Raw genomic sequence first — 61,573 nt, forward strand, 5'->3', positions numbered from 1 at the left:
CCAAAGTCATAGGATGTAGTGGGCTTGGGTGTGACATGGGTTTGGGTTCAAACCCCAGCTCTGAGTAACTTTGCATAAGTCACTTCTCTGAGCCTTGTTTTCCTCTTCTATCAAGTGGGCTTGATACCATCTTTTTCACAGGGCTGGTATACTTACTAAATGACATGTTTTTCTTAGTTCGTCAGGGCTGCCCTAAGAGAGTGCCACAAACCGGGGGCTTGAGGAACAGAAACCCATTGTCTCAGTTACACCAGAGGAGGCCTGAGCCAGATAGAGGCCTGAGGCTTGATCTCAGGAGCCCAGGAGTTCAAGATCAAGGTGTCAGCAGGTTGGATTCCTCCCGAAGGCCATAAGGAAGAATGTGTGACATACCAGTCCTGTGGCTTTTGGTGGTTTGGGGTCAATCTTCGATGCTGTTGGCTTGTAGAAGAATAACCCTACTCCCTGCCTTCCTTTTCACATGGGGTCTCCCTATGTGTGTCCCCAAATTTCTCCTTTTATATAAGTGCAGTGTAATGGATGAACGGCCAATGACCTCATCTTAACTAATTCTATCTGCCATGACTAGTTCCAGATAAGGGCACGTTCTTTGGTACTAAGGGTTAGGACTTCAGCATACGAATTTTTGGAGGACACGATTCGACCCGTAACAAGTGATGTATGTAAAATTACTGTCATGTTGTATTTCCTCTTGTTATCCTCTGAGTGTCAAGAAGCCATGAAGGTGGGAAAGAGACCCCCCGTGTCCGAGGTGGCATCTCCACGTGGGGTGATACCCACTCTACTCTGCTCCTGTCCTAGGTGTGGGCCCCTCAATGAGACCATCCTGGTGTACTGCCTCCTTGGCAGCCAGCGCCATCTACCCTGAGTCCCAGGGGGGCTCAGATGTCTGCTGTCATCTGCTGGTTGACCAATGCCTTGCTGACACAGGTTCAGTTTAGGAGCAAGTCTGCCTCTGTCCCTCATCATGTCCCCATCCTGTGCTTGCTGAAGGCCAAGATCTGCCCTCACTATGCACCCCCAATGGAGCCAGGGTCTGGCAGGTTCGAGTGAGGGTTTGAAGGGTACAGGAATAGACCAGCAGCTTCAATAACAAGGTGAAACCTGTTCCAATGTCTGCTCCCCTGGCGTCGCCCCCCAGAAGCTCCCCCAGTCACGTGCAAAGGGATCTTGTCACTCGTCACTGCTCAGAAAGGACACAAAGACAAGAGTGCACAGAATGGGGTCCACAGTAACCCCAACTTCCCTGGGCAATAACAAGAGGTCACCAGCAAGTCTTCGTAGAGCAGACTGTAGGAGAGAACGCTACACTCAGAAGGCCATGGGTTAAGCCCTGCCTCCCGCTCCACTTACCCATTTGATTGCCAACATATCACCAAACCTCAGAGCCTCCAGGTCTGAACTGTAAACGTTAGGTTAAGGATACTGCCCCTTGCTCTAAAGACTGAGGGGAAAAAATGTGTAAAGAGTTGTGAAGAGCAGGGCTTGAATGCAAGTCTTTACTTCGCAGGGGCATTTCTGCATCATGCAGGCATACACACCAGGAGAAGTTTCCAGGTTGTCCTCAGACATACCTCTGAGGACACCAAGCACTGAGCCATTTTCTCATCCTGCCTTTTAGTCAGTGAGGCTGTAGACTCAAGGTCTCATAACTTGAAGTCCCAGCCACCAATATGATGGTATTTGGAGACGGGGACTTTAGGAGATAATTAGGATTAAATGAGGTCATGAGGGTGGAGCTTCATGGCGGGATTAGTGTCCTTACAGGAAGGGGCGTCAGAGCTAATTCTCTCTTGCTCTCTCTCCCCCCCCTCCCCACCACACAAGGACAGAGAGTAGGTCGCCGTCTGCAAGCCGGGAAGAGGGTCCTCACCGGAACCCAACCATTCTGGCCCCTTATCTCAGACTTCCACCCACCAGAACCGTGAGAAAACAGTGTCTTGTCATTAGGCCACCCAGTGTGTGGTGTTTTGTTATGGCTGCCCGAGCAGACTGAGACGGGTAAGAAACCATTTTCGTTTCACTTTTATTAGGAATGCATTGCCTGTTTCTTACAAAAAGTGCAAATGTACTCAAGAGCATTAAGAGAAAAAATGTAATTCTCTTTAAAGAATGGCTGAGAGAAAATGGAACAGTATTTGTATACTGAATAACCAAGCTGTCCGACGCAATGGCCACGGGCCACGTATGGTTACTGAGCACTTGCCAAGCAGCTGGTCCAAAACTGAGATGTGTAGTAAGTGGGGGCTACACAATGGGTTTCCAAGACTTACTCCAAACACAGAACACAAAATTAATAATTTTCTATTGATTACCATGTCCGAGTGCCAATACTTTGGATCCACGAAGCTTTAACAAATGTTACTGGAATTAGTCACCTGGTTTTCCTTTAGTTAATGTGGCTATGAGAAAATGCACCCTTACATATTGGCTCATATTTATGGCTCCTCTTCTATTTCTATTGGATGGCGCTGGTGTTGAGGCCGAGGCCAGAGACAAAGCATGGGCCGTTGAGTCAACAGCTCTGTGCTCCAATCCAAACTGGCATTACCAGCTCTGTCAACAGGGCAAACGATTTCACCTCCATGACCCTTGGTTTTCCCATGTGTGGAAAGGAGATAAGAACGCATTTCACCATGTTGTGGTGATGATTAGGAGTCAGGCACATTGAATGCCTAGCAGGAGTGCTTACCTCGGAGAGACCCCATAAATGTTTGTTTCCAACCCCCTCGTGAACGGGAGGGGAAAAGCAGGCTGTCCACACTCTCTTCATGGCACCACAGGAGGGCTGGGGGCCTCGCAAAGATGGAGCCCTGGCGGGGACAGTGACAGAGAACGTCCTTAGGGTTATTCTGTGTGAAAAGGTTTGAGTTTTCAGGGGAAGTTTTTATTTGACTTAACCTGCTTGTATTTCTTTAAAACGTGGAATTTGTCCTTGCTAAGCAGAGAACGGTGACAGATCAGTGCCGCTGCTCTGTGTTACGAAGGAGTCACGGCCGTACAGAGCGTGGTCTCCCATCCTCCCCACCCCTCACACGAAGCTCAGAAGCCTTGGGAGGGGCTCTCACCTCCTGGGCACAGGGACCTCACAGTGGCTTTGGGAACCACACGTGATGGCACTCCTCAGGGCCTGGAGAGACAGTGTCATACAGTCAGTCTGCAAAATATAATTGACATGAAATACAGTTGGGATACACTGAATATCTTGTCAGGTTTTGTCTTGGCTTCGTTGCCAGGGGTTCACGGTCGGGGCTGGGACTCTAAGCTGCGACTAAGACCAGGCTGGGCTGCGGCTGCCCACACTGCTCGATGCGGCAGATGGAGTCTGGAGGCGTGGAGTGTCCAGAACGCGGGTGCCAACGGCTCCTGCGCGTGCGGCCTCATCAGAATCACTGTTCAGTTGTCCACACCACATTCTCAGAGGGGAAATTGAAAAATGGAGCTTGTCCCAAGGAAGATAAACAAACAGGTAGGAACCCAGCCTCGTGGAAACAGTTGGAGGAATGGTGTGTTTCACTGAAAAGAGTTCATAAATGTGGGAGTCACAGCATGTGAAGAAAGTTCTAGCCTTACTCGACTGGCTCCTTTGGGTGGGAGAGTGGCCAGGAGGTGGGCTCTCTGGGAGAGAGAGGATTCACTCCAGTGAGGAAGAATGAATTTATTTACTTATGCCCTCCCTTATTCCTGAAAAGATTTCAAGTACGTGAAAGGAGCAGGGTGTTTGCCCAATGCGGCAAGCTGTTTTGGAGGCTGTGGGCCCCGTGTCACTGGAGACATCTGAGTGCTTGCTGTCGCGTGTGTTCCAGGCCTTTGTTCAGTGAGGACCTCCAAGCTTCTGCCTGGAAATGCAGATGCAACTTCTGACAGCCATCGGGGTGTCGCCATGGAGCCCAGAGAGCCCACCCACTGCCTGCTCCTCAGTATCCCAAGTGTTGGGGCCCACTGTCAGCGACGCATGCATATTTGTGAAGTTAGAAAGTTGGTTTGGAACCTTCCTCTCCCCTGAAAAATGCATGACCCTTTAGTAAAGTTCACTTTTCCTGTGCCTTCCCCAGGCGCTGGTGACCTCAGACTCCTGCCCCCCACCCCCAGGCTCATCAGGTTCATAGAGACTCCCAGACCAGCCCTCCTCCTGGTGCCCAAACACAAAGGAAAATTAAAGCCAAGAGTGGAAAATGCAGCACCTGGTGGATGGCGGAGGGGTAAGGCCGATTGGAAGGAGAATCTCCGAAAGGCTGGGGCCGAGCCCCTGAGCTGGGGCCACAGCGAGTGTCTGCCCTGGCCCGGATGTTGTTCTTGCCAGCCCTGCCTGGACCCCGGACCAAGCAAGCCCCAGGGATGGGCTTCTGTTTGGGCAAGGTGGGAGGTGCTTTCGGTGTTTTCAAACTGCACTGGCCTCTGGGGAATGAGAAAAAATGAGTCAGTCGTAGCTCTTTGAACCTGGGACCCCTGGCTTGAACTTTGAGGAGACAGGAAGGCACTCCGGTTAGTCACTCTGATTGCCACGCTGCAAGGCAAGGCCTGCTCACGGCTGTTAGCACTACAGGCCTTTCCACGGGCACGTACCAGCATGGTCAGGAGCAATGGCCTCTGGTGGAATTGTCCAACACTAGCCAAGCACCCCCAGCCCAGAATGCTCTTCGAGGCTTCCGAAGATCACAGTTACAGACAACAGAGGAGAATGGAGAGGATGGGGAGAGGTGGAAGGGCTTACGGAGTACTTCATGGTCAGACTCAGGCCACTTGGCTGGTCTAGGACAAAGGGACGAGAGTTTTGTGAACAGAGGACTCTCCCTGACCCTCTGGGCACACGGTAGGTGGAATCCTAAGGTCAACGTTTCCCATGGGAAATGAAGAACCTAAAAGGGTTCATACCCTTTGATGTAACAGCTCCGCTCTGGGAACTGGCCCTAAAGAATTGATTCCAGGTTTAAAAATTAAAATACCCAGAGACGGTCACTGCACTATTATTCATAACAGCCAAAGCTTGAAATGGATTAGTTAACCAACAGTCGGGATTGGCTGAACTGCTACCTGTCCTCAGCCATTACCTGGGGTATTTAGGGAACATTCGTAAAAAAAATATAACATCACGATATGAAAGGGCACAATTGCATAATCATAGCTGTGTAAAAGGACGAAAACACAAACAGGAAGCGTCAAGGGTGGAATGATATCAAAAGGGTAGTCAACACTGTGTGATAGGAATGATAATTATGTATGTTTTTCTTTTTGGTATTTTCCAAACTGCCTCCAATGAGTGAATATGTCTGATAGTAATTTTGATGTTTTGCAAAGGAACTTCAGGCTTAGAGCAAATCAGCAGCCCTTCCAGCGGCTCAGGACATGCCCGCTGGGGGAGGGGTAACAGAGAAGCTTTTCAGTGCAGGAGGTGTGCATGTCGGTGGGGTTTGATGGCACCCGAGGACTCATAATCCATAGACAGTGTCCTGAGGACAAACGTGCTAGTTCCACAATGTGACCATTGGTCAGAGCTTCACCTTGCCCTCCTGACAGCAGTCCCCACAAGGCCCCAGAGAAACCTGACCATCTCCACGGGTGATGCTCAGCCCCCATGTGGCTACCCTCCTGGAAGCCTCTGGATACATCCCCTGATGGACAGACCCAGACAGCGGACTGATGTGTGTTCTTAGCCCACCAGATCTCACCTCTGTCTCCCCATGCTGATGATCACAGAACGGAAAATTTCCTCACTCTTCCCATGGGTCTGGCCCTAGGACAGAGAGACACAGCTGTCACATGTGTCCCATTTACCATCCCCAGAGACCCTGACCATTGTGCCAGAGGAGTGACAAGATGACTCATGCCTGGCAGGACTTGGCATGCTTCTTCGGTTTCTTCATCACCACTGTTATTTTCCTGTTATCCCCACCAAAGGACGATGTTTTCATCCTTCAGTTGGGTGTGCTTCCGGACCCTGCAGACTTGTGCAAAAATTATATTGTAGTCCCCAAAAGAGCACGTGTCTCTTAAGGGGTTAGGAACCATCAGCAAAGTGATTAGCTACAAAATCTCCTACTGATGAACACGAAGACTCGTTTCCAACTAGAACAACTGGAGATTTGACAGAGGCTGGGGCCCCTTGGCCCAGAGATCATTAGAGCTGCCCACTTGAGGCACCTTTATGTTGTGTAGTCGCTTCTCTTATGCGTGGGGAAACTGAGGCTTGGGAGAGGGGAGCGGCTGGCTCGAATGTCTTGCAGAACTAGGGCAGGGTCTAAGATGTATCCTACCATTGGCATCCTGGGGAACGAAGGGCACAGTTCCCATGAATGTAGTCCAGCAGGAAAATGACCCAGGGACAGAAATCTGGAGCTTCATGTATCACTTCTGGATGGTGAAGTCTTTCTCGAATCACTGGGCTCTTCAGAGCTCAAAGAGCTCCAACTTTCACCCTGGAAGCTCTGTCATCAGTTGCCAACCAGTGGGCCACCTACTCCTTCCTCCCTCCACATAGGGACACATAAAGGAAAGACATTCCTTATTCCTCCAGCCTGCACCACTATGCTCAGAGCCATGCGTGCCTGCGTGGAAACAAGCCCACCTTCTGCTGCAATGTCTGAAGGCTCCAGAGCTCAGATGGCGGGTCTGGAATCTGTGTCTGCCCCTAAGTAAGGAGGTAGAACGGCTGGGACAGACATCGCTAGATGCAACCGCAGCAGATTCTGCCCCGCCCTGGATCACAGTGCCAGCACTGGGACGTGTCACAGACCTCTCCGGGACGGTGCTGAGAAGCTGGGTTATGTGTCCCTTATGGAAGGGAAATAGCATCGAGTGAGCACCTACCACCTGCCTGCTGGTTTGGGAAGGGGCAGTGTTACCATCTCGTTTCTACAGCTGGGAGAACTGAGGCTCAAAAAGGGTAGGGGACTTGGTCAAAGTACCTAGTCAGCATGTGGTAGGGCCAGACCCAACCCTGGGAACGCTGACCTTCAATCCCATCCTGCCTCCCCGCAGCCGCCTGCCTCCAGGAGCTCATTCGACTGCGGTGCTGTCACCCCCACGTTAGGGAGAAAATGGTGGGCTGTCAACTTCAGTCAAACATGGCGGACACAAACCTGTGTCCACTTCCTCCCCCAAATTCCAACAAAATGACCAAAAAGAATGAAAGCCATCAACCTATAAAGGAAAAAAGAAAAAGAGGAATGACAGCAGATGAGGGGTATCAAGAGAATTTGGGGAAGTTAGAAAAGTGGAGAAACAAGAAATCTGCTGATTTATCCCAATAAAACACGGGGAAGGCTCTGGAGCTGGAGGTCCTGGTAGGGTGAAGGTGGGGATGAGGAGTGGGGCTTGAAGACAGAGGGACTGTGAAAACCCGGCGTAGGGAAGGTTATGTTGTCCCATCCTCACCCCACCCAGCGCAGCCGGGGTGCTCCCTCAGAACGCATGCAGTGGCGTCTCTGCGGAAACGGAGGGGAAGCAGCTCTGAATTCAGGGACAGCAGCAGTCACTGCCCCGGACTTGGGTGAGGCACCTGGCTGACAGGGGGGAGACTTCTTGAGGTGAAGCTTTTCATCCTCAGCCCTTCCCCTCTCCACATGCTCAGCCTTGGCGGCCCCATGTGCCCATCCCCGGAGAGGGGATGAGAGGACTCCTCGTCTGCCCATGAGAAAGCGGACTGACGTTCTGGGTCCCCCGGTGGAACAGCCAGATGTCCACAAGATCACACCACGTGGAAGGGCCTCCACTGACCAGCTCCAATCCTCACCCCCACACACACCTTGTACCCAGAGTTTCTGATCAGTTTTGGTGCCTCAGTCTGGGTGTTCATTTCACGTTTGGTTCTGATTTTAGAAAGACAGATTTGATTATACCAAACTCGCTGGTTCAGAGCCCACCACGGGTCCATGCAAACCCCTCTCTGTGTCAGTCTGTTTTCTCTGGATCCGCAATCTGCATCCTTCTCCCCCATCCCATCCCCCCATAAGCAGCCATTCTGATACGTTTAATATAATTTCTATGTTTCATCCAGTCTCTGCAGGTGTCTCCTCCCCAGAAGGCCCCAGACCACCTGGCCGCCGTCTTGCTCCTCCAGATGGCCCTGCCTCCAGCCTTTCCGAGAGCCTACCCTGCTGGAAAAGATCTTGTAGGCTGTCTGCTTACCTCCACTAGAGTACAAGTCCATGGGGCGGGACCCTCTGCTTGTCCCTAGTTCCCAGGGCCCAGCACTAGCCCTGGCGGGTTGAAGAAACCTGGTCGAATGGCCAGACACCGTGCTGCTCTAAGACACTTGCAGCCCTAAAGCTCCCCATCAGCGTCAGTCTCCCAGGAGCCTGCCCTCCGCCTGCACGAGAAGATGCAGCAAGTTCCCAGCTCGGGGCCTGCCCACCCCCACCTTCTCCACCCCCCGGGCCTGGCTCGGTCTAGCCCTTTCATGAACAAGTGGAAACGAATATCTCAGGAGAGGAAAGCCATAGCTGGGGAGGGCGGGAAGGGCCTGGTGCCCTTGTTCTGTGACTGGGCCACACTGGGCTGGGCCTGCAGGCGTGTCCTCTGCTCTCCGGGCAGGCCCAGCCAGGAGTTCAGACAGATGGCTGCGGCCACCCGTGTGCCTTGTCAGACACAGATCCGCCTCGCCCCACCATAAAAGCCTAACTAGGCACATCCAAGCCGCTTGCCTGCCGACCCACCACTGGACGCCTCTGCTGGCTACAGAGGCGCTGGCCAGCCCCCAAGACAGGTGGTGAGGGTCCGGGATGCAGTGGTATCCGGCTACGCGGGATCCCCAGACACCTGGCACCTTGGCACAGAAGGCTGTCAAGGTAAGGCTGCGGTGGCAGGTTTCAGGAACACCACCCGGCTGCCCTCTCTCCGTGAGGCAGAAGAGATCTGGCGTCACCACAGGTGATTTCAGGAACGGTGTTGCAACCTCGGCATGTACCAGCAAGGCTCAGAGTCCACCAGACACAGACACTGTGCTTGGGAAATTCAAGGTTGTCCGAAGTCACACAGACGGCAAACAGAGGTTTGTCCTTCACCCTTTGCTGTCTGGCAGGGATGGCCATTCTCCCTGCCTGCTCCCCTCCATGGACCAGGCTTCAGAGAACCTTCTCAGGGTCTGTGAGAGGCTAGACACCCTTCCCAGTGAGAGCAAAAAGCTCTAGAATCCCAGCCCCTGGTAAGGCCATGGGCTTTGGGAGGGGGATGGATGGCAAGATGGGACCCGAGTCCTGTTTCGTGCATCCCTCGGTTCACTGCCCTGCAGGAAGACCCCAGCTCTACGCCTCCACCCACAAATAGTTCTTGTGTTCCTCTGAGATGTACCGCAAACCAGCTCTCTGCTTCAGCAAATGCCACACGCCTCTTCCTCCTCTCCCAGTGGTCTAACTTGGTGGTCCTGGTCCTGTGATTGTTTGAAAGGTCTGCAAGAGTCAGGGATACTCACGCCTCTCCTCTTACCCAGTTACTTGCCTTTCCTGGGAAGACCATGCCTATTTCCTCTCTCTGCCTCCCTATATTCTGAGCCCTTGACATGGAATGCGTTCTCTTCCTCTTTCCCTATTCTGCTTCCTTCCTAGCCTAGCCACCACCTCCTCCAGGAAGCTCTCCTGGACTTCACCCAGGCTCAGTTAGAGTCTCCTGGTGAGACATCTATGCTTGCTCCTTACCCAACACTCACCTTTCTATCCTCGTCTGTGCTTCCTCCCACCGTGCTCTCAGTTCCTAGAAGCTGCTACACCACCTAGAGCCTTGAGCTCCCTGCTCTTTGTTTCTGCATCCCCAGAACTGCCTGCCCTGGTGCTCAGCAGATTGTAGGCCTTTGGGGAACATTGTCAAATGGATGTTAAAAAGGAAAAATCTCTAAATCCCACTGAGTGCAGCGAGAGTCTAGAAGCAGGACTCCAAAGGGCCAGCTGGGTGAGGGTGGGGCCAGCACCAGCCCAAGCTGCTCATGGGGGGCATTCCAGCACCAGCGCCCATCTCCTGTCCCCTGCTTGTGGGACCAGAGTTGGTACTTGCCCCCAGACCCCACACTGGCAGAGTGGCTGCCCAGGATTAGGGGGTGAGGGGACAGCCTGGCTCCTCAGGGAATTTTGGGCTCCCCAGAATGCGGCAGGGTGGAGGGAGGCAGAGAAGACAGGCGGACCACACAGTGGGGAGGCCTCCTCTGCCACATGGGTGTGCGGGCTGCCCCTTCCACGCGCAGCTCTGCGGGAGCGCTCCGCGGAGCACACGGCAGCATCTCACCCTTCCTTCCAACCCTGGTAGGAAGGCCTCTGCATCACCAGGGAGGATGTGCAGAGGCTGAACGATGGGCTCAGAGGAGGGCATGTGGCTCGGGATGTGTGTGTCTGCCTGACCTCCATGCCCCAGGTAAGACGTAAGCCAGCAATCACAGCCCACCGCCTCACCTCGCATGAGAAATCCCACCCAGACGGAACAGCAAGTGAAACAGTGTATAATAATACAAATGCAATAAAATCAACCACCCAAGAAGAAAGTATAATTCAAGATTTAATCCCCATGCGGTGGAGGGATGTGACAGGCTTAGACGCATCGATGGTACCAGAAGAACCAGACCTGATATAAAAAATGTAAAACATGGTACATTAAAAAAAAAAATTCTAGTAATGTCACTTTTTTGGGGAAAACAGTTTAAAATCTGGATAAGATATGTAAATATTTTACTCCTTGATCAAATAATTCCACTTCCATAAATCTGTTATTTGGTATTATTTAGCAAATTATTTGCTGAAACCACAATGATTCTAAATGTGGGGGAAATTTATTGCACAAAGATGTTCCTTTTGGTATTGTTTATAATAGGAAAAACTGCAATCATCAATAAGGGGAGATTTGTTAACGGAACAATGGTAAAGCTAACCAGTGAAATACGCAGTCAATTAAAATCTGCTTTTGAAAAGTTTATTGGGATATAAAGAAATGCTTATGTTCCAGTATTTAGTGACAAAAGGAAAATCCAAAGATGTGAACACGGAATGATCTCAGCCGTGTGCGAAGGAAGACTTTCACAGAGTAAGGGTGGAAGAGAAGTAAACAACCCTTCCACAATGACTTTGGGTGCTTCAAAAACAGGACATTCCTCGTATCTCTGCTTTTTACATTGTCCATATGTTCTTCAATGAGTTTTAAGTGTATCTATAATAAATAAGCCAATACCTTTTCTCAGCAAAGCTAAAAGGATTCTGCCCAGGTCAGCATTTCTGCTTGACAGTCTGATGCTGTGCTGAGTTGGGACCAGTACAGTCTTGGGCTCAGGGTCCCCGGTCACAAAGCACCCCCGTGAGCAGGGACGGACACCCAGATCTGCATCGTGCACAAAAGTGGGCACAAGTGAGCATAAACCACACAAAGGACACATACTGAGAAGCCCCACGTCTGATGAATTAATTGTGCCTGAATCGTACCCCGCTTACCTACATCAGACAGCTGTAATCAATCCCGGAGTTCTAGGTGGGGCAGAGACAAATGCTCACAGAGCAGAGATCGGGCAAAAGCTCCTGAGAGATTCCCGCCAGTCTCGTGTGGGGCGATCCTCTCCCGTACAAACTGTGACCTTGACTCAACTGAATTTGAGGCGAGGGCACCAGAATGGCCTGTGAGTCTAGTTTGCTTCGAGGGCTTTCGCTCTGTCACACTCGGAACTGGCAACAAAGAAAGTGGCCAAAGCGAGGGCCTTGTAACCTGGTGTAATGTGCTGCATCCACAACTCGCCCCCCAGGCACTGTGAACAGGAGAGGACAGAAGGCCAACAGTCTGAGTGCTTTCCAGGGAGCAGGCGGCGGGGGGGCGTCCCTCATTACCTCCCTCCTGGGGCCCCTGAAGCCCAGGTTCTCCCCAGTCAGACCTCCAAGCCCCTCCCGGTCAGCCCATCCCTGCTCACAAGCCTCCCATGGCTCCCATGTCCTCAGAAGCTGCGGCCTGGCATCCAGTTGCCTTGTCAGTCTGGCCCTTTCCATCCTGTTTGACCCAACGCTCCGTGTGTCAAGCCCACCAAACCATTTCCTTTTCCCTGAAAACAGCTGGATGCCACAGAAGAGCCCATATGGGTGTGGTCATGAACAGAGGGAATCCTGAGGGGCAGCACCCGGCATCCAGGGGGCAGGGGGTACAGACGGAGCTTGGCTAGGCAGATGGGTTGCACGATGCCCTGGCAATGCAGCCGGGGAGGACAGCGGGGTGGCTGGGGGGCAGCAGTTTCCATCAGCATATATACCGTCTCCAGCAGGCAGGCCTGAGTGAGCGTGAACACAGGGGGAGCCTGGCCTGAGGCTTAGTGGCAGCAGGCATGGCCTCAGCCCTTCCAGCAGCGCCTGGATCCTCCTGGGACAGGCCAGGCTAGAGGGAAAGCTAAGGCTGAGTCTAGCACACAGAGGATACCAGACTGTGCAGTTGTCTCTGGGGTCTTAACGCAGCAGCCAGGGGGCTACGGGACGGCCTGGGGAAGTCTCAAAGATGGAAATGGAGGTGGGTGCGGACATCGGTCTCCGTGAAAGGGCTGCAGTGGGAGAGGAGGAAACCAGAATTGATGGCTTTGCAGCATATCCTGCAGTGTTCATTTGTCTGGGACTAAGAGTTTCCCGGGGGGCAGGACTTTTAGTACCAAAACCGGGAAGGTCCTCCGTCAATCAACATGGCACCCTTGTCCTGTGATGAGCCCAGAACAGTACATACTATCTCAATTGTTATCTCTTCACAACCACCCTGTGAGGAAAGTTCATTATTATCTGCATGTAACAGAAAAGGAAACAGAACTTGCCAAGGTCCCACACCTGCTCCAGGATGAAGCCAGGGGCCAGACCCTTGTCCAGAGATCCCAATGTGGTCTCTTTCCAATGGGCCATGGTGCTTTCCAGGGGTCCAGAATTTAAGTAATACGCACTGAGGTCTAAGCTGAGGCCAGATACGAATGGAAGCCAGAGAAGGGAGCAAAGTCAGCCAGAACAACGGGCAGGCCTAGGAGGAATCTGCACTCAGGTGGGCTGACCCCAGAGGTAAGCTGGGCATGGGGACCTCAGGCAGCCAGGGAAGGAGACAGAGGCAGGGTCTCCTTCTGAGACTCTAAAGGGCCAAGGGGTTCAACCAACAGCCTCAATCCACAGCACTGCTTGCCTGGGCCGGGACAGATGCCCACATCCGCATTGGGCTGCCCTAGGTCCCCAGGTGGGGGTAGGGAGTTCTACCATCAGGGTCAGAAACAGGAAGGTCACAGAGCACATCTTTGGCCACTGCAGGGTCTGACCGGACAGGAGCTTCCTCATGCCGCCTAGGATCTGACCTATTAAAGGCAGGGAGTGGGACTTGGAGAAGGGCTGTGGGGAAAGGAAGAAATGCCAATAAGAAACCAAGTAGGCCCCAGGAGACCGATATTATGAGTCCATCTGGATGAAAGAATACCAACTGGGAGAAACATACTATAGCCTGAAGTGTATTTACAAAGGTGGAAAGTGGTCAGGGGACCAACTAAACTCTGAGGAGGAAAACATAGATGATGGAACGTGCTAAGTGAAAAAAATCTGGGTTTTTAAAATCATATCATAGTAATAATCAAGACTGGTTTCACAAAAGCTGACTTATGTTCAAGGGACATAGAATGTACTGGACATTGATTATTTTATATATATATCTCAAACAGCATTTTACATACTTTCATCTAAGACTCGGTGCATCGCTCTACCACCAGGAAGCAGTCAGATAACCCCTCCTACAGGTCTCTCTTGAGATTGCTCCAGAGTTGAGCGACTGGCGAGCCAAGCCAAAGTCCTCCACCAAGATTTTCAAACTGGGCTGGTAGAGAGTCACGCTTTTCCTCATTGGCCATAAACTATGCCGCTGGACCCATGACCCCTCCACTCCTAGCTCTCCCCTATTGTTCTGGCATAGGAGAGGATAAGCTGATATCTAAGGCAGAAAGAAAATGTCCACACCAGGAGTGGGCAAACTACAGCTTAGAGGCCAAATTCGGCCCATCACTTATTTCTGTAAATAAAGTTTTATTGGCACACAGCCATGCCCATTCATTTATATATTGTCTATGACGGCTTTCGTGGGCAGAGTAGGTCATGCAACCCACAAAGCCTAAAATATTTACTATCTGGACCGTTATAGAAAAATAATTGCCTACCCTTTGTTCAGACGGTAAACAGAAGGTGAATACAGTCATCTTACACACTGTTCTCATTTTTTTAAATAATAGCCAAATAGTAATTGTATAACCAGTTAACATGAAAGCTGTTTTCATTTTAGAGCAGAAGGAAGGAAGGAAGGAAGCCGGGGGAGGGTGCTAGCAACGTGGAGGTCTGGGGTTTGAGTTTTCCCCAAGGCTGGCTGCACCGCTCGCTCTGGACGGCCTGCTTATCTGAGCCAGTCAGTCCCTCCTTCTCAGCTGTGCTAGCTTAACTTTGGTTTCTATCAATCCTCAGTAAATCATGGAGGACCTCACCCCTTCTAGAACCAGAGGAAACTACCAACGTGCTCAGAGATGAGAAGCTCTTTTCCCTGACCCTTCCTCCTTCCTGCTTTGTGTTCAAGGGCTCCGAGGGGAGGCAAGAGGGAAGCAGGGGCAAGGAGCTGTGAGTGACTGGAGAAGCATCACCCCCAGGCCTCTGGGTCTCCCTCTTCTTCCCTCCCACAGCCCTGGAGCAAACCCATCTTTGCCCTCGAGCACCTCCATAGGCCGGAATTTCAGCAGCCACTGTCTTCCCAGGAGCCCCCACTGTACAGGGACAGGCCATCTGCAGGAATCCTTCTTTACAGGGCCATCTGAAACAAGTCCTATTCTGAGGGCGAGGAAAGGGCTTTAGAGGCTTGGGAGGCTCTGGGAGGGCTTCTAGGGCAAGATGGAACTTGACCCTGAACCTTGAAGGTGGGAGAAGATTACACAGGTGGGTCTGGGATAGGGGGACGTTCTAGGCTGAGGGAAGTCTAGCTTGGGAGAATGAAGGGCATAGGCAGGAGTGAGAAGCAAAACCAGGGTTCCAAGAGGAGAGGGTGTGGAGGAAAGGGGGGGCAGGACAATCCTGAGAGGGCCGGTTGTGCCAGGGGTGAGGGGGACAAGTAATACTTTATAAATAGGCAAGTGACAGGGTCAACTCTGACTTGAGAAGGATTACTATGCTGTCCAGGAGGAGAGGAGTGAAAGGGGTAAGGGCAGGATGGGGACAAGAAGCAAGGGGTGACAAAGACCTGGAGAAGAAGATGGCCATGTGCATGGTTAAGGTGCGTGGTTAAAGAGGGGAGGAGCCAGCAGTGACCCTGGAGCTTCAAGTCTCCATACCTGGTACCATCCATCACAGGAGAAGAAACAGGTGTGGAGGGAAATGCCTCAGATCCAAGAAAGAGGTTAGCTATCCAGGAGCTGATGGGATTCACTGGCCTGTGATCCGGACCTAGGTCTTGGTGGACATGCAGGACTGGGAATGGAAGCATCCAGAAAGAGAAGTAGAGGAACGCCAAGCATGAGCTTGGAATCTAGCAAGAACCAGAGGAACTCAGCTCAACAGCTCACAAGGAACTGAGTCCTGCCAAGGGCCTTGTGAGGGAGTTTTGAAGCAGATCCTGCCCTACTTGAACCTCAGGATGACTGTGGTCCCAGCCAACACCTTGACCACAGCCTCAAGAAAGACTCTGAACTAAGCCGCATTCAGATGACCCACCCACAGATTTCTGAGGTAAGTGTGTACTGTTAGAAGCCACTGTGAATTGGGGGGAATTTGTCACGCAGCAATAGCTAGATAACTACCCTCCCCTTCCCTCCTGTCTTCATCTCTGCCCTCTCCACCTCCTCCTCCCTCAGCTGGCACAGGGCTCTTCTGTGAGAGACGGGCGTCTCTGTGTTACAGGGAACATGGCGGCCACAGCCAGGTCTGGCCTTAATGTCATTCCACCTGCGCAACCTGACAAATGGGGCTTATCCCATCAAATCCGCTCGGAAACATCCTATCAACAGTGACTAACTCACTTGGGATGCTTCCTGGGATTCACGGTGACCAGGTCGGGTGTTGGACTGGCTCATCACGAACTGGACCCGCTGACTCGGCCAGAGGGCAGCCTCTCAGACAGGCAGCCCCACTGAGACACGTGTGTGTTTTGGGGAGCAGCCCTCCTCCATAGGAAGCAGAGTGTTGGGTCGACAAGAAAGGGAGAAGCCATGTGGGCAGACCACCACAGCTGGCCACTGCAGGGACCTCAGTTTTCTCAGGGGTGTAGAAGCTGGGTTCTCCATTTGGGAAAGGGAGGCTGAGCAGCTGTGGAGCTGGAGGACATGCAGAAGGGGTGAGACCTGCTGGGACGAGCAGAGAGGAGATGCTGGAGTGAGGCTGGTGAGCTTAGGAGCCAGTGGCCTGGGCCTGGTGTGAGGCTCTGAGAAACCCAGGGTGGGGACTGGGAGGTGGCCTGGGGGAGGTCCAGTGCTGCTGGCTGGAGGCAGGGTAGATGGTGGACGGTGGGACCGTCCCAGAGAGGCCAGGCCATCCTGGGTGCTCGTCAAGGATGAAGGGCTGGCTGGGGCAGTGAAGGAGAGGCCCTCCATTTTCGGAGGGTTCACAAGAGCGGTCTTGGGCACATTCCACTCCCAGCCCAGACCTTAAAGGGGAGGGGGGCAGGCCACGGGGAGAGATGGGATTGGGATGTCTTCCCCAGAATGAGCCGTGGAGTGGGCACACGGGCCAGTGCCCAAGGGTGGGGCTGAGAGGGCCCCTTCTGAGATGAAGAGAGCAAAGCTCAGGCCTGTTCCTCATCTACACCAAGCAAGCTCAGGGGCAATTCACTGCAGACACTAACCTTCCCTTCTCACTTACCCCATTTTCCCTGGTGGGAAAAGCCCACCAATCCGATGACAGACCAGAGGCTGGCGAGCAGAGACTTGCCCAGCTCCTCTGCTCACGCAGCCACTGTTTACTAAGGCTGCTTGCAGGGCTGGCTTCTTATGGCTGCATTTCCGCAAAAGCAGTGGCTTAAAGTAACACGCATTTAAGATCTCCCGGATTTTGCACGGGTCCAGAGCCCGGCATGGCTCCTCTGGGTCCTCCCATCAAGGTCTCACAGGCAGCCACACGGGTGCTGGCCAGGCTGCAGTCCTTTCTGGAGCTTGAAGTCCTCTTCTTCCCATCATCTGGGGGTGGGAGACTGAGTTCCCCGCTCTCTTGCTGGCTGTCAGCAAGGCTGCCCCTAGCTCCTTGAGGCTCCCCTGAGTTCCCTCTTGCCCTCCTCACAACAAGGCATCTTGCTTCCTCAAGGCCAGCAGAAGGCGCTCTCTCTCTGTGAAGGGCCCAGCCTTTTACATTTAATTTAATTAATTATTATTTTTTTTTTTTTTGAGAGAGAGAGAGAGAGGGAGAGAGAGCACAGGAGCAGTGAGGGGAAGGGGTGGCGGGAGGGGCAGAAGGAGAGGGAAAGAGAGAATTTTAAGTGGGCTCCACACTGGGCATGGAGCCCAACTTGGGGCTCAATCTCACGACCCTGGGATCATGACCTGAGCCAAAATCAAAAGTCAGACACTTAACTGACTGAGCCACCCAGGGCCCAGGCTTTTTTCAAAAAGGCTTTCACCTGATTAAGGCAGGCCCACTTGGGATAATCTCCCTCTCAATTATCTCAAAATCAAATGATTTGGGGCCTTCGCTACATATGCAAAATCCCTTTAGCTTTGCCATATAATGAAAGCTAATCGTAGGAATTACATGCATCCTCCAAAGGCCTTACCCGCATCAAAGGATGAGATTATAAAGGACACGCATACTGGAGGTGAATTCTGGGACCCTCTTAGAATTCTGCCCACCACGCCTACCCTGGGTCTTGGCCCATGCAGAGTGCTGGTGTGAGGACAGGGAATAAGAGAGAGACTCGGTGCCGGAGGCCCCCGTTGGCCAGCTGCAGAATCAGACATGGAGGCAGATCATTCCACACGGCATCTCTGCTTAATGCAGGGCCAGAGGACTTCACAAAGGATGGAGTCGTGGGGCTGGCTCTCGTGGGGTCCCTACTCACCTGACGCAGAGGGGTGGCCCTCCACGCACGAGACATCACAGAGGCAGGTGTTTCCCACGTTTCTACCTTCAATAAAACCATCTTCCCCACTCCTGCCACAACTACCATTTATTCAGTATTGTTTTCTTCAAACCAACTCACTCCTTCTGACTTAAATTTACTTTAAACAGAACTTTTCTGTCTCGAGTATAAATAGAAAAATCAGCATCCCTTGTTATAAATAGAAGCAAACCATAAAAATAAATAAAAGATACCTGGGCTTATGCGTTCCCAGATCTGAACCTGTGGCCTGCTCTTCTCTGTTGAAAAGAGGAATTAGTGAGTCTGAGAGAGGTGTTAAGGAAATAAGAGAAGAAAAATATTTTTCCTCTGAGGGCCGCAAGGGAACGAAAAGTGAGCCGTTGTTATGTATGGGGACCCACGGCGTCACTGCGGGCACCTGAGGATGGCGGTGTCTTGTCCAACCACCCAGGAACCAGGCTCAGAGCTGGATTCTAGGGCAGCAGGCACGTGGGGACACCGCCTGTGAGGGGTGAGGAGGCCAGCTGGGCAGGGTGGGAAGGTGAGCGGGAAGCCGTTACGGTGGGGGCTGTGGCTGCTCCCACAGGGGCCTCTGGAGCTGGGACGGCCCCTCGAAAGGGTCCCAGGTGAGGATAAGGGAACCCAGGCCTTCGTAACATCACCTGGACCAGCCGAAGGACACAGGTGGCCCTGGGGACAAAGAGGCATGACCATGGGCAGGACAGCTCTTCAGGCCGCTGGGGCAATTCCTGGGGAGGGTGTCAGCGTGAGCCGGCAGCAGAAAGCACTCCGGACAGTAGGAGGGATGGGCGGCTGGGTCCCGACGGGGGATCTGGGCAGCCCCACTGCTCTACAGTCTGCCTTCTCAGGAGCTGGCGTCCATTTGCTTCTTAGCATAATTCTACCCCATCTGGGTACCGCTCCCAGGATTTTGCTTGGTTTCTAGTCCTGGGAAACCTTATAAGAGGAAGGTTAGAGGGATAAGAAAGGTGTGCTGGGCTTAGGACCACTGGTACTCATCACCTTCCTCCCCTACTACACATTCTAGATTCTTCTCCACCCCAGCTAGCACCTCTGCTGGGCTAGGGCCTTGCCTGGTGGGGTGACCCAGATGCTCACTCTTCTTGACCACCATGTCCTTCTCAAGCTGTGGCTCCTGGCAGTGTCAATTTGCCATCAGAATTGGGCAGGGAGTACCAGGAGATGTCCCACTGGGCCACCTGGGTGCTGAGCAGAGCTCCTCTGCCCCATGTGTGACAGCACAGGACCAATGTGTAGGGTGGCGACTCCTGTCCTTTCCCACTGGCCTCTAAGCACAGAAGCTGGGAGGGATTGGGTAGCCCCTGTCCCTGACTGTGGAAAGGGAATCCTGCTGTGTGGCCTAGTAGAAGAGATCCTCTCCTGGGTGCCAGGACCTCCAGAGCTAAGGGCCCTGGAGCACAGCGTGCCCTAGTGGACCACAGACAGTGACAGTGACCATGTCCCTCCTACTTCTGTGCCCTGCAACCTGGACCTATGAAATCGACCAACTGAGGGCACAGCATCACATACAAGTCATTGATTTAGGGTAAGAATTACGTTCTGGAAGATGGCACCCCATCCTCTCCAAGCATCATCTCAAGATGGTCCCTTAGCCGGGCTTGCCAACACTCCACCAGGCTGGTAGCGGATGACTTGTGACAGAGCCAAAGGACCCTTTGTGTCCACTGTTGAGCCTCTTTTGCTGTAAAATTAGTCCAGCAGTGCAATGCTACGTTATATAGGACCCTGGATCCATGTACCAAACCCTCGGTAAGTCCAGCGGTGCTGGCTGAGGCTCCGAAGGCAGGGTGAAAAGAATTCAATTGAATTATCCATCCCCCAAATGCCTTAAGCTCGTCCAGGGATGGTGCCACAGCAGAGGCCCGGCACCGGTGTCGCTGTTGGTAAGCTGGCCGTGGAGCGTGGCGGTCGGTGGCTTAGCTGTGGCCCGTGGGCACTCAGGCTCTGTGCATCGCTTCCACCGCTGCCCAGGCTACACTCTTCATGCACCCATTTGCCAGCACTGACGACAGAGGCTGGCTGACGTCAACTGACCAGGCCGCTCTATCTCCTTGGCTGTTTAGTGCCTCTTCCACAGTGAGTGCTCTCTGGGGATGCTGACACACAAGGCGCAGGTCTTCTCACTTCCTGCCCACTCCTGTACGTCCTCCACACGTCTCTTCCTCGGGCCTCTTTATCCCTGATATTTCAGTCTGTTTTCTCCAGATCCCTAATTGACCAACCAAGCCCTTTGCCACCGCCCACAAATCTACCCACATTCTTACCTTAGGTCACTTTTCCTTCTGCACATGGTGGTGACCAGCTGCGCGCCCTAAAGCCCTGCCCATAGGAGGACTTCCTCTCACTACTGGCCTTCAGGGCCAGCCCTGAGTGAGGCTGCAGTGCAGTCCAAGTCCATTGTCAGTGGGTACCCACGTACCAAGCCTCCGCAGCCATGGACCAAGCCCAGGCATTTTCCTTCTCCATCAGGGGATCGCAGGGGAACACTCCAAGTGATCACAGGTGTGAACGAGAGAGACAGGTGCAACAGTGGTGGGGGGCACGGAGGTCTGAGCCCCCTGCTCACGCAGCTTTGTCGCACCCTTGGCACTACTCAGGACTCGGGCCCAATCTCAGATGGACCGCTTCCATCTTTGAAGAATCACTCCTGCACCCACCCAAACGCATGACTTCGTGGGGGTAAGAGAACGTAGCTCATGATGGACACTTCTAGTTGCACAATCCCCCGACGTCGCATGGTTAGGCTTTCTATCCCTACCCGTGCCCAGCAACGAATCAGGAGCTGCTTTTCAAATGGCCGATAATTCTCGGCTGCAGATGGTTGGCCCTTGCTCCAAAACCTTGCTTTTTGGGGTTTTGCCTTCAGTTCCATACAGCGTTTTTCCTCCAGTTCCCTCTAATGTCGCAGGCTCTGATAGGTCATATGGTCTAAGCAGTAGGGCTACAGAAATCTTTTCTGCTCTGGGTCCCACTCAAGGCTGGAAGCTTCCTGTGACCCTCTGGGTCAAAGTAGTTGAATTGGTAGTCTCCAGAACCCAAACGGCTTACCAGGAGTTGAATTGCCTTTTCAGAGATAGACAGTGAAAGATACGATAAGGTGTCATTTACTTTGCAGGGGATGTCCCAGCAGGCTCAAACCACTAGTTACCTAATAGTCTTATTGATGGGGCAGACCCCTACATCTTCACGGGGTTTATCTCCCACCCTTTGGAGCACAAGGTCTCCAAAGTACTTGCCACTTCTCACTGATTCAGTCTGATGAACACTGTGTCATCGATACAAAGGACCAGTGTGATGCTCGGTGAAATATCCAGACTCTCCAGGTCCATTTGATCTATTGTGACAAGAGACAGTAGAGTTAACATGGCCCTAGAGCAAGAAATACACATACCAGTCAGTGTGTACTGGTGCCTTCCCTACGTCAATACAAACTGCTTCTAAGTCCTTCTTGAAGGAGATGGAAGGAGCAAACTCACCCGATCAGAGGCTGCACACGCCGTACCCAAGGCCACGTCGCTCTGTTCTAGCTGAGATACGGCTGAGGCACCATTGTCGCTGTGGGGGTGATTAAACGCTGCACCTGACTGAGTGTGGGGCTGTCCACTGTCATTCTCCAGCATCTGTCTGGTTTCTGTAGGGACCAGTCTGGTGAAGCATCACCCTTGGTGTTTCTAAGGAGGATACCAATCTTTGGGACACAATACTGATTTTGATTTTTTAATCTGGCCAGGGCGGGAGTGAGGAAACAATTTCAGAAGCCTCCACTTGGACGTCCCTACTGTGAGCTTTCACTTGCCTCCCCACTACCATCTCGTTTACCCTACAGACTAAGAAACCAATGTGGAAATTCTAGCAGCTACCAAGGACATCCATTCCAGCTATGCCTTTGAGGGTTGGGTAGGAGGCTTCTGCATGAGACCATGGGCCCAGTGAGCTGGGCTGGACCAGGATCCATTTACTGCCTAGCTCCCATAAAACTCTACTCTGACAGAGGGCTAATTATGTTTTGGGCACCCGGTATCAATGTCAACTTGGACCCTGGGTCCATCCATCCTTGAAGTGTCTGGATGCTCCCCTTCCCCCATGTACAGTTGTTCCTGGAGTAAGTGGCCATAGGTCCCTTTGGGGAAGGATGAGGAATCATCACCATTCATCCTTGCTGTGCTGTTGCAGGCTCCTTCCTCTGGGAGACCTAGCCTCTCTTGTCAATGTGGCCTTAAAATTGGGTCTACATCCAGAAATTAGGCAAGGGAGTGTGACTTTTATTAGGGTAGCTGCCCTCTGCCTTGTTTATCCATCCTTGATTTAGTTTTGACTCTACAAATTGATTGGACAAGTAAGCAATACTGTGGTTGGCTTCCCATCTATCTGTCCCCCAGGAACTCCGTGTTCTAGCAAGCACTTCACAGCTCCGGGTGAGTTAAGCACTCCGACAACACGCCAACCATGCCTTCTGTTTTGAAAATTGTGTTCACTCCGATTTGGACAGTTAAGCACTCCATTATTCAGGGATCCCTTTGTCCCACTTCTGCTGGAGAGCCCAGTTCATTAATAGCACCTCCCGCCCTGAGCCCTAGCCCACGGAGAATAGCCATCCCCGAGGTTTCACGACCTGGTGTTCCTCTCACCGCTGAATTCCTTGTCACTTTGGGAAATGGAGAGTCCTCTGAGCCCTGCTATGGAACACACAGGCTTGTGGTTTTCTGGCCTTAGATACCACTTCCACTGCAGCATATCCACTTCCCTGAGCCTCTAATCTGTTCCTCCGTCATTGACCAGGACAATTCGTCACTGGTACTTCACTTAGTGCCCGCCATCGCTTTGCCCAAGCATCCAAGAGCGAACCCAGAAGCATGTTAGCCCCATCTACTGGGGCCCTTGCCGTGGTGTAAATCCTGGAGCATGGGACTGTCCTTCTGTAGTGAGAAACCCTCCCCTAGCCAACTCTATATCCCCCCTTGACCCAGCCCCCTAGGATCCAGTTCCACTCATGTTCTGCTGGCGCATGTTGGCTCTGTACTAAAACACTCCACTCCAGACTACCTTTCCCTGTTGGTGCTCACGGCACTCTCCTGGCTGAGTGACATGTGGTGACACGACCCCAGTATTCACCCGGCAGGCAGGAAGGGAGGTGTGGGGAGATTACGAGAGGGACACATGTTATATTTGCAGCTTCTTCAAGCAAGGGAAGTGTCAGCTCCTTCCTCAGGCCCACAGCAATGCCAGCAGCTATAGAGTTTTAAGGTTCTCAAGTACGTCAACCAAGACGCCCCCATCCCAAGTCCGGGGTCCCACTCTTTCCCAACTAGGACGCTGACTTTGGCATAACGGACTTGCTGGGGTTGCAAATGCAGCCATCACTTGAGCTCTGCTCCTTCCTATTTAAGTCCTGGGCCGGATCCTCAGCTGCACCAGCCGCAAGGGGTTCTTTACGCGCTGCCGGGAAGCCTCTCGGATTTGCATACTTGGCTTAAATTAGTGATTGATCACCCTCCACCTTTCGGTACCTATCTCCCATGAATCTGTCTCACTCAGCAGGAGCCCCCGTTTCCATTGTCTTTTAGTGATCACTTTCCCCGAACCCTTAATATCTGAGCTACTGAACCCTCGGGTTCACCACTACACATGCCAAGGGCTACCTGGACCAGGCAGAGCGAGTCCTCTTTGCCATAAGGCAGTAGATGACTCAGCCCCCAGATCCCATCTTAGAGCGGCTTCTTCGCATCTCTCCTGGCACCGACTATTACAGGTCAGGTGTCTCAGGAAACAGACTCTGAGATGGAACTGTGCATGCAGAGGTTCATGGGAATGTGCTCGTGGAAACTGGGATTCATCAGACCGGAAAGGCGAATGTGATATGGCTAAGACAGGGGCCCTGGCAGAGCCCACAGCACATCCTGGAGCCAACAAGCCTTCAGAACTCTCCTGCCTTGGGGCTCGGGGGTTGGGCCTTCACACCCTTCAAGGCCTCATGGCTGCATTGGGGCTGTCCCAGGGAAGGGGACAGCTTTGGGTGAGGCAGTCCCTGGGGAGGTTCTTAGCTGTGGGCCAGCAGCAGACCACGGTCCTGGCAGCTGGGAGAACGCGCACCCGGGTCGTGGAGGGGAACTGGGTGGTTAGCACAGAGAGATTCCAGAAAAGCACTGCCAGAGGAGGCTGAAAGTTGCATTGAGAGACTGCGGGTCCTTCTGAATCCGGGGCACGAGAGAGCTGGCGGGAAGAGAGACTGGACAGAGGTCCGCCAAGACAGAGGGGGCAGTCAGGCCAGACCAGAGGGGCTCGAATGCCAGGACCAGGATGTGAGGCTCTGTCCCTCCTGCAAAGGTTCTAAGAAGGATTATTTTGGGGTTGTCAGGAGCCCAGGCAGCCCCGAAGGGGGTCCTAATTCCCAAGTGTCTCTTTGGCTGCCTCCCCTGCAGACATCGCCTAACTGCCTTGCTCGGGCCAACTCACACACACCACTGCCCCCTCCCCCAAACCAGCTCCCTTCAGATTGTCGCTCCCCACAGTGCAGCATTCATGCGTCAGTTCTAAATAGTCCCACTGTTCAGCTTTAACGAGAAGTAATACCAATTCCCATGTTTGCTCAGAGAGCACCATATTTCATCAAACCAGAGCCTGTGCCGGCTCAGATTACTGACCGAGACAATGTTCTGTAATCCTGGTTTATTCACATGTCACGGGTATTTTAGCAAAACAGAAATGAATGGCCCGAGCCACCCTAGGAAGTAACGGGAGGGTTGGGTTCCCGCCCAGGGGAAGTCATGCTTTCTCCTGCCACAGTTCTCGGAGGAGCTGACTTTGATTCTCTGAGCTTTTCCCGACTTTAAGAAAGAGAATATGGGCCGAGGAGGAGTCACAAAGTGGGTAGTTATTTCCCTATAAAATGTTAGCTCCACGGATGGATTTTGCCAGAGCAAAAATAAAATCTGTCATTGATTATAAAGTCCTTTGTGCTTGTTATTTCGCAGATTTATTACACTCGGGCCCGGCGGCCTGGGGAGGCCCTGGGATTCTTGTCTCCAGCGCCCCTGCAAACCCTTCAGCTGCTTTTTCACAGCTCATACCCTAAATGGGAACAGGGACTCGCTCACACCTCTTTTGTCCTTGAGGGCCAAGAGCTTTGGATGTCTAGATGAAGGGCTGTCAGTCATCCCCCCCAACCTCTGGACAGGGACCCCCAGATACCGCCGGTAGAGGTCTATGACTTCCTAATCGTGGAAACATTCTCCTTCCTTTCCTTTTCTTTCTAGCTCTTGGCACTGTGCACTAAGAAATGCATTTCCTCTGCAGAGCAAGGCTGGGCTGAACCTCTCACCAAATTTCCCAGAGTCTGGGTCCCCTTCAAATAGGCTACAATCTCTTTTGAATGCACAAGAAATACAAAGAGTAGTAACAAGCATCAATGCTATTTAGTACTATCTCATGCTGAACTCTTACTAATGATCCTCAGAATATCTTGCTCCTGTCCCCATTTTCGAGCTGAAGAAACTGAGGCCCAGAGAGCTCAAGCAACTTGCGAAGGGCCATGCAGCTCGGTAGTGGTGAAAACAGGCACACAAACCCTAGTCCCAATCGACTCCAAAGGGTCACACTGACTCTCTCACTTCCAAAAATGGGTTGACATGAGGCCACAAACCCAGGAATACAGCGTTAGAGCTGAAACAGAGTCCAGGGCTCAGCCTTCTCATGTAAATGGGACGCTGCGAGGGTTCCAAAGAAGCGATGGGGCTGGAGATGGGGCTGGTGGCAGAGCTAGCGAGAGCCGAAAACTGACTCTACCCCAAGCTACCTGGACAATATCATGAAACAGTTGCTCAGGAACATTTCATGGGGTGTTTATTTGGGGAGAGGTTCGGAGGAAAGCAAATGAGCTTGCTTCTCAGAACTGTCCAGGCCTGGGGCTTCCTAACGACTGAGCTTCTTCACTTCGTCTTCGGGGTTTTCTGAGTGTAAGGAACCCAGAGAGTGTGGCAGAGAGACTTGGAAGACTAAGGGCCCCCAAACAACCTCTCCCCTCTCCGGAGAGAGCCCTTTCTGCTCCCGGTCGGCAAGTCCAAGACCCCAGTGTTCCTGGTCAGAATAGTGTATGATACTCCCAGGACCCCAATCCGTTTAGGAGGAAGCTGTCAGAAATCACAGCTCTCGGGGCCTGAATCCACGGTCCGCCCTCTCAACTCTTATTTCGAGCTACAGCCTGAGCTATTAAAAACAAAACATTCTCATTGGCAAGCTCCACAATTAGCCTCATTTCCACGCTAGAAACACTGTTCTGCATGAGCTGAATTGCACAGCGATTGTTTCTTGTCTCAGTGATGCTGTTTGCAGGCCGTGCTGGGAGCCAGCGAGGATGTGACCCGGTGGTAATCTGAATTGCTTCACCAAACACATTTTTATCCCATCATCTCGGCTACATGAAAGGGGGCCGTAGTGCTCCAGTGTTCAAGACTTTACAGTCCCGCAGTTCAGCAATAAAATGAGGCAAGAAATATTAGCCGTCCCTGGCTGATGCCTTAATTCTTTCCCAACAATTCAGAGAATCTGTACCCTACAGGTTTTAGGGCTGGCTAAAGCCTGACCCTCAGGCTGGCTTGAATGGAGGGGGAATGAGTTAAGGGGAGCAAGAAGGCTTTAATGGACACAGATCCCGAATAGCCCAGCTTGTCCCGGCCTCCTGCAGACTAACCCTCCTTTTCACAGGCCTCGATTGTGTACGGCCCCAGCAGAGACAAAACTACCCATGAGCAGAGGTTACCCCCAGCCGGTACAGGTCAGAGGCATTCTGGGGGAGAAGGGGAGAGGAGGGGAGAGGGGAAGTGAGGGGCACATGGAGAAGGAGGGCAGTGGGGGTGGGGGGTGGGGGAAAGGGAGCAGTAAAAGTCGGTGCGGACCATTTATAAGGACAGATTCATCGAGTCTAAGACGGTGACTCGATCATCGCACCTCCAGGCAAGCAGTTTTGAAAGCGGTATCACAGAAAAAACGGGAGCTACATAGACAGGAAGTTGCTGCCATGTGAGATAATTATCAAAATAAATAAAATGCTTCTCTATCGTTTTCCAAAAGCTACAGGCCTGAGGTTCAGAGGCTTTCAATAGGATAGCCTCCAATTGGACACTGCAAGATTTAAAAAGAATTACAAATAGGTTGTGTTTTACACACCAACAGAAGCTTTTTCCAGCAATTTTTCAATTATTACATTGTGAGCCCTCCAAGAAAAGTAACGATTCTGGCTCACGGAGCCCAAAGTTACCAAGTAAAGGGAACAGGGTGTTCACAAGTTTGCAAACAGTCTTTTGAAATGTAGCATAGGCAGTATCCTAGATAGTTCTGGAAGCACATGGGTTTGAAGAGGTCCTTTCCTTCCCTCACAAGGATTTGTAAGTATTTTGTGTGGGCCCTCGACCCCTTCCTCAGTCTGATGAAACCTGTGGACCCCTTTTTTCAAAAGAAATTTTCTAACATACAATGTTACCAAGAAAGTCAATTACATTAAAATATACTTCTCCAGATACTGTGAAAAACAACTTTGCAATATAGCAATATATCTGCTTTTTAATTAATTCATGGAAGTTACAGGTATGGTTAATACCATTGTGGCTTGTTGCCTGCATTTCAATATTAGGAAATGCTAAGTTTTAGCTACAGTTTATTGAAAATAAAAATGTAAATTTTCCCCATCCAAGTTCTCAGACCCCCTGAAATTCTATCCATGGACAAGAAACCACACTAAAGGCATGATGAAATGCAGGACCTCCTGCCCCAGGGCTAAGTGGAGGGGAAGTCGGCCAGGGATTCACTGTACCCTCACTTTATTGTGAAACCTTGAAAAAGCTACTGCTTTCTCTTCTCCTATCCTGACGCCTTGGAAACGTTTTGCAAGGCAATTTGAAACCACGTCCTTTTCCAGAACAATCCTGATGACTACATGTCCAACGATTAATAAAGACCTTTGATGTGCTTCTTCAACAACTGAAAGCACTGTTGCCAAATACAGGGTCAGTTAATGGACTAATTCTGAATTTTAATGTGGATCTTGTTCCAGTTGCCCTGGGTTGGTTGAGCTTTGGGGTCAGGATTTCTCTTTCCAAATGCTGCCCAGGGAAGGTCCCCGTTCCCCTCACTCCTGCATTTTGGATACCGGCTCAGAGGCAACCGGGGGCCCACACATCCCCTTTCGGGCCCTCACGGGGGAGCTGTCATCTTGCAACCACACAGTCATCACATGCCATTACAGGGGCAACCCAGCAGGCGGGCCCCCCTCCCAAGGCCACCCCAGCCCCCGCGCAACCCTGGCGGGGCTGCGGCGCAGACACACAGGAGCCGGCCGGGTCCTGGGTCTCTATCTCTCTGCAGGGGAGCGGTGAGCGCGCTCGCCCACGCCCACGCCCCCCACACTCCTGGGCGCACACTCGGGCGCACACTCCTGCGCGCGCACGCCGCCACACACGGGCGCACGCACACCGCAGCCGGGCCAGGGACTGCCGAGTCGGCTACAGCCCCGCGTGGTCTGGGGCGCACCGCCGGTCCCCCCGAGGGCGCCGCCGGCCGCCCCGCCCCGCCCCGCCCCTCGAACCCGCCGAGCGGGGCGCGCTGCGGGCTGCAAAGTTTCGCTGCGCCAGTCCGCTGGGGCGGCCCGTCGGCTCGGGCTTGGCTCGGCTCCACGGGGCTCCGGACGGCCGTGACCGCTGGCCCGGGGCTCGGGCGGTGCGGACAGACCTGAGCGCTCGGCTCCCGCCCGGCTCCACACCTCGCCCGGCGCGGATCTCCGCACCCAGAGCCCTTCGCGCCCTCCTGCCCCAGGGTCGGTCCGCAGCCTCCCGTGCGCCCGCGCGTTCTCTCCTCCTTCCCGGCTTCGACCCTTCGCCGCCGCCACCCACCATGGCCCGTGGACCTGCTCGGACGACCCAGCTGCTGCCCCTGCTGCCTCTGCTTCTGCTGCTGCTCCGGGACGCGGGCGGCAGCCACCAGGCGCCCGCCCGGTCCGCCCCGCCTGCAGCCGCTGATGGCCTGGCTGGGATCAAGGACCCTTGGCGGTTCCCGGGGGATGCCGCTGCCACTCTGGGCCCTGGCGCCCAAGACATGGTCGCTGCCCACATGCTCCGGCTTTATGAGAAATACAGTCAGAGGGGCGCGAGGCCGGGAGGGGGCAACACGGTTCGAAGCTTCCGGGCCCGGTTAGGTAAGTAGAGGGGGTCCCGGACAACCCCTCTTGTCCTTCTCCCCCTTCCTCACTTGTTCATCCTCCCCACCATTGCACCCACTTCTTCTCTTCCTTCTATTCATAGACTCATTCATTCATTCACTTATTCACTATTCACCAAGCACTCTATGCCAGGCCCTGAGCCTCCAGTGGGGACGCCAGAGTGGCAGTGACACAGAGTTCCTGCCCCTAAGGTGCTGCAAGACTGGGAGGGTGTCACACTTGCTGGTCTAGACTACCCCATACACAAAGCTTTAAGCACAGTGTGGAGACGATCCTGGGCTGGGGAAGCTCTTGACCGGTCGTATCCATGTCATAGGGGTCAGCTGTGTTGGCTCTTGACAGATGAGAAGGGTACTGAGCGGAAACAGTCAGGTGGGCATCAGGCAGCCCCAGTAGAGGTGCCAGACACTGGGCCCAGGCAGGGGGCGTGAACCTCTAGCTGGGGGCACTTAGTGGGTTCCGGGGCTGGGCAAACAGAGTGGACTGAGAAGAACCTTGGGTGCCTGGTCTGGGGTACACACAACTGAGGCCTGCAAGGCACTAACATGAAATGTTCAGACCATGGGGGTTTGAGGAAGAGTCCAGAAGCTTGGGCAGTGGGGGTGCCCTATTTCCCTCCCACCGTTGCCCCACCTGGGCAGATCCTGTACCTGTCCTCACCTTGGCTGGAGCAGACAGAGGTCACTTACAGAGCGCTCCCTGCCCTGCTCTGAGAGCACTTCCAGCCTGTGGCCTCAGCCGTCAGCCAGCCTGGTTGGCCTACCACTGCGGGCCCTGGGCGAGCACAGAAGAGGTGCAGCCTGGTGGCAAGGGTGGCGGGAAAACCCTGGTTGTCATGGTGACCACCCATGGTCACAGAATGCCATTCCGGAAAGTGTGGGTAGGGGTCCACAGCAGCCCTTGTGGGGGAAAAGGCCATTCATCAGGAGAAAAAAACTGTTGCTCTCTAGGGACCGACGCCTCCCGCGGTGGAGAGGAGCAAGCCCAACACCGGGCCAGACGGTCTGGGTCAGGTCGGCCACCCGTTGACTGCTGGTTGGGTGACTCCAGGTAACACCTGTTACCTGGGAAGCTTGGCCTCGCATAACAATGTATTAGGGAATACCTGCCACCGAGAGGCCTGGGCCGCCATCCTCCACTGAGCAGACCGCTTGGTACTGTTCCTGGGCTCCACGCCAGCTGGACCTAACTCCATTCTCCCTGGTACTTTTTATTTATCACATGGGGTCCATTTCTGGAGCGTCATTATTAAATTAAGCCACTCAAGAATCATCTAGCATGAACATGACCTTGGGCAAATCACTAAAGCTCTGTGGACCTTACTGTACTCATCTAGAAAATGGGCAGGTCCTGCCAGTATCTTCCCTGTGGGGTTGCCCGGAGCCCAGCACTGGCCAGATTAGGTGTGGATGCGTGTTGTTCCTGTGGAAATACAAAGCATTTGTGTTCATGTGGGCGTACACTTGACCTTGCATCCATTAACTCAGTCCTCAGAGCCTTGTCGTTGAGGAAAGCAAGGTCAGCAAAGTCCGTCCTGCAGCAGAAGCGAGCATGTCCCCTGAGCGCCGTCACTGCTACGGCCACGGGTGTGGAGGTGCTCGGTCTTGTCTTTCCGTTTGCCCAGAACGGGGGTAGCACAAGTAACACTTTCGCATGCGGTGTTAGTCCTGAAGAGGACCTGAGGACAGTGCGTCACCTCCAGCCCTCTCATTTTACGGATAAGAAAACCGAGGCGGGGTGGGGGCATTCACAGCAGCAAGGGTGGACCTCCGATGTGCCAAGCCAGAGCGGCTCCCACTGCTAGCGTCTCTTCCACTTGTGTCAGAGCTCAGCCTAGGACTTAGGAGGCAGAGGGTAGAGCAGACCATTCTCTGGGAGATCAGGATTATTCTGGACCAGTCTGCGATGGTCTGGCAAACCCAGCACGCTTATTTGGAACCATTTGACAGCCATGGGTACAAGGCCCAACGCCACCAGCTTTTCCTCTCCGAGCATGGGTTTCTGCACACACAGGATGGAGGTGAAGGTTCGGTGGGACGAGGTGGGTTTGTGCCTGACATAGTATAGGCCCAGGCAGTTTGGTTTCTCACCTCCTCCCTTGATTCGCATTATTAATTGGTTCACACCCAGCCCCCCACCAGCCCTCAGACATGCCCGCTTTGTGAGCCAGCACCCCAGCTGTGAGCAGCTGTGAGCCTGGGCAGGGACCCCTCATCTCATGGACGAGGCACCAATGTGGGGGTTTTAGCTCAGCCCTGGAATATATCAGTACCATCCTGTGGCATCACAGTGGCCTCTGCAGTCTCAGTGGGGTAGTCCCTGCAGCCCTGGAGGCAGTGGAGCCATGGTCCTCACCTGCCGCCAGGAAGGATCGCTCGAGTTCTGTGTGCGGGCTGTGAGCCGGACGGCTGAGGTCCAAATGCTGAGTCTGTGCCCGGGGCAAGGGACTAAACTTGTCCATGACTCAGTTGTTTTGTTGTTTGTTTGTTTGTTTTTTCACATCTAAAATGGGGCTAGTAATGCTCCCTTCCTTATAGGGTTTTTAAAATGAACTGAGATATGTCAAGTGCTTAAGACAGCGCCTTGGGCATGGGTTCGGTCAGTTACTAGATGCTGTTACTATTACTTTAGTCCCCTCCTTCCTCCCTCCCTTCCGTTGCTCCCTGAAGTGTGTCTTGTTCCCTATTAAGTCTACAGCAGTGGAGAGAGCTTCTGAGCCTGACCCTAAGGCTTAAGATTAGACCTTCCCCCCCGTCCTAAACAATTGTGTCTAACTCTAAGCTCTTCCACTGACCTGTGTGAAATTGGGCAGTTTACTTAACCTCTCCGAGCTTGATGTCTTCATCTTCAAACGAGAGTAATAATACGTAGCTATCTGCCAACAATGCCAACGGTCACGTTCGTTTCAGTTCCCCAAGTATTTCCTGAGCACCTCATTAGATGGCAGGTGCTGTAAGCTCAGAGGACACAAGGATGCACAGATTCTTGGCCAGAAAAGTGCACGAACCAGGGGAAGGGAGAAGCAAGCAGGAGAGTACGGGCAGCAGAACAGGGGGCACAATGCCATGGGGAGGGGCTGTGGGTGTGCTTGGGAGCCAAGGGACGACACTGACCCAGCGCGGGGAGGGTCAGTGGGGAGGGGCCAGCGAAGCCTTCGCCGAGGAGGTGAGGCTCCGGATAGACTCTAAGGGCAGGTGGGGTTTGGCCAGGTGTGGAAGTGCAGCCGACTGCTGTGTGCTGGGGACTAGGAGCAGTTTGGTTTCAATGAGGAAACAATGAGCGGAGAGAGACAGGAGATGGAGGTGGACCCGTGGGCCCAACCAGGCCATCAAGGGCCTTGAGGGGCCTGAGTTTGGCTGCAGCAGTGGGGCAATATTCGTGTGCAGACAGTGGGGGGGGGGGCAAAGCAGGAGGGCAAGGGAGGAGGGAGGGGAGAGAGAAAGGGAAGGAGAGATGCAGGAGGCGGAGAAAGAAGAGAGTATGAAATAAAGTCACACTTAGCTGGAAACCATAGAAAATCACCATAAAAAAGAAAAGAAGTCTTCCTAATCACAAACCCAAATATAACCAGAGTTAATAGTTTAGTGGAATATATAGAATATACAATGCATAATATATATTATAGTTTATATAAATATATTACTCTATTTTATATATACTGTACATTATATATTATGTACACATCATTTTTTACCTTAGTAGGATCATATCTTTAACACGCAGGTAAAACTTGCTCTATCCTCATTTAAAGTCACTTTTTTTCCCATTCCTTGTCATCCTGAACTGGTTTTCACACCTTTTAGCCAGTTGCAGTTTTTCCTATGGAAACGGCTTCCTCCTTGTGGTCTTGAGTTTTTCTTACCAACTGGTAGAGGTTTTCTTGTATAGTAAGGATATTGACTCTTCATCTATAATAGATGATTTCCTCATGAAGCATGAGTGTGACACGAGGGGTGATGGTGATCTGGGGTCGCGGTGGGCCATGGGTGAAGACGGTGGTGGAGGGACGCAGAGTGCAGGATGCTTGTGGAGAAACTGGATGTAAAACCAGCAGGAACTGGGATTGGTTAGATGCAGGAGGGGAGAGGCCACGGGACTCTGGCTCCTGCTGGAGGGGTGGACAGGTGGCAATGCCTCCCACTGGGCATGAGGACAGGGAGCAAGGACATGGTGCCCTGAGCGCAGTGGTAGCCGGTGACATCGCACGGCCAGCACGTTCTGAGCACGTGTTAAGTACCAGACACCATGGTGTGAGCTCGGCAGAGATGATCTTACAACTTTAGGAAGTACATACAAACACTCGGCCCAGCTTCCAGATGTGGAAACAGGCACGGAGGAGCTCCATGATTTGCCTTTGGCTAGTAAGTGATGTAAGCAGGCTTTCCCCTGGGGCCTGCCTGGAAGTAGACGCTTGAGACATATTCATTCTCTTCCCTTCTGTGCAGCACCCCTGGTGGCCCATGGCTCCCTTCCTCCAGCTTCCATTGGTGCTTGAATCTTTACCCCCACGTTCTCACTCTGGTCACTCTGATGGCTGTTTCCAGGGCAGTGGATGAAGAGATAAATCTCCATGTGTCTTAGGTTCCGTTCCAATAGAGCAGAGCAGTCTGAGAGCCCTTTTGGCCTGAAGGTTGGCCAGCAGGGTGCCTGGAGGGACCCTTGGATGGGAGCCACCTCTTCCCTCCCCCACCCCGTCCCCTCCCCATTACCCTCAGGAAGGAGGCCGAGTGCCCCCAGAGTGGACCCAGTTAGGATTCTGAGATTTCCAAAAATCCAAGGAGAGAATGGCTCGTCTAAATAAAGTTAGTCCTTTCTTTCTCGGAGAGTTAGAATCCCAGAGCGTCCACATCAGGACTCGTGTTTGCAAAACGGTTTGCGCTCCGCAGCATGCGGTCTTTGTCACATTCGCTGTTAGGGAGATCACCATTCTAGTCAGAATACACAGGGGAGCATGGCCTTGGGGTCAGACAGACCTGGGTGCGCGCCCTGGCCCTGCCCCTCACCAGCTGGGTGACTTTAGGCAAGTTAGATCCCCTTTCTGAAGCTCCATCTTTTTCCAGAGAATGAATGACCCATCATCTGCTCTCCTCTTTGGGAAACTGGGGAATCGAGCATGCGTACACACTTGGAGCTTGGACCTCCGTAACTGGTAAATGATCGTATTCCTATTTTGAAGACGAGAAAACTGAGGCTCTAGCGGAAGTAACTGGACAAAGATCCTGCTCCCCAGGGTCTCCAGTTGGATTTGTGTCATCAGCTCCATCTCCCCAAAGAATGAGGCTTTCTGGACTTTCAGGATGTGTTTGGTGAGCTTGAAGGCATCAGGCAGGGGTCCCCCTTTGTTAACGGAAGCAGCCAGATCTAGCAAAGGCCCCACGCTTCCCCCGTCATTCACCACTTACTTCTGGGCACCGCCTCTCGCTCAGGCTGTGGGCTAGGACCTGGGGATGCAGCCGTGCGCAGAGCTGGCAAAGCTCCGCTCCCTTGGAGTTCGTGTTCTAGGGGGGAAGAGAAATAATAACAAAGAAATACGTATCAGGATGTTGGGAAGTGACATGAAGACAAATGAAGCAGGGGACAGAGTGACGGGGTTTCTCTTCCGGCCACAGGAGCCAAGGGTGCCCTTTATTAGAGATGCCCTTTGAGTGGAGAACGGAAGGGGAGGGGGTTGGGCCTGGAGGAGGAGGGGTGATGGCAGAGGGAACAGCTGAGGCAGAGCCCTGAGAGGGGAATTTCATGTTGGAAGGACCAGAAGCCAGGGTGACTGGGGCAGGGAAGCGGGTGGGGAGGGAGGCAGGCCAGGTCAAGCAAGGCCTCTGCAAGGGATTCCGTTTTGCTTTCGGGGCAATGGAGGGCTGTGAGCAGGGCAGTGGCCTGTGAGTGACTGCGCCCTGCATCCCCAGGGCCTCACTTGGACAGTGCTCTGTAAAGCTGCGACAGGGTGGGAGATGGGAGTCATCACGATGGCCCGTCTGTCTCATCCCTAAGTTGAGCCCCTCCGGTCACCTTTTCCAGGACCCCAGTCAATGCAACACTGAACCCAGAGTAGGAGTTTCCCAAATGTTTAGTGAGAAAGGGAGGGAGGCAGGGAGGGAAGGAAGAAAAAGAGAAAGGAAAAGGACAGGAGGGAGGGCGGGAGAAGGGAGAGAGGGAAGGAGGGAGGGAAGGTCTTTTCTTGCTGACCATGAGACATGGCACCCGCATGGTTCACAGGAAATAGGGACTTCTCTTAGGGGTTTCTCCATCGAGGCCTGGTCTCATGCAGCCGGGAGACTTCATGTAGGTTCCCTTCTCTTGTCACAACCTGGAGCCCCCTGCACTGCATGCATGCAGACACAGTCAGAGAGCGGAGCCAGCCTGTGGCCCTTCACACGCTGGGGATGGGCTGGCCCATCTCCACCCCACAGTTCCCACAGAAACGGTCTGCAGGCAGCACGCTGCCTCATGAGAGACAAGCTCCCTATGGCCAAAGGTGTTCAAGCCACACGGAGGAAGGACTCCTGAGTGGAACTGTTCAGGTAGGGTGACCTCCAAGTCCCTCCCTGTCAGTCTCAGGGCACACTGTCTGTGGTTCTCTGTCGGAAGAGGAGCCATATTTGCTGTCTCTCTCCTGCATCCGGTGCAGGAATAACCCTCAGGGAAGGCCGACCCTCCTCTCAGGCACTTCCTGCTCCCTGGGGGCACGCCTCCCAGCACCTTCCTTGGGTCACACCCGCCTCAGGCCAAAGCTGCTGTCCCTGGCATGGTGGTCACAGTTGACCTTCTTCATAGATCTCCTAGTCCGTTAGTTCATCCTTGGGAGGGAGGCTGGGGTCTTTCCTCCGGGGAGGCCTATCTCTGTTGCCCCAGTCCGCTGTGTTCTTCCTCACCAAAGGCTGTAAATTCCCGGGCCAGAGATGCTTGCATCCTGCTGCAATGGGCCAGCTCTTCGCAAGTGTCAGCTATGTCTGTCCTAGAGCCACCTAACGCATTTCCTAGCGACAGTCTGTAGCAGAACTACAGACTTCAGTTGGGTTAAAGAAAAACACTTTATCTGCCTTGTTGGCAGGGTTACAACTCAGATAATTTGGATCACTGGGGGATACTGAGTCGGTGTAGGAAGAGCTTGCTTGCTCTGCCAGCCTTGGTCCTTTAGATGGAAGTGGCAAGGAACCACATTTAGGGACTCCTTCTTGGTGCCCGGCACCCTACATATGCTGTTTATTTAATCCTGCAAGCAGTCATGTGAACTAGAGACCCCGCTGTCTGCCTGAGGCAAATGAGCTTGGTGTGGTCCTGATGCGGCCTGGGGACCTGGTTTCTAGGGCCCTGTCCAGCTTGGAGGATAGGGGGCTGCACTGTTGGCGAGCTTGCACCCCACCCACACATCAGCCCTAGATACACAAACTTGCCTGATGGTTAGAGCCCTCTGGGATGCTGGTTAAAACACAAATCCCTTGGCCAGATTGTCCCAGAGCCTCTGAATCAGCATCTCCAGGGGAGGAAGGCAGAGAGCAGGAAGTTGGGGAAACACAGACCTTGAGCCCAGGACTCCAAAGGCTGCAGTGTCTGGAGAAGGCAAGTTCAATCGGCCATCACGGCCCTGCTCCTTATGTGTGGAGCACGGTGAGGGACTGCCGCTCTTCTCCTGTGGGTTTGCTCAGAGGGTCAGATAAGGCAGGGTCTTTAGAGTGTTATCTGCCTCTTGACTGACATTTATCAGGTCCTCTGTGGATATGATTTTTCCTTCCTTCGTCTCTCATGGTCCATTGAGAGTACATGACAGTTCCCAATCGCATTATGCCTTCTTCCCGTAACGAAGACAAGTCCCAGCTGATTCTGTGGGTGCAGGTGTCAGAACAGCTAAGACCCTGACCCATGCCCTTTGGGCCCAGAGTGCCTGCGCCCATACACAGTCCCGTGCGTCAGAGCTCTGTCCCTCTGGCAGCTTCACCCAGCAGTCTGCACCCACCAGACACCTGGCACCTGGAAGTAGAGCAGTGGGAGGGAGGCAGCCAGCCTGGCAGCTCTGGTCTCCCGCCAGCCCGCAGTATCACAGGGCGGCCTGGGGAGCAACTCCTTCCCCCTGCCCGAACCCTCGGGAGGACTTGGCCACTCAGAGAACTCATGCTACCTGGGCTCGGGGCAGCTTCCTGGGCCACAGATGAGGATGCTGTGCCCCGTGGTCCTGGGATGCACCTGGTAGAACCAGGCAAGAAGGCAGAGGGGTTTGACAGTCCCAGGGATTCAGGGGCCAGGACATTCTGGAGCTGCAGATGGGATGTTTGAGGAATGCCGGTCTTTCTCAGGATTTGGGCCTCTCGAGAGCAACCTGGGCTTTGTAGATTTTGTCAAGTGGCCTGGTGCAACCCTGATACTGCTCTTCCTTTGTCCGACAAGCTTTACAAGGCCTTGGGCAAAACATGTAGCAGACAGCTGTGCCCTCAAGTCCAGTTTCCCTCAGAAGACATTTGGAACACAGGGGAGTCAGGGGCGCTCTGCTTCATTCACCTCGTTTGGAAGAATGACCGCATTTAACGTCTGTGAGCTAGAGGGCTGAGTACACGGAGGAGGATGCTCTGACAGGGCTTGCACCCGACTCGAAGCGTCCCGAAAACCTGATTCCACCTTACCTCCTCCGTGGAGGTGTCAGCGGTATTTGCGCGTTTGTGCATTGAGGGCACTGGGGTGCGGGGAGAGGATGCAGGGAGATGCTCGTGTCTGCTACCTCTTCCTTTTTGTAGTGGGATACTGACAATCCCCAACCTCTCCGACCTCAATTCCTCAGCTGTTCATGGAGGATAAGTAAGGGCGCCCTCCTCAGTTTACTGTGAGGGTAACCCGGGATGAGGAAAGCCTGACTGGCCTGGAGGGGCTCCCTAAATGGGCACTCTTCCTCCATCCCAGCCCTGGGTGGGAGACCCCCTGAGCACCGGGACCTAGCTAAGAAAGAACCTAACCTGTTATGATCTCTCCTGCCCGCACAGAAATGGTCGACCAGAAGGCTGTGTATTTCTTCAACCTGACTTCTATGCAGGATTCAGAAATGATCCTCTCAGCCACATTCCACTTCTACTCAGAACCACGGTGGCCCCGGGCACGAGAGGTACCATGCAAGCAGTGGGCCAAGAATGTGTCCTGCCGCCTCCTGCCCGCGGGCCTGCCCACACACCAGCAGCTGCTCTTTCGCAGTCTCTCGCAGAACACAGCCACGCAGGGGCTGCTCCGCGGAGCCGTGGCCCTGGTGCCCCCGCCACGGGGCCTGTGGCAGGTCAAGGACATCTCCCCCATCGTCAAGGCAGCCCGCCAGGATGGCGAGCTGCTCCTCTCTGCCCAGCTGGATTCTGGGGAGAAGGCCCCAGGGGTGCCCAGTCCAAGCCCCCACGCCCCTTACATCCTCATCTACGCTGACGACCTGGCCATCTCAGAGCCCAATAGTGTGGCAGTGACGCTGCAGAGATATGACCCCTTCCAGGCTGGAGACCCGGAGCCCGGCGCAGCCCCCAACAGCTCAGCAGACCCCCGGGTACGCCGGGCCACTCAGGCCACTGGGCCCCTCCAGGACAATGAGCTGCCAGGGCTGGACGAGAGGCCGGCGCACGCCCCCCACGCACAGCACTACCACAAGCATGAACTGTGGCCTGGCCCCTTCCGGACCCTGAAGCCACGGCCAGGGCGCAAGGACCGAAGGAAGAAGGGCCAGGATGTGTTCATGGCCTCCTCGCGGGTGCTGGACTTCGACGAGAAGACGATGCAGAAAGCCCGGAGGAAGCAGTGGGCCGAGCCGCGGGTCTGCTCCCGCAGGTACCTGAAGGTGGACTTCGCAGACATCGGGTGGAATGAATGGATCATCTTGCCCAAATCCTTCGACGCCTACTACTGCGCGGGAGTGTGCGAGTTCCCCATGCCCAAGGTAGGCTGTCTGGGCAGCGCCGCTGTGTTCAGCCCGTCGTCTGGCTGTGGCTCCCGGCTCTGCCCCTGCCGCCAAGTCCCTCTGCCTTGGGACCTCTTTCTCAGCTGTGAACAGGGATTAGAACCCCTCCCATCTATTCAAGGTGGGAGTGGGTCGGCAGAGGTCCTCGGGTGGCTGCCCGGCAGGGGACTACGGCCCGCAGACGGACGCGGTTTGGCTGGGCTTTTGAAAGGGCTGACTTAAGCCGAGTTTGAATTTTATTTTATTTATTTATTTTTAAAGATTTTATTTATTTATTTGACAGAGATAGAGACAGCCAGCGAGAGAGGGAACACAAGCAGGGGGAGTGGGAGAGGAAGAAGCAGGCTCATAGCGGAGGAGCCTGATGTGGGGCTCGATCCCAGAACGCCAGGATCACACCCTGAGCCGAAGGCAGACGCTTAACGATTGCGCCACCCAGGTGCCCCCGAGTTTGAATTTTAAATCAGAACATGTCTTCTTTTGAAAAGCAGGAGAATCCGTCTCCTTAGGTGTGCGTTCCCACGCAGCCGCCGCCCCACGGAGTTGGTACCTGCTCCCCCCGTAAGCAAGACAGGCCTCCGAAGCCCCTTCCTCACCAAGGCTCTCATTCCTCTTCCTGGCCTGGACCTCAGGGCCTTGGGGTCTGTGACCAGCACAGAGTTGGCCTCAGTGGCTTCCTAGGGACTCCTCCCCACCCCCCCCCCCCCGCCTCCCACGCAAGGCCCACTGCGCACGGCTGTTTTATCTGCCGTGCGGGCCCCGGGTTTGCGGAGTCTCCCCTTTCCTCCGGGCTGGGTTGTGGCTCTGTCCATCCATCTCCCCGCGGCCAGAGCTGCGGTGGGCTGGCTGCCAGCTGAGGTCGGCCCTCCCCACGGAGTGCACACTTGCCTCCCGCTTAGCTCCTCTGCTGAGTTCCAGGTCATTCCCTCCCGTTCAAGAAAGGAAGTCCGTGCATAAATCCAATTTGAATGTAAATAAATCAGTCAGCTGAGAGTTCCCAGCCACAGACATGGGGCAGCATTAACCTGTTTGGGAATTAAGGGGCTTTTCTTGCATGTGCAAGAGAGAGGAAGGGAGCTGCCGGACAGAGAGACAGGTGGGGGCTGGTGGAGCCCAGCCCAGGCCTGGGCAGATGCTGAAGGAGCAGTCCGCAGGCTCCAGCTGGCTGGCCCGGCACTTACCTTATCAGTCTGGCGGACTGCCTGCCGCCTTCCCTGACAGCGGCCTGAGCCCGCAAATCAGATGTCCCTACCTGGCTGCCCTGCCCACCTCCCCACGCAAGGGGCCGTCCTCATCAGCACACTACGTGTAACACTGCCTTTGGCCCGCCATGAGCTGAAATTCCTGTGGCTTGGTCCTGTTTCTCTTGTTGGAGGTGCTTGAGAACAGCATTCTCTGTGCTTGTGGCTGGGACCCCGACTTTTCTGGGGGTGCGAGGCTGCCTGGAGAGGGAAAGAAAGCCCGCACGGCCCCCGCAAGCATGGTTTCCAGCTTTCTGTGACTTTTGGCTGCTTGCTAACTGTGAGGGATCTTCGTCAAGTTACTTAGACATTTTAAGCCTCCACTCCCACACCAGTAAAATAGAGGTAATCCATCCCATACGATTGATACTATGAGAAGACGGGGCGGTGAAGTGAAGCAGTCCCTGACACCCCACAGTCGGACTCATCTGGGAAACGTCCATTCCAGCCCCATCATGCCGGTGCACACACGCCTGGGGGCCTTCCCGTCCAGTGCTAAGAACAGGCTCACACGGGTCGCATGTCTGAACTCCTGGGCCTGTGAAATGTGGGCAGCTGCGGCCCGGGCAGAACAGCTGGGCATCACCCTCCGGACGGTTCCTGCCCAGGTCCAGGGGCTCCTTGGGGATGAGCGATGCACAGGTGCCCCCAAGTGGCCAGTCGTGTAGGGATGTAACTTCCCTCCTCCTGGGACACTCAACGGGCAGGAAGGCCAGAGATTTTGCACAGCTCTCTGGGACTGTCTGCGGCTGACTTTGGAGGAAATGTGTGCCCCTGGAACTTCCCTTTTTCTTCTATATCGACACCTTTTCTGCAGCCCCAGTCGAGGACGTGCAGGTGGCACAGTGGGTGGGTGAGGGTAGAGCCCCTCGGTGACCGCGCTCCTTTCCTGCCTTGCAGATTGTCCGCCCGTCCAACCACGCCACCATCCAGAGCATCGTCAGGGCTGTGGGCATCGTCCCGGGCATCCCAGAGCCTTGCTGTGTTCCCGACAAGATGAACTCTCTGGGGGTCCTCTTCCTGGATGAGAACCGGAATGTGGTTCTGAAGGTGTACCCCAACATGTCTGTGGAGACCTGTGCCTGCCGGTAAGACCAGCCACTCCGGGGCGGAAGGAAACCTCTCCCCCGCCCCACACCGAGCAGGGCAGCATCCTCAGGGCCTTCTGGGGTGAGGGCTTCGTGAGGGGTACAGCTGCATATACGGGCCAGAGCTTACAGGCACCCTTGCTGGGTCCCAGAAAGATCTGTCCCCCGGGGCCCATTCTGGGCTCTCTCGTTGCTGATGACTTAGCGCCCTACATGCCAGTCTGAATCCGCTGAAAGAAACCGGGAACTGGCCCTCGCCTGAAGGCTGCTCGTCGTCCATCCCCTCTGCTCTGAAGACCTGAAAGCCAAACGGGTCCGCCATGGTGGCTTTTGTGACCATCATCTCGTAACCGGGGAGGAAGGCTGCAGGCGTGAGGGCGTCCGCTCTCTTCACAAGGAAAGAACCTCTGTTTAAACAGTCAGTTGAACACACTTTGGGCCACATGCTGATACTGAAACGCAGCGCCTGAATAACGGTATGAACTTTGAAACTCCGCCGCAAAAGCTTTCACACACACAGTATGCACATATAACCCATTGTGGTCTCTTTTTCTTAATATATATTTTATTTTTTAAAAAGAGGGGGGAGTGGACACCATTCCCCACAGAGGTAATCAGGCAGGTTAAGTGTGCATTGTTTAAACATGTTTATTGAAATAACACATGCAGTGATATGTTGGAATACTAAAAAATAACCAAGATTTTTATATTTTTGTAAATTATACTTTCTATACTGTAGATTGTGTATGTTATGTGTTTTTATGGAAAGCTAATAAATTAAAGGTACAGTGGTATCTTGAAAAACTGAATGTCACCCGTTCCAAAATATGTATATATCCCCACCTACACATATGACATCTTGGGGGCCGCTGGGCCTCCGTTAGGAGTAGAGCCCCCTAGGCCTCTCTACACCTTCTTGTCTCTATCCTAAACTACAGAAACCAGCTACTCCTATGCCTTCCAGCATCCTGCCTGCCCACTTTGCTGCTCAGTGGCCATCCTGGGCTCAGCCAGGCAGGATAGAGCCCCAGGCAGGCACAGTGGTCTCACATCCTGAGCCTCAGAGGGGCATCGAGTGATTGAAAAGTGTCTGAGACATTTAAAGGAACATCTGTGCTGCCCTGGGTAGAGACCTCTTCCTTGGGGTACTTCAAGCAAGAGATTCAATGGCAAGTAGTCAGGGTGTCTCCTAAGGTCCAGGGGCTCTTGCTTCCTCATCAGCAGCCCCATCCCAAAATAGCTCCCCATTAATGGTTCCCTTACTCCCGAGCTGACATCCCCCCGTGCAGGCATCAACTCTAGTGCCTGAAGCTGATGGGCCAGCATATCTGAAGGAGAATCTGGGTCCAATTTGGGCCGGTGTATAACAGCCTTTCGGGTGGAAGCTGAGAGGATGATACAGCCCCAAGTCTGACTTGGAGGAGACGGAGGACCCATGAGCAGTCCTCGGAGGGGGCACTTAGGAGGAGAAAAGCAGCCCATGGCGTCTTCTTAAGTCAGGCTCCTGAGCCGAGCGTGCTTGGGCAAGGGATAGATGAGGAAGTGCTCCCAGGAGCAACAGGTAAGAAAGGGGGAAAGCTGGTCAGGAGGCCAAGAAACCAAGCACCCCAGATCCTGGATCTTGTGGGGAGCTCTGGAGCTTGATTACACCTCAGGGTTCACCCAGCCTTGAAGCAAGGGAGCTGGGCATTCAGACCTCTTCTCCAAGCTGCTCCCAGGTGGGGAGATGGAAACTCCCAGGTCTCTGGCCCTCTTCATGGCAGCTCTAGAAGCCCAGGTGGCCTCTGCAGAAGGCCGCGGTGGCTGCAGCTAGAGGCAGAGGAACAGACGCTGGAAGGGGTGCCCAGAACAGGTAGGTGGGAGGTTGGGGGGGGGGTCTCAGGGCACCCAGCAGAGTCCAGCAGAGTCTGCTCAGCGTCTGCTCAGCGGCCCTGGGCACGCGGCCCCACCCAGGCAGAGATCAGGTGAGGCAAGGGGGTGGCCCTTAGCACACACACTGCCTTATTCCTTCAGGGACTGCGCTGGGCCGGCAGGATCTCTGCCCTGGGTGCTGGGTGTCCCAAACTGCTCTGCATACAGAGCGTCTGGCTGGCCACATCCAATCCTTTTTGGAACATAACAGGATATAAATTAATAGCAAAATGAGTAAAAATATTGTGACTTGATAAGGCTCCCAATGCCTTTCTTCTCAATACTAGATTCTTCCTTTCTCCATGGCACCCCCAATTTTTTCTCATACACTGCTCCCCTTCCATTTCTTGATGAAGCTCGGGTGTCCTATGAGAGTTCTGTCTTATTCTTTCCAGCATTCGTAGTTTCTGGGAGATCTGGGTCACCACAAAAGCCTACGACTTCTGTGAGCCTTCATTTCCGGTTTACAAGGATGGGGGGCAGGCTGGGAGGATCCCCCCTGTGTCCAGCCACGCAGGGGCGCCACGGTTGTGCCAGGATGGATGTGACCCAGCAGTGACGACTTTGGAGTCAGCCCTGGCTGTTCAAGACTATTTCCTTTTATCAAAAGCTGGAAACATAAGATCCTTCACGGATAAACTGATGCCCCTGAGATTTTTATTCCTTTTTTCTCTTCTACTTTCAGAGAGAAGGATGCTCATTCCAGCTTTGCAGTATTTTTCCTTCCCTCTCCATTCTAATCCCACCCTAAATCCCTCAGTCTGTGCCGGCAGTCCTGTCTGTATGAGTAGGGGTCACCCTGCTCAGCAGAGAAATGTACCTGTTTGTTCAATTATTTAGCGGCTACTGTGTGCCCAATCCCGTACAACGCCGTACAGACATACTTTATCTCTTAAAGGCTCATACGAATTTCCTCTTTTATCGAATCCAATGTGCAGATTTGAATGTGCATCAGAATCAGATGGAGGGCTTGACCAGGTTGCTGGGCCCTGCCTCTAGAGTGGCTGACCCAGGCCAAGATTTTGCATTTTTTTTTTTTAGTTGAACAGATTTTATTAAGTAACTACTGACAGCAAGGGACAATACTGAGCTCCATTCCTTTTTTTTTTTTAATTTTTTAAATTATATTATGTTAGTCACCATATAGTACATCCCCGGTTTCCGATGTAATTTCTAACCAGTTTTCAAGTGCTGCTGCTGGAGGGCCAGGAACCACACTTTAAGAACCACTGTTCCAGTAAATGCACTGACCAGCTGGGCACGGTCCTGAGACTGATGCCATCTATGCCAGATGCGAGCTGGGTCTCGCAGAGGCTCAGAGCTGGGAAGGGTCCCAGCCCCTGCTCTGCCTGGCTCATTCTCTCTCCTTACAGCCTCAGGGTGGGTCCAGTTTTCATTCTCCGGGCAATGTGTGGGTAAATGTGGAGTTTGTGAAGCTCACAGGAACAGGTGTCTTCATGGCATACCTTCTGGGACAGAGGGGTTCCTAACCCCCTGGAGGCAGCTGTATCATGGAAATTCAGGCAGATCATGTCCCACCTCCATGAAGGAAGGCTGAAGTCTGTCTGCTGGAGAGATGAGCGTTAGCAGTCCTTGAAACAAATGGAGGAGTCAGATGTGCCTCTCTTATTCATTAAATTGTACTTCTCCCATAGCGATCGCACGTGATGACTCCATTTCTGTAATTCACAAGTCCTGGGAGAGATGGAACTACACAGGGGCTTTGGTTAAACATCACCACAGCATAGTAATGCCAAACTATCTGGGCATCAAGTACGGACAGAGGGACAAGGCTGGGTCAGCAGCCACCAGGACAGAGCCAGCCTGACCCACACAATGGGTACCCTGAGGTGTACCCTGAGGTGTTCAAGGACCTGTGCAGATACAAGCATGGAGGCCTGCCCAGAGGAGGCGTCTGATCCACCGTGAATACAAGGCCTTCTCTCTGGCCATGTCAAATTGCAGGAAGGATATGCCAGCTCAAGCCAACAGCAGACAGTGATCCTGGGACCCATCCTAGTGGTTGTCAGATGAATCCAGATGTCTGAGCACTGTCACTCAGAACACAGAGGCTGTGTGGTGGAATGCAGTCTGGAGCAGGCACTAAAAGGCAGGGGGACTGGCGCAGGTGGAGAGCAGTGGGGAAGAGTGTGAGGCATTCCAAATTGAAAGCACAGCTAAAGCAGGGGCAGGGCAGAGCCACTCCAGGGGTAACAGAAACAGGGATGGAAAAATCAGACATTGTACAGACAAGAGCAAGAATGAGTACTTGATGAATGCCTACCGCGTGCCAGGCTCCGTACTAACGGCACTCAGTGTTCCTGAGGAGCACCCAGGCCTTCGGGATCACTCGGGCCCTCTCCCTGGACACACAGCCCAGAACCAAATATGATTCCTGAGCATGGCCCTGGACCAGGTGTGGGTACAAAGCAGCTACCGCTGTACCTTCTAGAAAGCTGAAGTCCAGACCCTGTGGTGTGGCTCATCAAAACAGGGAGAAAATAGAGTCCAGCTCAGCTAGCAAAGCGAAGTAACATTTTTTGTTCATCAAATTACTAAAGACTAGAAAGAACTACCGGTGAGGGGTGGTAAGACAGGTGCTTAGGCTCTGCTAATGTAAGTGAGTAGTAAGAGAGCATTTCTGGAAAGCAACTTTCAATGTTTACCAAGAGCTTTGAAGTCGTTTGCAGTTTGGCTTAGACACCCCTCTTCTGATGAACCTTCTTAAGAAAAGAATATAAAATTTAGCCTATAACAATGTGCCTTGCAACATTATCTTAATAAAGAGCCCAATTGTCCTACAGTTGGAGAATGTTGAATACATTAGGATGGGTCCATACTGTTGGATATTATTCAGTCATTAAAAATGAAGTATATGAAAATGGCATGGGAAGATACTTTCACCATCCTTAAGTAGTGGCTTCTTCCGGGGACCAGATCTAGACCCCACTCGGGGATTATCCCAATCTGATTCTCATTCCTCGAGGCCAGCAGCATCACCCCCATCTAAACCAATCAGCGCATTGCATTCCCCTCGTTCACAATGATTGGCTAGGGCATGGGCGGATGACCCAATCAGGACCAAGAAGCCTCCCTGAGACTAACGGGGACTTCCTGGAGAAGAGGCTTTTGCCCCTGCCGCCACCCCCCCCCCCACCCCGCACCCGTGGGAGCACAGGCTCTGTGTGAACTGGATGCAATGCGGACCTGCTGCAACCATCTTGCCAAAACAGGGAGGCGGAGGGTAAAGACCACACTCTGGGCGTGGAGAAAACATCACTACAACTTAGCCTGGTCTCTGGACCAGGCTCTGCTCAAGTCAAACCTTCCCTGGACTTTGCAGCTTTCATTAGTCATAATCCGCTTTGCTTAAAACTTTGGATTCTGCTTTTCTGCGATCTACCACAAAAAGAACTCTAAATGATATACTTTTAAAAAATTCTTTCTTTTAATTGTAGTAAAATATACATATCATCAAATTTCCATCTGCAGCTCAGTGGCATCTGGCACATTCACATTGTTAGGTCCCCACCACCGCCGTCCCTCTGCAGCGTCCGCTCATCTTGCCAACCTAGACGTCTGCACCTACTCCCTCCTAACAAGGTCTCTGAAATCACACCACCTTGAGGAGAGTGGGAGTCTGAGCTGGCGGCGCAGGCTCCCCACAAGATCCTAGAGGTTTGTGAGAGAGGGCAGAATGGGATCATAATACAGCCACAGACCGCTTCGTCTCTCACGCCAGCCACACGCCTTTTGAAGAATGTAAGCCTGGAGAATGCCTAAGAAATCTCTTATCTTGGTGCCCAAAGGGGGATGTTACGGAGACCTGGGAAGGAATTTGAACCAGTCAGGGCATCCCAGCAGCTGTGGTCAAGCAGCTGTTAGACGTGTGGGACCCACCTCCAACAGCAAAATCAGGGGTCACGGAGAAGCAACAGTAGGTGGGACCTGCTAGGACCTCTTTCTCCCTCGCCTCTTCCAGCATGAAGAAGCTGGACTGATACCATCCCACCTCCACTTCCTTTGGACTGAATAAACCTGTAGGGCACTTGGATGATATAGGAAATGGATCAGACTTCCTGATAATATGGGTCAGGAGGCCTGATGCAATTAGTTAAAAACAGTAAAGGAAGGACAGCTGGGTGTGTTGATACCCTGAGCTTATTGGGCAGATAATCCCGGAAGTGCACAGGCACGTTGTTTTACACAGCTCTGGGGGCATCACCCACATTACAGTCTACGTGACCAGCACCTACCTCCAGGCAGGGCTCGTGTGTAGCCTCCACGGCCAGATGTGGTGACCCCATATGTAAACAGGTCCACGGAACTCTATTAGAGATCCCATATCTAAAACTATCAGGAAACCTGAAGTCCCTTTTGACTCTTTTCATGGCAAAACTTGATCTGAATGGGCATTTGTGTTTTTATCCGTTTCACTGCAGAAACGTTAATGTGTTTGGTTATAAGGTATTGTCCCCAACCCCACTGGGAATATTACCGTATATACACCATACCAAATTTCCAAGATCTGCAAATTTCTGAATCTCAAAACACTCCTGGCCCAAAGGGTTGTGAATAGGGGATTGCAGAGCTGCATATACTGAATTTCAAAATATTAACTGTGGGCATCACTGGTGAGACTGTAGGTTATTTTTATTTTCTTCCTCATAATGTTTTGCATTTCCCAAGTCATCTGCTCTATATACTACTGTTATAATCAGCAAATAAAATCTACCATGTTTTTAAGAAAACATCAGGTAGCAGCCCCTTACGCTCCCCTGACCACATTCAGGCCACCCCCATGTGTCCCTTGGCTCCGCCTCTTGAATGTGGCCTGTTTCTGGGACCTGAAGCACTGTGGGGGACGTCTGCCTGGCTCTCCAGCTCCTCCCAGGCCCTCCTTGCCTCATACTGCAGCTCCGTTTCCAGGCTCTGCGCCCCTTCATCCTTTCCCTGCCCTAGGGAATTCTTGTACTGAGCTGGCTCAATGCCCAGCATGCTTCCTGACCCCTCTCCAAGCAGCACTTATGAAGCTGCACCCCTTCCCGTCCACCCTCCCTTGACAGTGTCCCCAAAGGATCGGAACAGCAAGTTCTATCCAGGCCCGGCAACTGAGGCTCCGGGTTTCACCCCGCCCCCACTAAGGGTGGGAAGAATGCTGGGCACACACTGGGATCCCTGACCTCCACCCGCTGGCCTGCTGTGGCCCCTCCTCCATCTTCCTGAAGCTGCTCAGCTCAGTGCTCCCTCTCCCCAGGAGCCCTGCAGCCCAGAAAAACGTCATGTTCAAAACCCCCTCCCAGTAGACCCCCAGAGATTTGTAACTATCCCCATTTTTTACCTAGGTCAAACCCACACATAATGGGAATGGAAAGAGTCTACATGTGGGCACGATGCCCTTACCATAACACAGGCCTCGGGACCTCCTAGACCCCTACTGCGCTGCTTGTCAGCCTCCAGGAGCCAGGGGGACAGCTGCTGGGCATGTGCTGGTCTCAGGGCTTCCCCGTTCCCCTTCCTTCCTTTCCCCAGACTGCATGCTTCTCCTGGCTGACAAGTGTGGCCCAACCAGCCACCCAGCTGACACGAGCAAGGAGTCCCCTCTCCCCAGGCCCAGGGTCAGAGCTGCTCTGGGGCCTGGACAGCAGGGCTCAGGATGGGTGTGGTGTCCCCCAGAGAGCAGGCTGATCCAGGCTTGCGGACACTGCCGTGATGCACACAATCGTCTTCCATTTCTCACGTGTCTTTTCCAAACCCGAGGCTCAGAGAGTGAAGTGACCCTTGTGGGCATTAGATGAGGGAGCCAGGATTTGAACCCTCCTCTAGAGGGGCTCTAAAGCCTCTATCACCTCATTAAATCACGGGTGCCACATTCCTCCGTGATGCCTAATGCTCAGGACTCACCCGACAGATGAGAAAGCGTGCATGTTGGTCTCCAACCGCGTACACACACACACACACTCACAGATCCACACACGTGTGTTCCCTAGGGAGCAGGCCTCCTACTCTCCCCGGAGGATCCCACCCATCACCCGCCCCACCCACCCACCTTTTGCCCCGGTCTTCTGAGAGTTTTGTGTTGTTTCTATATTTGGAGGACTTTCTGGTCTTGTCTGTTTCCTGGATTCTCTGTTTGTATGGCCCAGGAGATGGAGCATGTGTCACCCTGCCTCAAGATTCCTCTGAACAGAGCTGGCAAGGAAATGAGAGAGGATCCTAATTAGGGGGTGATAACCCCACGGAGAAATTCGGATTCTCTGCAGCGGGCTGTGTCCTTCCCACAAGCCCTGTGTGTTTGTCAGATGTTTATAGAGCCTTCATTAACAGAGAGCTCCCTTAGATAAGAGGTGGGAGCGCAGCTTCGAGGGCCAGATAAGAGCAAGCGGAGGCCACTCCGGGGACCGCGGGTGAGAGCCTGTGAACTGGCCCGGGGCCTCCGTGCAGAGCCCTGGGCAGGAAAATGCGGGCCCGCTCCTTCCGGGCTCCTCCCCGCGCCCGCTAACACACCCGGGCCGCCGCCCGCCGTCTCCTGTCCAGGGCGACAGCGCCGTCCCAACATGTGCTGCGGGGCGCTCTGGGTGGCCCTGCCTGTGCTCTCCCTGCTGGCTGGCTGCGCGCAGGGGAAGCCGCTGGAGAGCCGGGGGCGGGCGTCGGCGGCGGGAGATGCCCACCGCTTGCTCGGGGGGCCCGGCGGTGAGCGGGAGGGGGGCACCTTCGACCTGAGGATGTTCCTGGAGAACATGAAGGAGGATTTCCTGCGCAGCCTCAACCTCAGCGGCGTCCCTTCCCAGGACAGAACCCGAGCGGAGCCACCGCAGTACATGATTGACCTGTACAACCGATACACCACGGACAAATCCACCACCCCCGCGTCCAACATCGCGCGCAGCTTCAGCGTGGAAGGTAGAGTCGGCTGGGCCAGGGCACCCCCGGGAGGGGGGACGCAGGGGTCAGGGCTGCTTTGCCCTGACCGGTAGCCACTGGACATAGGAGGCTTTTTAAGTTTTGATTTAAATGAATTAAAATGAAATAAAATTAATAACTTAGTTCTCTGGCTTCGGTTAAGGTGCTCCGTGGTCATGTGTGGCTAATGGCTACCTTGAAGGATGGTGCAGTTTCCATCACGGCAGAAAGTTCTAGAGACAGCTCTGCTGTAGAAGGTTCTCCTGCCCTGGGCCCAGTGGCAATTTTACACATTAGGTGCCACGGGAATGCCAGCTCTCTTTCTTCCCTCCCTTCTCTTCTTCCCCTTCCCTACTTGGAAACAGACAACTTACTTAGCCTTCGATCAATGGGTGTATTTTTTAACCTTGAAAGAATGTCTGTTTCTCTCGCATCAAAAAGTATCTACAAGTCTGATAAATTTTTCTGAAAGAGAAACATTGGAGGACAACCTAATCATTTTCTAAATATAAAATGATTTACCTGGTTTGGAAGGGCTGGAAGATAACAAACATTGACTTAGGGCTTCCGTTCACTAATTCACATGACGTAGGTGCAATGATGTTGGGAGCGTGGAAGCCAAGGCTTGCAGATGCTACTGGAACTTGCCCAGGTCACATAATGGTTCGGCAGCTGGATTCTGATACAGGTCTCACGTGCCTACAAAGCTCAGGCTTTTCCTGCTGTTGCTGTCTCTCTGAACACCCAGGCACATGGGGCCCCTCTCCTCCCGGGCTTGACACCTGCAAACCCTTGACAGGCCTGGCTCAGTGCCACCGCAGGCCAGCCCAGCCCAGCCGGCAGAGCACATACCCCATCTGAAGGATGCCATAGTCATGACGCATGCCCAGCAGTGCTGAATTTTCTGATTGCCCAGAAGAAGAAGAACAATCCAGATTTTTCTGGATTTTATGTGAACTTGCCTAACTTGCAAAATATTAGCTTAATTTTTAAAAATGCAATCTGCAGATTACCCGGATGCTGCCAGCATCTCACCATGCCCACAGGGCATGTCTGTAGCCTGTGCTTTAGGAAAAGGCTGAGCTGCTTTGGCCGGACCTAATCACCAAATCTCAGAGTCCGGGAGTCTACCGTTTGGCACCGTCTCGATGAGCACCCCCTCCCCTGCCCAGCATTGTCTATGTCCCCACAACAAGCTTTCTGACTCAATCCCAGTTCTGCCTGTGGCCGACACTCCTGGGGAGGCCAATTATGCCTCCCTTCATAGAGGGTCCAAATGCAGCTCAGGGAGGGAGGCTGATTATTTTCTAGATGTGTGATGTGGTCCCAGAGCGATTTTCAAAGCGTGGCAAAGTAAGAGCACAGTAGGCCATTAATGTTAACAGACCCCATTCACTAGTCACAAACATTCTGCAGGAGCTAACGTGGCAGGCACATCCACGCTGGGTGAGGGGCCATGTGCTTTTAGGGGGACACGTATTTTGGAGAGGAGGGCCTGGGGAGGACACAGAAATATCGACTGAGCATCATCTATGAGCCAGAGACAGTGTTAGGAAGTTCCATGTGCCATCTTGTAGAAGGCTCACACTAACCCTGGAAGGCAGGTAGGATGAGCCCCATTCTACGGAAGAGGAAACTGAGGCATGGAGAGACTCAGGACTTCTCCAAGGTCACAAGCCTAAGAAGGAGCCGAGTCCAGATTGGCACTGCAGTCTGTCACACACTGCTGGATTTCACGGCAGCACACAGACTCCCCTCATGTTGTGACTTCATATTGGTGACCGAGCCACGGCATAATAGAGATGGCCTGATGGCTGTGTACCAGCCAAGAGAAGTTGGAAACGGGAGGCGATGGTGTAGCTAAAAGCTAAGCCCCATTTTTACCTAATATTTTGCTTTTGCCTCGAGGCAAAGCAATCGAGGCTGATCTGTTTTATTTTTTCCCTCAAACATTAAAAAAAATCACTTTCACTCTGCTCAGAAATAATGATTCTGAATGATTTCTATGCTATTCCAATCGCTGAGATTTTTAACATCGTCTTAATCTTGGAAACTCACCGTCCCCTCCGGGTAACTGCTTGAACATCCCACACTCAGGGTCTGCACTCTGAGGCTCACAACATGCTTTGCTGTGTTGTTTATTTGACTCCTTCTTTTTTATGTGAAGAGCTTCATAGGATGTGTGCACTTGGCAGTTAAACAGTCTACATCCAGTCTCCACACCTGTAAAAGTGGAATAATAATTAGATCCTCCCAGGGCCAGTGTGAAGAGCAAAGGGAAATACAGAATGCAGAGCTCCTAGTGCAACGCTGAGCGGAATAGATGCTCGCTAAAGAGTCGGCCCTGTCATCTCCAATGCAGGCATCTCTTGCCCGTTTTTCTTTGCAGGGCCCTCAATGTACCTTTTGAAATTCTCTTCTACATTAAGGGCTTAAATGAAACCAAATAAAGTCTTGATAGGGTCGGTCAGTGTCATACTGGATGCCCTCTGACCCAAGTCATGAGTCCCAGTTTTGGTGTCATGGAAGGTGACCAGCACTGTGTACTTGCATTTCAGATGCTGTGTCTCTCACAGCCACAGAGGACTTCCCCTTCCAGAAGCACATCTTGCTCTTCAACATCTCCATTCCTAGGCATGAGCAGATCACCAGGGCTGAGCTCCGACTCTATGTCTCCTGTCAAAGTCACGTAGACGCTTCCCACGAGCTGAGAGGCAACATGGCCATTTATGACGTTCTGGATGGACCAGATGTTTGGGGTGTTTCTGCAGGGACCAAGACATTCCTCGTGTCCCAGGACATTTCGGAGGAGGGCTGGGAGACCTTTGAGGTCTCCGGTGCTGTGAAGCGGTGGGTCAGAGCAGACGCCACCAAGAGCAAGAATAAACTGGAAGTGACTGTGGAGAGTCACAGGAAGGGCTGTGACAAGCTGGATATCAGTGTCCCCCCAGGCTCCAGAAACCTGCCCTTCTTCGTTGTCTTCTCCAATGACCGCAGCAATGGGACCAAGGAGACCAGGCTGGAGCTCCGGGAGATGATAGGCCACGAACAGGACAGTATGCTCAAGAAGTTGTCCAAGAATGGTCCAGCTGAGGCAGGCGACAACAAGGATGAGGAGGACGGGGACGGTCACGTGGCCACAGGGTCATCTTTAGCCAGACGGAAGAGGAGCGCCGGGGCCAACAACCACTGTCAGAAGACCTCCCTGCGGGTGAACTTCGAGGACATCGGCTGGGACAGCTGGATCATTGCGCCCAAAGAGTACGATGCTTATGAATGTAAAGGCGGCTGCTTCTTCCCCCTGGCTGATGACGTCACCCCAACGAAACACGCCATTGTGCAGACCCTGGTGCATCTCAAGTTCCCCATGAAGGTGGGCAAGGCCTGCTGCGTGCCCACCAAACTGAGCCCCATCTCCATCCTCTACAAGGATGACATGGGGGTCCCCACCCTCAAGTACCACTACGAAGGGATGAGCGTGGCAGAGTGTGGGTGTAGGTAGTGCCGGCCTGCGGGCAGGGGGAAACAGGGCGGGGGGCTCCTGTGTCCCTCTGGGCATGACGGGGACTAAGTCTGCCTGTGTGCCAGCCTGAAGGAGGAAAGGGTGCTGCCACGTTCAGGAGGTAGAGGCCTGCCCACCCCCAGTATACACCACTGGGTCCAGCCGCAGGGGAAGGCAACGGTGGGGGTGGGGGGCGGGGACTGGGGAGGAGAGGAAAGCCTAGAGGGATTATTGGGGTGCAAGGGGAGACAATGAAAAGAGGACAAGAGAAAAATAATCCAGAGTCAGCAGAAACGAGGCAGGGGAGTATGGACAGATGAGGTGCGGAGAATTATGGGGATTAAAGGAGGCGAGAAGGATGGGGTGCACTCCAGTAAGCTCAGGGAGTGAAGGGGACAGGGATAGCCATGTGCTCTACACCCATCATGTCACGGATTCCCACAACCCAGTGAGATGGGTGTTACGAGTCCCGATTTACACATGCGGAAACCAAAACACAGGCAGTTCAAGTAACACCGGTCAACGGCATGGTTCCAACCCCTAGGTCTGCGTAGGTCAGTCGACCACCACAGCCTAGGAGCTTCTCAAATACCCCATCCAAGTTTATCAGGTCATCTTGCAGCGAAAGAACAACTAGATACTGGGAGGCTGGGGGCGTGGGGCAAGCTGGACTCAGCCCTGGCCAGTACCCACCAGTATGACTGGGCTGCTTGGAGCCACCAGGGCACGTTCTGACTGCTTGCTGCCTGTGCTGCTTCAGTGGCCCAGTGCTTTTTAAGGTGATGCTCGAGTCACTGAAAAACTCCTCCATGGAGAGAGTGCGTGACAGGAGGCCTCGGGTTGTGGTATGGACTGGGGCTGGAGAGACTTGGACCCGCTGGCACGATGCTTGTCCCACCAACGGCTCCTGCGGGGCCACCAGCTGCCCGTGGCCTCAAACGGTGTGATGGTTTGGGAAGAGCAGGCACGATCTACCCTGAGGGATGGGGCAGCCTACAGTTCACACGGCTGCGGTGCATTTACTCAGCATAACCAGCTCGCCAACATAGCACATCCGTGGGCTTCCCTCCCACCAGACTCCATGGGAGACAGGACCTGGATTTGAATTTGTTGGAATAAACGTGCTCTTGCTTTGGTATTTGCAATGTCCCTATTTTTACTCTTTGGTGACAGGTACTCAAGTGATGACGTCCAGCCTTCCTGGGTGAGGGTCCCCAGCCACTGAGGAACTCAGGTCTTTATTGGCCACGGCCAGCTCTGCCCACATCTGTTGGCTTTCTTCAGCTGTGTGTGTTCAGCTCTGTCTTGGGCTTGGGCCTCAGGACTCGGCTCAGCCCCCACTGACCCCAAGAGAGGACAGAGTTTCCATTTCCTCTGAGTGTCGTTCTCTCTGACTCTAGAGGCCACACGTGGAATGGGGTGGAGTGAGGAAGAGTCGGGAAGTGGTGATGGTTCCACTATGGCCTTTCTGACTGCTGGCCAGAGCAGAGCCTAAAGAGGCCTAGAGAGAACTGGGCCTTTCCCACTGGTTGAGGATCCCAGTATGTTCGTTTTTTGTTGCTTTTTTTTAAATGGTGTGTGTTGAATGTTTACGTGGAACTAATGAAGAGTTTAACACATTAATACAAATTAATTAATTTAAATACAACTAGTTACTGGAGTTGTAGAAAACACTAATTTCCAGCAGGACAATGTCGCCCGATCATAAAGATGGACGAGGGACATCTTCTAGTACTGGTGGTGTACTTCTGTGCCCACATCTAAGTTTCACTTGGAAATAAAGTCAAATGTCTAAACTGTGCACTTTCCTGAACGTGAGACCAGACCGGGGCTTAATGGCCCCTCAATGCTGCACCCTGCCCACCCTTCCCTACAGGCTCTAAGTTTCCCTGAGGGGCAGAGGAGAGGGGCAGGGAGACAGAGTTGCTGCAGTGGCCGGTGGACACATGGGGGCAGTGTCTCTGTACGTGAGAAGAGTGGGAATGTCCATACAAGGGCATGTGTGTGGGTCTGTGAGAGCCTCGATGTTTGCAAGCGGGCAACAGTTAGCCCCATGCCTTCCCTGACCTCCCCATGCTGGGGGAGGGAGGTCTAGGCCATGAGTCACGCCTGCCCAACGGCCTGGGGCCTGCTCCACTATTCCAGCCCCAGCTCCCACTATGCCCCGGGTCAAAGCCCAGCTCCCTCAGTCCTCAGGAGACTGCCCTGGCCACCCCACTTCCAGCTGCACAGCCCAAGTCACCTTCTGTGAAGGCCTGATTCTAGCATTCCCCCTCTGGCCCCTCTCCTGATGCTTGGGCTCTGAGCTTCCCACTCTGAGCAACGCGACAGTGCTTCTGTCTTGTGGCTGTTACGGGCTTGGCATGGGGACCTGCTCACCTCTTGTCATAAGCCACCTGTGGCACCACATCTCTGGGGACAAGGCCTGAGAGCCTCTGGCCTGGGTCACTCTCAGAAGGCTGCCACGGGCTGTGGCGCAGGGCAGACTGATTTGGACGGATATGCTGGGAAATGAACTTGCAAGGAGCGCCCCCCCAAAAATGTTGTCTGGCTTCCATTTCCCTGGTTATTCTTCCCACCACATCCCCCAAAGCTTGTTTTCACCCCTAGCCAGCGATCGAGATGCAACAGCGCCATCCTCTGGACACTCTGTTATGCGGCTAGTCAGTTGTCTGCCTAAGGACCGCCACTTCACTACGGCATGGGCAGCATTTCCTGAAGTGGGCTCGTTTTTGTCATACAAAACCAGGGGGGTGATATTGGCACTACCACACTTACGAAGAAGCTGAAGCCCAGCAAAGCGACCAGTTGGCAGGGATGACAGGCTGTCCCCTGTTCTTCGTGCGACCTCCCTTCTGGGCCAGGAGCAAGAGGAGAGAGAAAGGCTCAGGGATGCCGAGCAGAAAGCCACAGGCAGACACAGAGAGATAGTGAGATGGGGGCGGTGTGGAGAGATCATGAGGAGAGCCAGGGAGGAAGGCTGGGGGGCTCCCCGAGCACCAGGCCAGGCTGGGAACCTGCACTCTGTGGCTCAAACAGCAACCACGGAGTAAAAGACATTTTTATCCTGACTTTTACAAATGAAGAGGAGATGGAGGCTTTTGGAGACGTCACACTTTGCTCAGAGACACTAGCTGGAGCCAGGATTTGAACCCTGCTTGTGATGCTAACCCCTAGTTCTCTCTGCTGCCCCGGCCTCTGTCCTGATGACCTTCTTCAAGGTAAAGGTCATGGTCACATGAGCAGGAAGAATCAAAGACAAAGCCTGTGCTCTCTTGGGCAAGTGCCCCCTTCCTGTGGGCTCTGCCCTCCTTGGTCACTGCCTCTCTTGCCCCACTTACGCGGCTGTGGGAGGTCACATCTCTGGTCAGCCAGGCACTGATTCACGGGAGAAGGTGGAGAAGGACACCCTTCTCCCTTCTCATTAACGTTCTGTTGGCAGGGTCCCGAAGTGATAGAGTAGGCCGTTAGTTAGATCTGAGCTGGAGGCAATGATACAGAGTTGACACATTAGGTGCCTGCCCCCACAACATCCTGACTTTGTGGCCTCCAAGACCCCTTAACATCCTGGCCTCGTGGTTCCCAGGACCCCGGGGCTGACGGACCAAGAGCTATAGTTGCGATATCCATGCCCTCCTCTTCCACCTCTGCGCTAGGGTAACCCCCACCACTGTGGGGGAAGGCTGTCATGATAGTTCCAGTACAAAATTGTAGGGTCAAAGACTCTGCCTCCCAACCTGTGGGGGGAGTTTCCCAAAGGATTGGAAGCAGCCTCCATTAGAGACCACCCTGTCTGTCCATAATCCAAGACCCAGCTTACATAAAAAGGAAGGACCCCTGTAGCCTCAGGGCAGTTACCACCTCTGGGCCTGCCCGCTGTCCCACCTTGAGAGTGTCCTGTCCTTCATACACTGCTCTGTGCGGGCTACTTTCCCTCTGTCCTCATTGGAGTGCGGATTCTCATGTCAATCTCCCGTGGGGAATCCAAGAACTGAGACCTGCGTTCACACCACACAGACGCTCCTACTGGTAACAGAAACACCGTGGCTTGTACCTCTTCCAGAAAGAAGGAATCCCTGGGTCAATGCTTCCTTGCAGCTTTCTCTTTCCAAGCCCAACTGAATTCCCACGTGAGCGGGGCCAATACAGGCAGGTGTGGGAAGTCACATCTCTCTAAACTCAGAAGCTCTTTCTCTCCCGTGTTCCAAGGCTATGATTTCGTATCTAGCTCGTCTGACCAGCGCCCTCTGTCCTGAACATCAGTGCCTCCCCAGGGCATAGTGAGGAGTCCAGGGAGAGCCCACCTCCATGGGTGCTGCCCTCAGCAGACTCCAGCCTTTAGCTTCGATGGCACGGAGCAACATGAGGAGAGGCCCCTGCTGGCCTCTTCCCCGGAGCCCACACTGCCCGTGCTCTAGAATGCACACAAGTGTGCAGGGTGTCCTGGGCAGTAGCATGGGGGCCTCTTGGTTTCATGATCTGCTGTTGCCATTTTGAAATTCACAATAATTTTTGAACAAGGGTCCTGTATTTTCATTCTGCATTTGGCCTGACACATCGGTGTAGCCGACGCGGAGTGCACGTGTGCAGTCAGCACCTTGGTTTCCCAGGCCCCGGGGACACCCTGGAGGCTGCTTCAGGCCTCAACATCAGTGTGAGCCCGATGTGCCACGGAGTCTGAGCTTTACTGCTGAGAGCTTGCCCCAGGGTCTGAGTGAGAGGACCGGCCCTGCCCCCTTCTCCCTGGTGCGAACTGGGGGGGCCGAGAGGCTTCTCCAGCTTGTGACCAAAGGCTCTCGAGGCAAGCCTATTGTATCCACATGGCAGCTCCTTAGGGAGCCGAGGTTGCTGAGAAAGTTTGGAGCAGCCTGACATGAAAGGGTCTGACTTTTCCTAGACTTGCCTTAACGCGGAGACCAGAGTTTGTAACGCCAGGCTTTGTACACCAGCTCCGAGCCTGGGCACCACAGACCCGCGCGTGATGCTTATTCCTCTCTGATTTTGACATTGATTCTCACTCTCAGATATGGTCTGGAGCACCTTCTGTGTCTCCTCACATGGCGCGATGCCCTGCCTTCTGCTGGTCTGTGAGACCGCACCAGTTGCCCACCTAACTCGCAGCCAGGAAAGCACCTCACACCGAGGAGATGCAGAAGCCAGCGCCAGCCCAGCAAACGACAGGTACACACATACCCACCTGGGAAGAGACACAGCCTGAGAAGCACCGAAGGGCACCTCCACAAGGAACCAAAGAAATGGTTGTGCTCTTCAGTTCCCAACCTGGGATCTTTGGGCCTCCTCATGCAGGTCTGTTTGAGCCAACTGCAGGGCCAAAATGGACCCCAAATCATGTAAGTGTTCACTCCTTCCTCCTTTCCCCACTTTTTTAGGGAGGGAGAGCCCTTAAGGCCAGCCTGGGTTGCTCTGTGCCGATGTACGTAATGGGTAGACCTAAAAACATAGAAGGATCTGGGAAAGCCTGGTTGGTTTCCACTGAAAAGGGCACAAAGTTGCACCATGAAGAAAGAATGAACCAGAAGAAAGTAGGATTGAGAGGGCAGGGGCAGAGAAGGGGAAAGGGAGCAGGAGATAGAATGGGGGCAGAAGTGTGTCTAGCCTTGTGCCTGGCATTCTCTGAGGCCCCGGTGAAAGGTGGCTGTTACTATTAATCAAAGGAATTCAGATCAGAACTAGAAAGTTCTGGGGCGCCTGGGTGGCACAGCGGTTAAGAGTCTGCCTTCGGCTCAGGGCGTGATCCCAGCGTTATGGGATCGGGCCCCACATCAGGCTCCTCTGCTATGAGCCTGCTTCTTCCTCTCCCACTCCCCCTGCTTGTGTTTCCTCTCTCGCTGGCTGTCTCTATCTCTGTCAAATAAATAAATAAAATCTTTAAAAAAAAAAAAAAAAAAGAACTAGAAAGTTCTGGTAAAGAGCCTCACAGTGCTCATACTCTTCCACACAGCAATCCTGGCTCTTGAGTCTACACCTTAAAAAATATTAAATATGGAGAAATCTTGATGTTTGCAGAACATTGTTTTTCACAGTGAAAAACAGAAACTATCGAAAATGAACAATAGAATAATGTAATGACCTGTGGTTAGTTCCCTTTCTCTTTCTTCCTGAGCCTGGTTCATGGTGAAAGTAGACAGCATCAGATCTTTCTGCGGAAGTCACCGGAGCAACAGCTGAGAGCCAGCAAGAGGACATCTCCCTGCATGCTGAGCTTAGAAAGACTTTGCAGACTATGTCGTGTCAGGTCACCCCTGAGGGCCAGTCCCTGGTTATGCTTAAGATCACTCAGGTTTGGTTGGGTTTTTTTTGTTTGTTTGTTTGCTTGAAAGATTTTATTTATTTATTTGAGAGAGAGAAGAGAGAGCACAAGCAGGGGGAGAGGCAGAGGGAGAAGCGGGCTCCCCACCCAGCAAGAAGCCTGATGCGGGACTCTAAGATCATGGACCTGAGCTGAAGGCAGACGCTTAGCAGACTGAGCCCCCCATGTGTCCCTCAGGTGTTTTTTTTTAAGATATTTTATTTATTTATTTGAGAAAGGCACAGAGAGAGCACGAGCAGGGGAGGGGCAGAGGGAAAGGGACAAGCAGACTTCCCGATGCAGGGCTGGATCCCAGCACCGTGAGATTATGACCTGAGCCAAAGGCAGCCGCTTAACTGACTGAGCCACCCAGGCGTACCGTCAGGTTTGAATTCAAGAAGGGCCAGAGCAGGCCAGACCCACACCTGCCCTGTGCCCACGAATGGATACCTATGCACACGCACATGCACACATGCACCACACATAACACCACACGTGTACACACCATGTAATCACATGTGCACACACGTGAACACACACACACACACACACACACACGCTTTGACCCAAAGATCAGCAAAATCACCAGGACTTCCTGACACACTGGCAACTTGTGAACTGCAAGAAATCTCAGAGGAGGGCCCTTCTTCCTGGGCAAACTGAAAAAGACAGGAGGAGTGGAAAAGAGGCACGAGGACAGGGCAGTGTGGTTTATACTCAGGGACAAAGTAGGATGTCGAAGAGAGAATTAACCACCTGCAGCTTTTTGTGCTCGGCCTCATTTATCATCACGGCAAAGCAAATGCAAGTGATCATGAGATCCATCCTAAGCTCATTAGATTTGCCAAACTGAAGCCCTGCGACTCGAGTGCACACAGGCCATGGTGAGCGGGAGATGGGCACTGTCACAGGCGGGAGGAGAGACTGCCAGTGGTTTCCGTCACCCTGGAGGACAGTTCAGCTGCATCCATGAGAGTGGAGAGATCCAGAAACTCCTTTTCTTTATATCCACTGTCGAGATAGCTGTGCAGGCTCAGAGACAAGTGTTGCGCACTGTTACCGTGAGTCACTGCAGATGGCCTGGTGCTGGGTGCTGCCCAGATCCCCCTTCAAGACTGTCAGCTGACAGCTCCCCTCTTCCCAAGAGTTCTTGGCTGCCTATAAGGAATAACTGGCCCAGATTATGTTCCCACCTCAGGGACAACCTTCATCCAATGACTGATTGTGTGGGGTAGGAAGGCCTGGCACCTGGCTTCAATTTGGGGTAACAAGATCTTAACTCTTATTTTTTTTTTTTAAGTAGGCTTCATGCCCAGCATGGAGCCCATGCAGAACTCGAACTCATGACCCTGAGATCAAGACCTGAGCTGAGATCAAGAGTCAGACACTCAATCGACTGAGCCACCCAGGTGCCCCCAACTCTTAAAGGGCCACTCCCACTCCAGAGCCCCCTCGAAGTGGGC

General features: G+C 53.3%; 2 protein-coding genes and 1 long non-coding RNA gene across 3 annotated transcripts; 2 read left to right on the forward strand and 1 right to left on the reverse strand.

Annotated features, from left to right (window-relative positions):
- Positions 1-18,063: 18,063 nt before the first annotated feature.
- On the reverse strand, positions 18,064-29,053 carry LOC130543040 (uncharacterized). The gene is made up of 2 exons (XR_008958059.1): positions 28,917-29,053; positions 18,064-21,370 (listed from the first exon to the last, which is right to left on the reverse strand). It is a non-coding gene; the product is annotated as an uncharacterized LOC130543040 (long non-coding RNA).
- GDF10 (growth differentiation factor 10) lies at positions 28,607-42,293 on the forward strand. The gene is made up of 3 exons (XM_026481520.4): positions 28,607-29,218; positions 38,209-39,134; positions 41,297-42,293. Exons 1-3 carry the CDS (start codon positions 28,918-28,920, stop codon positions 41,486-41,488), a joined length of 1,419 nt encoding a protein of 472 aa, XP_026337305.2. The 5' UTR covers positions 28,607-28,917; the 3' UTR covers positions 41,489-42,293.
- A 7,455-nt stretch (positions 42,294-49,748) lies between these two features.
- GDF2 (growth differentiation factor 2) lies at positions 49,749-54,938 on the forward strand. The gene is made up of 2 exons (XM_026481493.4): positions 49,749-50,298; positions 52,857-54,938. Exons 1-2 carry the CDS (start codon positions 49,953-49,955, stop codon positions 53,798-53,800), a joined length of 1,290 nt encoding a protein of 429 aa, XP_026337278.2. The 5' UTR covers positions 49,749-49,952; the 3' UTR covers positions 53,801-54,938.
- Positions 54,939-61,573: the final 6,635 nt, after the last annotated feature.

This window comes from Ursus arctos, unplaced genomic scaffold (assembly GCF_023065955.2).
Source record: "Ursus arctos isolate Adak ecotype North America unplaced genomic scaffold, UrsArc2.0 scaffold_7, whole genome shotgun sequence".
Lineage (NCBI taxonomy): Eukaryota > Metazoa > Chordata > Mammalia > Carnivora > Ursidae > Ursus > Ursus arctos.

Excerpts from the sequence above, each read along its gene's own strand:
- GDF2 (XM_026481493.4), top strand. The coding sequence starts at position 49,953 with ATGTGCTGCGGGGCGCTCTGGGTGGCCCTGCCTGTGCTCTCCCTGCTG. Across the intron at positions 50,299-52,856 it reads GCGCAGCTTCAGCGTGGAAG|ATGCTGTGTCTCTCACAGCC; the intron begins GTAGAGTCGGCT and ends CTTGCATTTCAG.
- GDF10 (XM_026481520.4), top strand. The coding sequence starts at position 28,918 with ATGGCCCGTGGACCTGCTCGGACGACCCAGCTGCTGCCCCTGCTGCCT. Across the intron at positions 29,219-38,208 it reads AAGCTTCCGGGCCCGGTTAG|AAATGGTCGACCAGAAGGCT; the intron begins GTAAGTAGAGGG and ends CTGCCCGCACAG. Across the intron at positions 39,135-41,296 it reads GCGAGTTCCCCATGCCCAAG|ATTGTCCGCCCGTCCAACCA; the intron begins GTAGGCTGTCTG and ends CCTGCCTTGCAG.